Source organism: Nicotiana tabacum, chromosome 6 (genome assembly GCF_000715075.1).
Source record: "Nicotiana tabacum cultivar K326 chromosome 6, ASM71507v2, whole genome shotgun sequence".
NCBI lineage: Eukaryota > Viridiplantae > Streptophyta > Magnoliopsida > Solanales > Solanaceae > Nicotiana > Nicotiana tabacum.
In genome coordinates this window covers 91,941,220-92,013,308 of record NC_134085.1, presented here as the reverse complement: position 1 = coordinate 92,013,308, position 72,089 = coordinate 91,941,220, and the positions used below count along the sequence as shown (strand labels likewise).

At 40.4% G+C, this 72,089-nt stretch overlaps 1 long non-coding RNA gene across 1 annotated transcript; it reads left to right on the top strand.

Annotated features, from left to right (window-relative positions):
• Positions 1-56,554: 56,554 nt before the first annotated feature.
• On the top strand, positions 56,555-60,177 carry LOC107786044 (uncharacterized). Its single transcript, XR_001648044.2, has 4 exons — positions 56,555-56,804; positions 57,687-58,067; positions 59,141-59,463; positions 59,946-60,177. It is a non-coding gene; the product is annotated as an uncharacterized LOC107786044 (long non-coding RNA).
• The last annotated feature ends 11,912 nt before the right edge of the window (positions 60,178-72,089 follow it).

Sequence of the window (72,089 nt, the reverse complement as noted above, 5' to 3'; positions counted from 1 at the left end):
TTAATCTTGAACCTAATGGACACTTCCAAGTATGAAATCAAGAAAAGAGAAATCAAGTCTACATCCAAGTTGAAATGATTCTAATTGAATGTGTCCATTTCACATCTGTGGGTGCTAATATATTTACCCACTTTCCACAACCCTGATTTTTTCTTGTTGGCACGCAACATCCTGTGACAACCTATAAAGTCTCTATGGCATTAAGCGTTGTATACTTTCATAGTTGACTCCATTACCTTCATCTCATGGCACTCTCTTAAGCTGTAGATTTTTACAGCCCTGATTAGGCGAGCTTTATCGGGGAAATACATGCCTTTTTCCAGCACCGTTGGTCTAGACTCATCCCACACTGCTGACTGAAATTTGTCAGCATCCCTTGTGAGGGCATCCACATCTGGCATACTTGGAAAATTATCAAGGTAGAGAATATTTCGCTCATGAAACGGCACGTGGGACTCGTACACTCTTAGTCTAACGGGAGGTGGATGAGCATGCTCCCTCGTTAGCTCAGGTTCGACATTCACTTCCTCCTTATCATCACCCTCATCAGGGAAAGGTGTGTCATCTCCAGACTCATCGGCATTGTTGTCATAATCACTATCATCTTCCTGACTCTGTGCATCTGCCAAATCATGAGTCAATACGTCGTCTATGGGCAACTGTGTGAGCTTAGGAACATCAAGTTGCTCGTTTTCACTACACATAAAGAACAAAATGATAAGCTACTCAACTTGATAAATACTTTATATATAGCTATATCACTTTACTTACAAATCGTACTGTGTTGACGTTCCATGATGGATATTTTCTTGTTGGTGATGACTCCCGGATGGACCACCGTGGTCCAACACGCCAGAACTACGCATATTCCAACTAGGAGCGGGGTCATAACTTGTAAAATTCATATCCGGACGGTACCCCCTATGAAAAATATGAGTGTTAATACAAATCCAATTCAAACATAAAATAAACATCGCTAAAGCGTAGAAAAATTGAAGTTTACCAGTCGTCTTGTGGATTATATAAAGTCGAAAAATTATTTTGTGGTTGCTCATTCGCCGGTGGTGACAAGTTTAAATCAAGGCAAGCTCTTTCATCGGCAATCTGTCCGACAAAACTGCTCCAGAATAACCATCCGATGACTGAGGGTTATCCCTACTATGCACACCCTTATTATTGGGAACGCCTTCAACCTTGACGTACATTTCCAACAATTTTATTACAATAAATTCCCCGTATTCATCTGGAATCCGCAAAAAAATCTCTAAGTGTTTCATCGTCTTCGATGTTAAACTCAGAATAATAAGCAAACCCCTGCGGAGTCATAGAATACGAAAATCTACCGGTTACTTTAAGGTTCACCGAACATTTCCTTACACTCATTTTTTACGTAACAACGATACAAATTTATCGTAATTCATTGTAAGCGGCAATTTAGCATGACACTATGGAGGTGAACTATACCTCACAGAGTTATTCTCACAGAGTTATTCTCCATTACAACCTCACTCCCCAATATAATGAAACCCTTATTTTTGGCTCTTCAGACATTATAAAAAAAATGCTTGATAACAAGAAGAGAAGTATGAACGGACGTTTGAAGGAAAGTTTTGAATGGATTTTCATAAAATCCTAACGCCTTTAAATAAGGCAAGTCCTAGCTCGAGGTGCAAATTTTTTTTATGTAAAACGCAGTATAATACTGCGTTTTATATATTTGAATTATTTTAAGTCAGTTAATCGCAGAACACTTATTGGTGGGCCTAAAAAAGAAGTAAAATGCAGTATAATACTGTACTTTAGGTAAAATGCAGTATTATACTACGCTTTACTTTAACAACTAAAATTCTGTTAAAGTAAAGCGCAGTATAATACTGCATTTTGGGTAGAAAATTAATTTTTTTTTAAAACTGCAGAAATATTTTTTGAGTCCAAAAACTTTCCATTTTGGTTTCGGACTCCTGCTAATCTATCTACCGCATGAAGAATATGAATGTAACTTGAAAACACAATAGGAAATGGCTTACTCAATAGGTTATTTTCATATTAAAAGCTACCCAAACCATATCAAACATAGAATAAGTTTGTTATATAAGGTTGTCTGCAGAGTACGTCACAACTAACCTTTCCATTGATCCATATCTTAAGTTAGTGCATCAAAGTATTCAAATGGGCAATCAACTTCAAATATCCACCATCTTCGGTCCTTAACTCTCCTAAGAGAGCTGCATATTCTAAAAAGAAAATTACAACAAAGTATATTTGTGCCGATGTAACATCTAGAATATTGACATATTTTAGAGGGTCTATTATACACAGTCATACCCATAAATAAAAGCATAATGTCTTTTTAACTTATAGCCATATGAAGCATTCATATGAAACTATCCAATAACCCCCTGCTTGTGAAGAGTAATTTTGTTACATCTCGCATTTTCGTACGTTAAAATTTTCGTCTTCAGTTAATTGACGTTGATTCGGGGATGAGATTATCTTAAGGTTGTATTTATACTATTTATAACAAGCGATAAGTAAGTGTCACGAAGGATAAAGAGTACACGAATTAAAGAAAATGAGTTTCATTGAAGGTTGCCGATTTGGGATAAAAATATGAGTCGAGCGATAATACCTGATATTTATAGACTAGTACCATACAAGGTACCATATGACTGTGATAGTATGATGTATAAAGTATATTAAAAAAGAGTAATATTTTTAGGTAATTTGAGATAATTCTTAATTATGTGGGTAATTGGTTAATTACCGAGTAACAGGACATTACCTAATTACCTAATAAGTGGATAAAGATTAATAACTCCTACCCCACCCCTCCAAAAATGTGGCAGCTGGCCATAATCTAAAGCAAATGATTTCTTAATCATTTTGATAGGTGGCAACCAAGTTAACAAAGAAAGGACACTTCATTCCTTATGATTATTATACAATTCCTACCATCAGAACATTACGAACTTTTACAATTCAAAGATATTAGCATTCTGCAATCCAAAACGTTAGCCATTTTCAAAGCTTTCAACAAATCTTCATTTCTCATGTCTTGAAAACAAAGTCACAATCAGAATGTTAGAAACATTTACAATTCAAGCTCTTACCAGACATTAACAACAAGATTTCTAGCAGACAAATTCTCCTGCAAAGAATACTATACGGATTTTTCCCTACTCCAGGTATGTTTAGGCCATCCCTTCTTTCTTTTCGGCATGATCTATACGACACAAACAAAACGAGCAAATGAACAACTTTCATAAATTACTCTATTCTTAGAAATGCTATAGATGTGTTTATTCTTATCCTCCCATAAGTCTTATTATTCTATCATCTGTTCATGGGTCTCAGAAAAATACGTATTTGATAAAGTTTATCCGAAAGGTATATTGATTTATATGGCATTTCGAGAAAATCTTATTAACGTATTTCTTATGCATTTCTTTCATTGCATTCATTTACACTGACCCATGACCAGATGGTGTTATATACGTGTATATATGTAAATATATGTATATGGGATATAGAAAAATATTATGGCGTTATATACGTACCACCACCTGATCAGTTGGTATATGTTGGTGATGTTGCCCACAATGGCCGAGACGATATGATGGGATGCCCTAAGAGGCTTGATGATGTTATGTACACCTATACCTATGCATGACACGACATTTATATACACGTGCATGACATTACAAATGTTTTTAGAATTTACAAGTTATTCAGATTTACAGATGAATTTCTTCATTCCACGTTTCATCTGTCTTTTATGTACTAATTTTCATGCCTTACATACTCAGTACATTATTTGTACTGACGCCCTATTTCTCGGGGCCTATGTTTCATGCCCGCAAGTACACGTAGACAAGCATACGTTCCCCCATCTTAGGATCCTTGATCAGCGAGAGTTGGCGTGCTCCACTTGATCCGGAGTTGCCTTTGATTTTGGTACGATATACTTGTATATATACGTGGGCATGACGTGGCTCAGTCCCGTCTTTGTACAGTTGTATTTCTATTTGAGGTCTGTAGACAGTTATATACATTTGGAAAGTATTTTGCCTTGTCGGCTTTTAGTTTTGGGTATATAGTTGTCTATAGCAGCCTTACCGACTCGCCCACTGTATTACGTATGTATATATACATATGACTTTTGGATGGGTTTCCCTCACATATATCACTCATGTTTATATCTTAAGTGCATGCTTAAGTATTTTCGATATGTAGGATTCAGGCAACCGTCACGGCCCATCGGTTTGGGTCATGACAAAAGTGGTATCAAAGCAGTTCTGTCCTAGGGTTGTCTACAGGCCGTATCTAGTAGAGCCTTATTTATGGGTGTGTTGTGCACCACACTGCTAAAAAGGAAGCTACAGGACATATAGGATGTTATCCTCTCTTTTTGTCTTAGATTGTGCGATATAAGAATTCATGTTCCTAATAATATGTTACATTTTTAACGATGCCTCTGAAGACTAAAGTTACCCAGAAGGGAAAGTCTGTGGCTGGTGAGACTACTAGTCGAGCGCCACGAGTTACTAGGGCTCGAGGAGATTTTCATAGTGAGATTCCATCTCAGACTTCACATACCCCGCTCTTTCCAGAAGAGTTTCGAGGGTCACCGGCTCCAGCGTCCGCCCCTGTACGTCTGGCTTCTCAGCCAGATGCACCGGGTTAAGAGATGAGAGATGCTATTCAGTTATTAACTCGATTAGTACCCACGCAGGCTCGACGTCAGGAAGAAAGTATTGGCCATGCGAATAAGTCCGTTAGTGCGAGGGTTCGTGATTTCATAAATTTGGACCCTCCGATATTCATTAGGGCATATCCAAACGAAGACCCGCGGGTATTTATTGATAGAATGCAGAGGACGTTAAGGGTAATGAAGGACACTATGACTGAGTCAGTTGAGCTAGCTTCTTATAGATTCCGAGATGTTGCAGTTAATTGGTACGAGTCTTGGGAATTGTCCATAGTTGAGGATGCCCCTCTAGCAGTATGGCAGGAGTTTACAGTAGCTTTTCTTTGTCATTATCTACCACCAGAGCTTAGGTGAGCTAGAGTTGATAGGTTCTGACCCTACAACACGGTAACATGAGTGTTAGGGAGTATAGTCTTCAATTTGATTCATTGGCTAGCTATGCTTCCACTATTGTATCTAAGATGAAGGATCAAGTTCACTAATTTATGATGGGATTAGAGCCGCACTTGCTTATTGATTTTATGTCGGTCTCATTTTAGACGGACATGGATATTTCTCGTATTCAGGCATATGCTCAGGATGTAGAGGAGCATAAGAAAAAGCAGAGGATGGATCGTGAGCATGATAGGTCCCAGAATAAGAGAGCGAGGTCTTCGGGTCCTTCTGGTGAGTTTCGAGGTGGTCAAAGTCAACAGTACCTGAGGTATCCAGCCTAGCCATCGGCTAGCACAACCCTCTTAGTTTGGCGATAAGAGATTTGATCGTTCTATATATTCAGGGTCTGGTCAGAATTTCAGGGCCTCAGGTTCTCAGTATAGGGGTGAGTCAAGTCAGATAAGGCCGCCCTTGCCACTATGTGCTCAGTATGGTAAGCAGTATGTTGGGTAGTGCCGTATGGGATTGGGTGTTTGTTATACTTGTGGTTATCCGGGCCACGTTATGAAGGATTGTCCGATGAGAGGTGATGCAAGCATAGCTCAGCCAGCGGGATCTGTAGATGGTTCGTCATCATCAATACGCTCCCCTAGGCAAGGTTCACAAGCACCAATGAGTCGTGGTAGAGGCAGAGGCGAAACATCTAGCTTGAGTAGTCCTCATAACCGCATTTATGCGTTGGTAGGACGACAGGACTAGGAGTCATCGCCTGATGTTGTTATAGGTATATTATCAGTCTTCTCATATGATGTATATGCACTGATTGACCTAGGTTCCACCTTATCATATGTTACTCTATTGGTTGCTAGTAAGTTTGGAATAAAACTTGAATTGGTTAAACCTTTTGAGGTGTCTACACCTGTTGGGGACTCAGTGATAGCTAAGCGAATATATATGGGTTGTATAATAGTAATTCATAATCGATCTACCATAGCGGACCTAACCGAGTTGGATATGGTAGAATTTGATATTATAATGGGTATGGATTGGTTGGATTCTTGTCATGCCAACGTTGACTGTAGATCAAAGATAGTCCGATTTCAATTTCCAGTGGAGCATGTTTTGGAGTGGAAAGGTAATACGCGTCACCGAGAGGTAGATTTATTTCCTATCTCAAGGAAAGGAAGATGATCAAAAAAGGCTGTATTTATCACTTAATTCGGGTTTAGGATATGGAAGTAGAGTCACCAATCATTTAGTCCATCCCTGTGGTTAATGAGTTTCCCGGTGTTTTTCTTGATGAACTTCCTAATCTTCCACAAGAGCGAGAAATTAAGTTTGCTGTTGACCAACTACCAGATACTCATCCAATATCTATTCTTTCCTATAGAATGGCCCCCGCAGAGCTGAAAAAGTTGAAGGAACAACTAAAGGACTTGCTTGAAAAAGGCTTTATCAGACTTAGTACATCACCGTGGGGAGCGTCTGTGTTATTTGTAAGGAAGAAAGATGGTTCCTTACAGATGTGTATTGATTATAGACAGTTTAATAAGGTGACGATCAAGAATAAATACTAGTTCTAGAGGATTTGTAATGACCCGGACGGTCGTTTCATGAGTTACCGCTCTGTTTCCCCCATTTCTGCTTCTTATTATCTTGTTCAGCTGTATTATGTATTATCGGGTTGGTTGGTTCGGGTTCGGAGAGGTTTTGGTAAGGTTTGAGACACTTAATCTCTTTTGAGTAAGCTTAATATTAGAAAAGTCAATCGGATGTTGACTTGTGTGAAAAAGGGCTCGGATGTGAATTCTGATGGTTCGGATAGCTTCAGGAGGTGATTTGGGACTTAGGAGCGTGATCAGAATGTATTTTAGAGGTTTGGAGTAGATTTAGCTTGAATTGGCGAAATTGGAATTTTGACGTTTTCCGGTTGATAGGTGAGCTTTTGATATAGGGGCCGAAATGGAATTCTGAAAGTTGGAGTAGGTCCGTTGTGTCATTTGTGACATGTATGCAAAATTTCAGGTCATTCAGACGAGGTTGGATAGACTTTTTGATCGAAAGCGAAATTTGGAAATTTTTGGAATTCTTAGGCTTGAATCCGATGTCAATTTGGTGTTTTGATGTTGTTTTGAGCGTTCCGAAGGTTGGAACAAGTTTAAATGAGGTTACGGGATATGTTGGCTGGTTGAGGTCCCAAGGGTCTCAGATGAGTTTTGGGTGGTTGAACGGATCATTTCATGTTGGAAAAAGTTGCAGAAAAACTGTTGTTGGTGTTGTAGGCTTTTGGCCTTCGCATTCACAATGGATGTCCTGCGCTCGCGAAGGGTTAGGATGTGAGGCAATATAGTTGACCTTCACGTTTGCGAAGGTGGTCCTACGTTCGCGAAGGGATGAGGTCAGTGGTCATCGCGTTTGCGAGGGTCTTGCCGCATTCGCGTAGAGGCAAGGTTAGCAGCTGGGGTCCTAGGGAATTGTTCTTTGCATTCACGAGCTGGTAGTCGCATTCGCGATGCTTTGATGAGTGGAAGCTTCGAATTCGCGATGTAGGAATTAGTGGTCAATGTAAGTTTGAGCTTCGCAAATGCGAGGCGTTGACCGCGTTCGCGAATAAGGAACGTGAATAGCTTGGCATAATGTTTAAAAGATCATTTCCGCGATTTTGGGTCTAAGTTTCACCATTGTTGAGCGATTTTGGAGCTTTTTGAGGAGGATTGAAGAGGGAATCAAGGGGAAACACTTGGAGGTAAGATTTATGGACTTAATACTCTATCCTATTATGATTTCTACCTAATTAAACATGGAATTTGTGGAATATAAAGCCTAAAAATTGGAAGTTAGGGCTTGGAAATTGGAGATCCAAATTTAGAGATTTAAGGGGTCATTTGTGGTTGGATTTTGGTATTCTTGATATGTATGAACTCGTGAAAGTGTAAGGATTCTCGTTTTGTGATTTTTGTTGAAATTCGAGACGTGGGCCCGGGAGTTGGGTTTGGCCAATTTTGGGATTTTTTATGTAAATTGGTTATTTTCGAGTGGGCTTTGTTTACTTAGCATATATTGATGGTATAAATCTATTTTTGGATAGATTTGGAGCATCCGGAGGCCGATTCGAGAGGCAAAGGAATCGTGGGCTAGAGTTTAGACCAAATAGAGATAAGTAATAATTGTAAATGCTGTCTTGAGGGTATGAAACCCCAGATTTTACATCGTTGTGCTCCTTTGAGGTGACACACACGCTAGATGACGAGCGTGGAGTCATGCACCGTTGGGGATTGTGACTTAGTCCGTCCCGCATGACTGTTATACCGCGTATTTGATTGAAAATTATTTGCTATCATTTTGTTTTGGAAAGTATTATCATGTTTTGGGTTGAATGCCATAATTGGGCCTCATGCCAACTATTTTGGACTCTTAGGGGATTTTTACTACTATTTCTCACTATTTTGACTTCGTATTTGTACTCAGTCATGCTATATTCTATTGTTTTCACAACTCAGCCATCTTTACTCATTTTTGACATTTTAAATGATATTCTGGGCTGAGCATCATGTTTTACTATTGCCCGAGTGGCTTGTGAGATTTCTGACTGAGTGAGGTCGAGGGCCTGTGTTGTGAGGATACTATGGGATCGGGCTACGCGCTGCAGCAGTGTTGTATTGATTCATCATTATGAGGCCGAGGGCCTGATTTGTTACGCCACGAGGTGGCTTGTTATGAGGCCAAGTGCATGTTTGATTATGCCACGAGATGGCTTGTTATTGCGTTTGGGCTGTAAGGAGCCCCTCCAGGAGTCTGTACACCCCCAGTGAGCGCGGGTATCCAGTGTGAGATGTGATATAGCCCGAGGGACTATTGTTGTTTCATGTTATTGCCTGAGGGGCTGGTTCTGTTGGTATTTTTCCCGAGGGGTTGATTTATGTTTTTTTTCCTTTTCTCCCTGTTTTCATCACTTGTTTAAACTATTGAAAGATGTATTAAAGAGTTTTTTACTGAACTAAGGTGTTTTTACGAGATTTTACTGTTTTATTGCATTGTTCTAGTTTTATACTATTTTATTGTAGCATTATATTGTGTTTTACGTGTTTTCTTATCGCTCAACTGCCTTTACTTTTATTTCTTACTGAGTTGGCGTACTCCCATTACTCTCTGCACTCTGTGTGCAAATCCAGGAGTCTCGGGTGACACTAATGAGTGCTGATTTGCTTCCCAGCAGGCTTGTTCGGAGTTGATTAGGTAGTTGCTCGCTATTCGCAGCCTAGTGCTTCTCCTTTCTATCCTTATTTCCTTTTGTACTAGCCTTGTATTAGAATATGTTGTCTTTTCTTACTCTTAGATGGATTTTAGATGCTCATGACCGGTGACACCCCAATGTTGGGCTGTGTTGTTTCCGCACTATTCTATTCTACTCTATATTTTGGGATTTATAGCTTATTATTGACTTTAAATGATTTAATTTAACTGTTTAGCTGGTTTGGGGGTTTGTGTCAGCTGGCCTAGTTTCGCAATAGGCACCATCATGACCGAGTCTGGTTTAGAGTCGTGACAAGTTTGTATCAGAGCCTAGGTTACATAGGTCTCACGAGTCATAAGTAGGTTTAGTAGAGTCTCGCGGATCATACGGAGATGTTTGTATTTATCCTCGGGAGGCTGCAGAACCTTTAGGAAAACTTCATATTCTTGAAATTCTTGTCGTGTGAATCTGTTGATCCGAGTACTAAATTTCTATTATTCTATTCTCTCACAGATAGTGCGGACACGTGCTACTGGTCAGGATGGACGATCACCAGTACCACCAGCTGGGGCCACTAGAGTCTGAGGACACGTTCGATGCTGTGGTAGGGGCAGGGGTGTAGCCCGCACAGCAGCCAGGGCAGCACCTGCAGATCTACCACCCACCTTAGTTTATGATGAGGTCCCAGTTGTGGATGCTCTAGCAGCACCAACTCAAGCACCAGCTGTGCCCATTGTGATTCCAGGTCTTCAGGAGGCCATGGACTAGATTTTATAAGTATGCATTGGCCTAGCTCAAGCGGTCTCAGTTACTATAGCCACAGCTACTTCTCAGGCCAAGGGAGGCAATCAGACTCCCGTCGCGCGCACACTTAAGCAGGTCGTGCAGGGACTTCAGACACCGGGGGTACCTCCAGCCCAGCCGGTTGCAGCTGTTCAAGACTATGTAGCTCCTGTTATGCCATAGGATGAGCAACGCAGGTTGGAGAGGTTTGGTAGACTTCAGCCAATGACTTTCAGTGGTATAGAGAGCGAGGATGCCTAGGATTTCCTGGACAAGTGTCAGATGATTCTTCGTACAGCGGGTATTCTGGAGACTAGCGGGGTCGCATTTACTACTTTTCAAATTTCTGGAGCTGCCTTCACTTGGTGGGAGGATTATGAGATGCGTAGGCCTGTTGGTGCAACACCCCTTACCTAGCAACAGTTCTCCATTCTCTTTTTGGAGAAGTATGTGCCATAGTCTCGTAGAGAGGAGTTGCATAGGCAGTTTGAGTAGTTGCGTCAGGGAGATATGACTGTGATGCAGTATGAAATGAGGTTCTCGGATTTAGCTGGTCATTCTGTTTGGCTGGTTCCAAAAGAGAGATAGGATTGGGAGGTTCGTTGATGGCCTCACATATCAGCTTAGGATTCTTATGACCAGGGAGAGGGTGTGTAGTGCTACTTTTGAGGAGGTTGTCGACATTTCTCGCGAGATTGAGTTAGTTTGTTACCAAGAGGAGATGAGAGGGAGGCCAAGAGGTCTCGGGGATATGATAGTTATGGTGGAGCTCATTCGAGAGGTCAGCTTCAACACGGCAAAGGCCGCCTTTTCAGGTATGCTCAGTTAGCTCGCCCAGGTTATCGCGGGGCGTTACTAGGTCATAGTTCTCATAGTTCTCATCAGGGCCATTCATCACTCAGTGCCCTTCCAGCCCAGAGTTCATCACGTGCTCCATCAGTTCAGGGCTCTTCTATGCTAGGTGCATCTGCTAGTCATTCCGGTTCTAGGGGTTTCCTTCAGTCCTCGTTCTAGCACCAGGGAGTTGCTATGAGTGTGGAGAGTTGGGTCACATGTGGAGGCAGTGTCCTCCTCGTCTTAGGGGTTCATCTCAGTAAAGGAGTCAGCCATCGGCTTTAGTGCCAGTTACTTCACTACCACCCACCCAGTCAACTAGGGGTCGCCTCAGAGGGGGAGGTCGATCAGGTGGCGGTCAGGCCCGTTTCTATACACTTCCAGCTAGACCCGATACTATTACTTCAGATTTTGTGATTACAGGTATTGTCTAAGTCTTCCACAGAGATGCCTATGTGTTATTTGATCTCGGTTCCACTTTTTCATATGTGTCATCATATTTTGCTCATTATTTGGATACGCCCTATGAGTCTCTTGTTTCATTTGTTCGTGTATCTACTCCGGTGGGTGATACTATTGTTGTGGACCGTGTGTACCGATCGTGTGTGGTGACTATTGGGGTGTGGATACTCGAGTGGACCTATTATTGCTTTGTATAGTGGACTTTGATGTGATATTGGCCATGGATTGGCTATTTCCATGTCGTGCTATTTTGGATTGTCATGCTTAGACAATGACATTGGCTATGCCGGGTATGCCACAAATTGAGTGGCGAGGTTCGATTGATTTTATCCCCTGTAGGGTGATTTCATTATTGAAAGTCCAGCGGATAGTTAGGAAAGGTTGTCTTTCATACTTAGCCTTTGTGAGGGATATCGGTGCAGAGACTCCTAGTATTGATTCTGTTCCTGTTGTGAGGGATTTTCCCGATGTGTTTCCTGCAGACCTGCCGAGCATGCCACCGGACATGGATATTGAATTTCTATTCCACCGTATCATATGGCACCAACGGAGTTGAAGGAGCAGCTTCAGAAACTCCTTGATAAAGGGTTTATTAGGCCTAGTGTGTCGCCTTGGGGTGCACCTATTCTATTTGTGAAGAAGAAAGATGGCACGATAAGGATGTGCATTGATTACAGGCAGTTGTACAAAGTAACAATCAAGAACAAATATCCTTTGCCTCGTATAGAAAATTTGTTTGACCAGCTTCAGGGAGTTAGGGTGTTCTCCATGATTGACCTCCATTCAGGTTATCTCCAGTTGAAGATCAGAGACTCAGAAATTCTTAAGACAGCTTTCAGGACCAGATATAGTCATTATAAGTTCTTGGTGATGTCTTTTGGGCTGACCAATGCCCCAACAGCGTTCATGCATTTGATGAACTACGTGTTTCGGCCTTATCTCGAGTCGTTTGTCTTAGTTTTCATTGATGATATTCTAGTGTATTCGTGTAGTCAGGAGGAGCATGCGGATCATTTGAGAGTTGTGTTGCAGAGATTGAGGGAGCAGAAACTTTGTGCAAAGTTCTCCAAGTGTGAGTTTTGGCTCAGTTCAGTGGCTTTCTTGGGGCACGTGGTGTCCAGCGAGGGTATTCAAGTTGATCCGAAGAAGATAGAGGCGGTTCAGAGTTTTCCAGACTGTCCTCAGCCACATAGATTCACAACTTTCTTGGTTTGGCGGGTTATTACCGCCGGTTTGTTCAGGGATTTTCATCTATTGCATCACTCTTGACCAAGTTGACTCTAAAGGGTGTTCCTTTCGTATGGTTAGATGAGTGTGAGGAGAGATTTCAAAAGCTCAAGACTGCCTTGACCATGGCTTCAATGTTAGTTTTGCCATCAGCTTCAGGTTCATATACCATGTATTGTGATGCTTCGAGAGTTGGTATTGGGTGTGTGTTGATGCAGGAGGGTAGAGTTATTGCTTATGCTTCTCGTCAGTTGAAGCCCCATTAGAAGAACTACCCTGTTCATGATTTAGAGTTTGTTGCCATTGTTCATGCGTTAAAGATTTGGAGGCATTATCTATATGGTGTGCCTTGTGAGGTTTTTACTGATCATCGTAGCCTCCAGCACTTGTTCAAGCATAAGGATCTCAATTTGAGGCAGCGGAGATGGTTGGAGCTGCTAAAGGACTATGAGATCATTATTTTGTACCATCCGTGGAAGGACAATATGGTAGCCGGTGCTTTGAGTAGGAAGGCGGTGAGTATGGGGAGTTTGGCATATATTCTAGTTGGGGAGAGACCTCTTATAGTTGATGTTCAGGCCTTGGCCAATCGGTTTGTGAGGTTGGATATTTCAGAGCCTAGTCGGGTATTGGCTTGTGTGATTTCTCGGTCTTCCTTATTTGATCGCATCAGAGAGCGCTAGTATGATGATCCTCATTTGCTTGTCCTTAAGGATAAAGTTCAGTACGACGATGCCAGAGATGTGACTATTGGTGATAATGGGGTATTGATGATGTAGGGCCGGATATGTGTACCCAATATAGATGGGCTTTGGGAGTTGATTCTGGAGGAGGCCCATAGCTCGCGGTATTTCATTCATCCGGGTGCCGCGAAGATATATCAGGATCTGAGACATCATTATTGGTGGAGAAGAATGAAGAAGGACATTGTGGGATTTGTAGCTCGGTGTCTCAATTGTTAGGAGTTGAAATATGAGCATCAGAGACCGGGTAGCTTGCTTCAGCAGATGGATATTCCAGAGTGGAAGTGGGAACGGATCACTATGGATTTTGTAGTTGGACTTCCACAGACTTTGAAGAAGTTTGATGCTATTTGGGTGATTGTGGATCGGCTGACCAAGTCTGTACACTTCATTCCTGTGTGTACTACCTATTCTTCAGAGCGGTTGACAGAGATATATATATCCAGGAAATTGTTCGTTTGCATGGTGTCCCAGTTTCTATCACTTTAGATAGAGGTACTCAGTTTACTTCACAGTTTTTGAGGTCTGTACAGCGAGAGTTGGGTACTCAAGTTGAGTTGAGCACAACTTTTCACCCTCAGACGGACAGGCAGTCCGAGCGCACTATTCAGATATTGGAGGACATGTTGCGCGCTTGTGTCATTGATTTTAGAGTGTCATAGGATCAGTTTCTACCGCTCGTAGAGTTTGCTTATAAAAACAGTTATTAGTCGAGTATTCAGATGGCTCCATATGAGGCTCTGTATGGGATATGGTATAGATCTCCTGTCAGTTGGTTTGTGCAGGGTGATGCTAGGCTATTGGGTACAGACTTGGTGCAGGATGCTTTAGACAAGGTGAAGGTGATTCAGGAGAGGCTTCATACAGTGCAGTCGAGACAAAAAAGTTATGCTGACAGAAAGGTTCGGGATGTGTCCTACATGGTTGGTGAGAAGGTTCTATTAAAGGTTTCGCCCATGAAAGGTGTTATGAGATTTGGGAAGAAGGGTAAATTGAGTCCTCGGTTCGTTGGGCCTTTTGAGGTGCTTCGGAGGATTGGGGAGGTGGCTTATGAGCTTGCTTTGCCACCTAGCTTATCGAGTGTGCATCCGGTATTTCATGTTTCTATGCTCCGGAAGTATATTGGCGATCCGTCTCATGTTTTGGATTTTAGCACGGTTCAGTTAAATGATGATTTGACTTATGATGTAGAGCTAGTAGCTATTTTGGAGCATCGGGTTCGAAAGTTGAGATCAAAGTATATAGCTTCAGTGAAAGTGCAGTGGAGAGGTCAGCCCGTGGAGGAGGCTACTTCGGAGACCGAGCGGGAGATGCGGCGCAGATATCCTCACCTATTTGAGGCTACATGTATGTTTCTTGAATCGTTCGAGGACGAACGTTTGTTTAAGAGGGGGAAGTGTAACGACCCGGCTGGTCGTTTTATGAGTTACCGCTACATTTCCCCCATTTCTACTTTTTATTGTCTTGTTCAGCTGTATTATGTGTTATCGGATTGGTTGGTTTGGGTTCAGAGAGGTTTTGGTAAGGTTTGAGACATTTAGTCTGTTTTGAGTAAGCTTAATGTTGGAAAAGTCAACCGAACGTTGACTTATGTGAAAGGGTCGGATGTGAATTCCAATGGTTTGGATAGCTTCGGGAGGTAATTTAGGACTTAGGAGCGTGATCAGAATGTGTTTTGGAGGTTCAGAGTAGATTTAGGCTTGAATTGGTGAAATTGGAATTTTGGCTTTTTTCGGTTGATAGGCAAGATTTTGATATAGGGGTCGGTTGATAGGCAAGATTTTGATATAGGGGTCGGAATGGAATTCCGGAAGTTGGAGTAGGTCATTTGTGTCATTTTTGACGTGTGTGTAAAATTTCAGGTCATTCAGACGAGGTTGGATAGACTTTTTGATCTAAAGCGAAATTTGGAAGTTTTTGGAATTCTTAGGCTTGAATCCGATGTCAATTTGGTGTTTTGATATTATTTTGAGGGTTCCGAAGGTTGGAACAAGTTAGTTCATTATAGGGACACCACCCCTCAGAAGGAGAAGACACCATTTGAAAATACCGAAGATGGGGTCCTCAGATGTCGAGGACGATTATGTGTCCCAAATGTTGTAGGGCTGCGTCGGTAGGTTATGGGAGAAACTCACTATTCTCGTTATTTTATCCATCTAGGAGCGACAAAGATGTATCATAATATCAGGGAAATGTATTGGTGGGACGGAATAAAAAAGGATATAACGGAGTTTGTTGCTTAGTGTCCTAACTATTAACAGGTTAAGATTGAGCACCAAAAACCCGGTAGATTATTGTAGGCTATGGAGATTCCGACTTGGAAATGGGAAGTAATCAATATGGATTTCATCGTAGGCTTACCTTGTACCCAGCATAAGTTTGATTCGATATGGGTAATTGTTGATAGGCTTACAAAGTCAACCTGTTAGGACTACATATTCCGCAGAGAATTATGCAAGGCTTTATATTAAGGAGATAGTACGACTGCATGGTGTCCCTATATCTGTCTTTTATGTACTGATTTTCATGCCTTACATACTCACTATATTATTCGTACTAACACCCTATTTCCCAGGGCCTGCGTTTCATGCCCGCAGGTACAGGTAGACAAGCAGACGGTCCCCCTTCTTAGGATCCTTGATCAGCGAGAGTTGGCGTGCTCCACTTGATCCGGAGCTGCCTTTGATTTTGGTATGATATGCTTGTATATATACGTGGGTATGACATGGCTCAGTCCCGTCTTTGTACAGTTGTATTTCTATTAAAGGTCTATAGACAGTTATGTACAGTTGGATAGTATATGGCCTTGTCGACTTTTAGTTTTGGGTATATAGTTATCTACAGCAGCCTTGCCGGCTCGCCCACTGTATTCCGCATGTATATGTAAATATGACTTTTGGATGGGTTTCCGTCACATATGTTATTCATGTTTATATCTTAAACGCATGCTTAAGGATTTTCAACATGTAGGGTTCGGGCACCCGTCGCGACCCATCGGTTTGGATCGTGACAAATTTAAACAATATTTCATCTTAGGAGAAAATTGAGACATGTCATTCACATGGTTAGAGTAATTTGTTTGGTAATTTTAAAAAGAATAATTTTTTTATCTGTCCTTTTTCCTTTATCTTCATAGTTAGAAATAACCAAAAATATAAACTATTCGGAGTAACAACATAGCCATATTTTTTTATTTTCACTAATTTAAAGTTTCCTTTCTTGATACTTCTTTTAGCTATATCTTGTGAAGATTTATTTTTTCTTTTGAGACCTACAACATGTCAAGGTTAAATTTCTCCTGAGGCAAAGAATTCAATTGCCTAAAGAAAATAACTATAAAATCAAATAAAAATAAATTCTCTGAAAAATAAATAATAATTCATAAATCACCTAATGTAGAAAGCTGTTTGAAAAAAAAAATCTATAACAAACATTTGCAATTTATTAGAATAGATAAAGTAAAGAGATTAAACAATCAAAAAACCAAAACAAAGATAATAACGGACCTTGAGCTCAGAAGCCTCTTAGCTTCTTCAATTTCAGAAAAATAACATCCTAGTGGTTTCTATACGCTGACGAGTGGCGAAGAAGAATAAGAATCAAAATCATTATTTTTGCATCTTGGCATTTTGACATTGTCCAATAGTAATCAAAAAAGGAAGTACATGAAATATCGAGCTAACTGATCGAACAGGAAATAAAGAGATGAATTGGGCATTAGGGTTTTAGTGGTGATTCATTTTTCATTCCTCTATGCCCTAGATGAAAAAGAAATAAAACAATGACAACTTAATTATGAATTATTAAGGAGGGAAATAAAAAACGTTTGGAGGGAGTATTAAAAAATATCCCGCTCTTGGACTTGTTAAGAGTTCAATATAAGGCATAAGGTTCAGTTGCGATTATATTCAATTGCCGGTAAAATTGGCATTTTCAGAATAAATTAGTGGCAATTATGTTATTGCCATTATATAATTGCCACAAAAAGCCTATTTTGTGATAGTGATCTAATGCACGCCTTTTCCACCAATACCTTGTTATCCTCGTCTTTGATGTACCTCACTTGGTCCAGGTCCTGAGCCTTATTCTCTCAAACCTTGGTTAACTTGAACAATCTCTTGTCACCGCCCCTTCCCCCAAGTTCTGCATAGATGCGTTCAAATACTGCAGTCTTAGCCGGCGTGACCGCTAATTTCATCTCTTTCTTAGCCTTCTTATAACACTCCCTAAGTGTCCTCCTCTCATCCTCTTTGGCGTTCTCTACTAGCTTCATATACACCGCTTTCTTGGCTTCTACTTTACCATGGACCTCTCCTTTCCACCACCAGTCACCTTTGTGGCCCATGGAGAAACCCTTCGGGACCCCTCCGAAATCAATGACACAAGCATGAAACTTGTCCTCCAATATCTGAATAGTGCGCTCGGACTGCACGTCCGTCTGAGGGTGAAAAGCTATGCTCAACTCCACCTGAGTACCCAACTCTCGCTGCACAGACCTCCAAAACTGCGAAGTAAACTGAGTGCCCCTATCTGATATGATGGAAACCGGGACACTATGAAACCGAACAATCTCCCGAATATTGATCTCTACCAACCTCTCTAAAGAATAAGTAGTACACACAGGAATGAAGTGCGCGGACTTGGTCAGCCGATCCACAATCACCCAAATAGTATCGAACTTCTTCAAAGTCCGTGGGAGCCCAACTACAAAGTTCATGGTGATCCGCTCCTACTTCAACTCTGGAATATTCATCCGCTGAAGCAAGCCACCCGGTCTCTGAAGCTCATATTTCACCTGTTGACAATTGAAACACTGAGCTACAAATCCATAATGTCCTTTTTCATTCTCCTCCACCAATAATGGTGTCTCAGATACTGATACATATTCGCGGCACTCGGATGAATGGAATACCGCGAGCTATGGGCCTCCTCCAGAATCAACTCCCGAAGCCCATATACATTGGGTACACATATCCAGCTCTACATCCTCAACACCCCATCATCACCAATGGTCACATCTCTAGCATCATCGTGCAGAACTCTATCCTTAAGGACAAGCAAATGAGGATTATCATATTGGCGCTCTCTGATGCGATCATATAAAGAAGACCGAGAAATTACACAAGCCAATACCTGATTAGGCTCCGAAATATCTAACCTCACGAGGCGATTGGCCAAGGCCTGAACATCAACTGTAAGAGGTCTCTCCCCAACTAGAATATATGCCAAACTCCCCATACTCACCGCTTTCCTACTTAAGGCGTCATCCACCACATTGGCCTTCCCCGGATGGTACAAAATAGTAATATCATAATCCTTTAACAACTCAACCCACCTCCGCTGCCTCAAATTGAGATCCTTCTGCTTGAACAAGTGCTAAAGACTACAATGATCAGTAAACACCTCACAAGATACGCCATACAAATAATGCCTCCAAATTTTCAACGCGTGAACAATGGAAACCAACTCCAAATCATGAACGTGGTAGTTCTTCTCATGAGGCTTCAATTGACGAGAAACATACACAATAACTCTACCCTCCTGCATCAATATACACTCAATACCAACTCTCGAAGCATCACAATACACGGTATATGAACCTGAAGCTAATGGCAAAACTAACACTAGAGCTGTGGTCAAGGCAGTCTTGAGCTTCTGAAAGCTCTCCTAACACTCATCTGACCACACAAATGGAGCACCTTTTTGAGTCAACTTGGTCAAGGGCAATGTGATAGATGAAAATCCCTGGACAAACAGGCAGTAATAACCTGCCAAACCAAGAAAGCTGCAAATCTCTGTGGCTGAGGACGGTCTGGGCCAACTCTGAACCGCCTTTATCTTCTTCGAATCAACCTGAATACCCTCACTGGACACCACGTTCCCCAAGAAAGTCACTAAACTAAGCCAAAACTCACACTTGGAGAACTTTGCATAAATCTTCTCCTCCCTCAATCTCTGCAACACAACTCTCAAATGTTCTGCGTGCTCTTCCTGACTATGCGCATACACCAGAATATCATCAATGAAAACTATGACAAACGAGTCGAGATAAGGCCGAAACACGTTGTTCATCAAATGCATTAACGATGTTGGAGCATTGGTCAGCCCAAAAGACATCACCAAGAACTCATAATGACCATATCGGGTCATGAAAGCTTTCTTAAGAATATTCGAGTCCCTGATCTTCAACTGGTGATAACCTGAACGAAGATCAATCTTGGAGAACACCCTCGCTCCCTGAAGCTAGTCAAACAAATCATCGATACTAGGCAAAGGATACTTGTTCTTGATTGTTACTTTGTTCAACTGCCTGTAATCAATGCACATTCTCATCGTGCCATACTTCTTCTTCACAAATAGAACCGGCGCATCCCAAGGCGATACACTAGGCCGAATGAACCCCTTATCAAGGAGTTCTTAAAGTTGTTCCTTTAACTCATTCAACTCCGCTGGTGCCATACAATATTGTGGAATAGAAATGGGCTGAGTGGCCGACACCAAATCAATACCAAAATCAATATCCTTGTCCGGTGGCATGCCCGACAGGTCTACAGGAAACACATAGGGAAAATACCTCACAACTGGAACATAATCGATACCGAGAGTCTCTGCACCGACATCCCTCACAAAGGCTAGATATGAAAGACAACCCTTCCCAACCATACGCTGAGCCTTCAAGAATGAAATCACCTTACTGGGAACATAATCAAACGAACCTCGCCACTCAATCCGTGGCTCACCCGGCATAGCCAATGCCACTGTCTTAGCATGACAGTCCAAAATACTGCAACACGAAGATAGCCAATCCATGCCCAATATAACGTCGAAGTCTACCATACATAACAACAACAGATCCACTCGGGTCTCCAAACCCCCAATAGTCACCACACACGATCGGTACATATGGTCTATAACAACAGTATCGCCCACTGGAGTAGATATATGAATAGGTAAAACAAGAGACTCACGGGGCGTATCCAAATAACGAGCAAAATATGATGACACATAAGAATAAGTGGAACCGGGATCAAAATACAGAGGCATCTCTGTGGCAGACTGAGACAATACTTGTAATAACAGCATCAGAAGCAATAACATCGTGTCTAGCTGGAAGTGCATAGAAACGAGCCTGACCGCCACCTGATCGACCTCCCCTTCTAGGGCAACCCCTAGCTAACTGACCTCCTCCCCTAGCTGGGTGGGTGGGTGGTGGTTAAGTAACTGGTGCTGAAGCCGATGGCTGACTCCTCTGCTGAGATGAACTCCCAAGATGACGAGGACACTGCCTCTACATATGACCCATCTCTCTACAGTCATAGCAACCCCCGGGTGCTGGAGACGGGGACTGAAGGGAACCCCTAGCACCGGAATGACTAGCAGATGCACCTGGCATAGAAGAACCCTGAACTGATGGAGCACGGGACGAACTCTGAGCTGGAAGGGCACTGAGTGATGACTGGCCCTAATGAGAACTGTGAGAACCATGACCCGATAACGCCCCACGATAACCTGGGCGAGCTGGCTGAGCATGCCTGAATAGACGGACTCTGCCGTGCGGAAACTGACCTGTCGAAGGAGCACCACCATAACTACCAGATCCTCGAGGCCTCTTGGCCTCCCTCTCATCTCGCTCCTGGCGACGAACTAACTCAATCTCACAAGCAATGTCTACAACCTCCTCAAAAGTTGCACCAGACACCCTCTCCCTAGTCATGAGAATACGAAGCTGATTTGTGAGGCCATCAACGAACTTCCTGATCCTCTCTTTATCTGTCGGAACCAACCAAAAAGTATGACAGGCTAACTCTAAGAACCTCATCTCATACTGCGTTACAATCATCTCTCCCGGACGCAACCACTCGAACTAACTGCGCAGCTCCTCTCTACGAGACTGCGGCACAAACTTCTCCAAAAGTAGAATGGAAAATTGCTGCTAGGTAAGGGGTGTTGCACCAATAGGTCTACGCCTCTCATACGCCTCCCACCAAGTGAAGGCCGCTCCAGAAAACTGAAAAGTAGTGAAAGCGACCCCATTGGTCTCCAGAATACCCGCTATACGAAGAATCCTCTAACACTTGTCCAAGAAACCCTGGGCATCCTCGCCTGCTGCACCACTGAAAGTCGGAGGATGAAGTTTACCAAACCTCTCCAACCTACGCTGCTCATCCTCTGGCATGGTAGGATCTACATAGTCCTGAGTAACTGCAACCGGCTGGGTTGGATGTGCCCTCGGTGTCTGAAGTCCCTGCACGATCTGCTCAGGCGTGCGAGCGGTGGGAGTCTGAGTGCCTCTCCCGGCCTGAGAATTAGCTGCGGCTATAGTAACTGAGGCTGCATGAGCTAGGCTAGTGCATACTGATAGAATCTGAGTCAAGGACCCGGAATCACAATGGGCATAGCTGGTGCCTGAGCTGGTGCTGCTGGAGCGTCCACAATTGGGACCTGATCCTGAACCGGGGCAGCTAGTAGATCTGTAGGTGCTTCCCTAACTGTAGGTGTTACCCCTACTACGACCACAACCGCATCCTCGACCTCTAGTGGCCACAACTGGTGGTACTGGTGGTCGTCCATCCTGTCCGGTAGCGCGTGTCCTCACCATTTGTGAGAGAATAGAATAACAGAAGTTTAGTACTCGGATCAACAGATTCACATGACAATAATTTTAAGGATATGGAGTTTGTCCTAAAGGTTCTGCAGCCTCTCGAGGATAAATATAGATGTCTCAGTAGCGATCCGCGAGACACTACCAAACCTGCTTATGATTCATGAGACCTATATAACCTAGGCTCTGATACCAACTTGTCACGACCCTAAACCCGGACCCGGTCGTGATGGTGCCTCTCGTGAAGACAAGGCCAGCCGACACAACACCCAATTCATTTTAAACAATTAAAATAGTACAATTAAGCCATTAACATGATTAAATCCCAATAGAAGCAGTGAAATAGTACAATTTGTGGAAAAACCAACACAACCCATCATCGGGGTGTCACCAGTCATGAGCATCTAACATAAGTCTAGGAATATGGAAAAGAGTCTACACAGTCTATTAGAAAATCCAGTACAAGGGAAAGAAATAATGATAAGAGGGAGAAACACTGGGCTGCGAACGCCAAGTACCTACCTAGTGGACTCAAAAAAATCTGCTGGAAGCTATCAACCCTCGTTAGTAGGACCTGAAGCTCCTGAATCTGCACACAGGGTGCAGGGAGTAAAGTGAGTACTCCAACTCAGTGTATAATAACAATAAATGAAGACTGATCGATAAGAAATCACGTAAAAACACAACAACATGCTATAGAGAGGCAGAGTAAAACCAGTAAAGTACAATAAAACAGTGATTTCTCATAAAACACCTTTTTAACAGTTAAACAAGTAAATGAAAGACAGCTAGAAAAGATAAACACATAAAATCTGTCCCTCGGGCACAATACCAACAGAATCATCCCCTCGAGCAATAACATGGAACAACACCAGCCCCTCGGGATTTATCTCATATCACAATGGGTACCCACGCTCACTAGGGTGTACAGACTCCGGGAGGGGTCCCTTATGGCCCAAGCGCAATATCAAGTCATCTCGTGGCATAATCAAATAGGCTCTCGGCCTCATATCAAGCCACCTTGTGGCGCACATCTCAAGCCCTCGGCCTCATAATCATAATCAGTACAATATTGCTGCGGCGTGCAGCCCAATCCCATAATAATTCTCACAACATAGGCCATCGGCTTTACTCAGTCAGAAATTTCTAAAAGCCACTCGGGCACAGTAAAATATGATGCTCAGCCCAAAATATCATTTAAAGTGTTAAAAATAGAGTAAACATGGCTGAGTTATGAAAATAGTATAATATAGCATGACTGAGTACAGATATAAAATCAAAACAATGAGAAAATAGCAGTAAAAATACCCTAAGGGGCCAAATAGTTGGTACGAGGCCCTAATATGGCATTAAGCCCAAAACATGATGATAGAAAATAGTTTTCAATCAAATACGTGGTAAAACCGTCATTCGGGATGGACTAAATCACAATCCCAATGGTGCACGACCCCATGCTCGTCATCTAGCATATGCGTCACCTCAATGTAGCACAACGATGTGAAATTAGGGGTTACTCACCTCAATCTGGTCCAAACTCTAGCCCTCTACGCCTTTGCCCCTCGAATCGGCCTCAACTCGCGTCGAATCTATCCAAAATTAGAATCACGACGTCAAAATATGCTAAGGGAACGGAGCCCATGAAAAAATAATAAATTTACAACATAAATCCCAAAATTAACCAAAACCCGACCCCCCGGCCCACGTCTCAAAATTCGATAAAATTTATATCAAAAGATTCCTTATTTCCCCACGAGTTCAAAAGTCCAAAAATCCGACCACAAATGGCCCCTCAAATCCTCAAGTCAAGGTCTCAAATACCAAGCCCTAATCCCCAATTTTTAACCCTTAATTTTCATTAATCGTAGGCCAAATTAGTGAAATAATGCCATAGGATCGATTATTAGGTTCAAAAATCTTACCTCCAGACGTTATCCCTTGAATCCCTCTCCAAATATCTCTCAAAAAGCTCCAAAACTGACTTGAAATGGTGAAGAACAACTCAAAAATCGCGAAGGAATTCTTTTTTTACCTTCTGGCCTAGGCTTTTCGCACCTGCGGTCAAGTACCCACTCCTGCGCAACCGCTTCTGCGGTCATCACTTAAGCCTTCAACTTTCGCATCTGCGATGCACAACCCGCACCTGCGCCATCGCAAGTGCGGTCCTTTAACTGCTTCTGCGGCTCCTGCCTTCCTTGGCTCCTTCCGTTTCTGCGACTGGTCTTCCGCATCTGCAGGGGTCGTACCTGTGGCCTTTCAACCGCAGATGCGGTTATGACAGCAGTCCTAAAACTTCAGTTGCCATTTCCAAATTCCTATCTTTTCGTCAACCATCCGAAACCATCCCGAGGCCCCCGGGACCTCAACCAAAAGCACAAACATGTCATATACTACCATCCAAACTTACACCAATCTTTAAAACACCTCAAACAATATCGAATCAAATAAAACACATCGGATTCAAGCCTAAGATTCTCAAAATCTTCCGAGTTACGCTTTCGATTAAAAAGTCTACCAAACCACGTCTGAATGACCTGAAATTTTGCACACACCTTCCAAATGACACAACAAACCTACAACAACTTCCGGAATTTCATTGCGACCCCTATATCCAAATCTCACCTATCAACCGGAAAATGCCAAAATTCCAATTTCGCCAATTCAAGCCTAAATCTACTCCGGACCTCCAAAACACGTTCCAATCACGCTCATAAGTTCCAAATCACCTCCCGAAGCTATCCGAACTATCGGAACTCACATCCGAGCCCTTTAACGCATAAGTCAAAATCCGGTTGACTTTTCCAACTTAAGCTTACTCAAAAGAGACTAAGTGTCTCAAGTTACCAAAACCTCTCCGAACCCGAGCCAACCAACCCGATCACACATAGCTTCGATAAACAAAGAAATAAGAAGCAAAAATGGACACCACCATCTATATAATGATAAAGTGGCATCCCCCCGTTACAACAGGGCTAACACTCAATATTGATGGGGTATTCAAAGAAAAATACAACAAAGGTGGTGTTGGAAGTATTTTTCGAAATAGAACTGGAGACTGGGTCCTAGGCTACTACATGCCCGCTTATGAATAAACATCTACCTACATGGAATTACTTGCCTTAAAAATTAGCCTTCGTATTTCACGAGTTTATAGTTTCCATAGTTTAGAAATTGAAACTGATGCTACTAAAATACTCCAATTTTCTTTGCCATGACAATTGTTTCCTCTACACTAAACTTGTTAATGAGTGCAGGTTACTACTGAAGGAACTGGGGAATCAAATGATCCGACATAACTTCAAAGAAGGAAATAAAGCTGCACATGTTTTGGCTACTGGATCCAAGTAGGCTAGCACCAACCCTCTATCCATGCTAACCTACCCGTCTAATGGTTTTTGGAAATTGCTTCATGAAGACAAAATTGGAGCACCTGAATTATAGATACTTTATACAATTTAAATAAGGAAATATTTCTAAATAAAATTTAATTAATTTGGAGTCCTAAATAATAAGAAAATAATTAAATATTATTCCTAAATATGAGAGAAATAATTAAAATGGTTGTCCTATCTAATATGAAATCTACTATGAAACATCAATGCAATAATAAGATTGGTGGTTTGGGTGGTGTAATCCGAAATTCTACTGGAGATTGAGTTGCTGATCTCCAAGAACATACTCATGTGCTTAATCATACTTACGCCGAATTTCTTGCTTTAATGCAAGGACGACAGCTTGCCCATGAAAGAAACTTGAAGCCGCTAGAAGTGGAAACGGACTCGATGGAAGTAATACAGCTGCTTCAAAATAATCTATATCTATATATAAATATAAAGCTGGGTAAAATATCAGTGATGTGGCATCATTACTAGACCAGAAATGTGATTTATCTTTTTTGCTATTTTTTTTGCCTTTTTCCTCCTATTTTGTTGCAAAACAACTGCTTTATTCAACTTAAATATCCAAGAAGAAATGTAACGATTGCAATTGTTATTGTATAGGAATGCAACGGTTGTAACTCTAAATTAATGAAAATATGAAAATAATGGTAATAATTAGATTAGAAACAAATACTAGCTTACAGTTACAAGTAGCAATTAAAGTATCAACAATTGCAATACTACACTCTTCCTCTTTAAACCCCATCTTTCACTTCATTTTTTTTGTGGTAAAGCTCAGCGAATTCATTTAAACTTGGAATTGATCTTCAAGAGAAGTCAACGTATAGTTTGGGAGTTAAACTGAGGAGGATGATGAAGATTCATATCGTGCTTTTTGTGTAAACCAAAATTTCACAGGTATTAGAATTGTAACCTTTTTTGTTTTTCTTTTCTCTTCTTTCACTATTTAACAAATCTCATATTGTGTTGTTTAGTGTATTTTTGTTATTGTGATGCGAAATTCCAAAATTATTTTAATAAGGATATAAAATTTTTATAGTTTGGATGCGGCGAGCTTATTTTTTTTTCTTTCCAAAATTATTTTGGTAAATTTTTTCTTTTTTTTACTTTATTTTAAACCTCCTGTGAATTGAATTACTATTACATGTCTCATTGCCCCACTCCTGAAGAAGAACTGACAAGTTATTTTTTATCATAAAGAATCATTTGTGAAATGTTTGTTAATTTTTACCGTCTGATTCAGATTCCAAATTTTATTGCTGACCCAAGATTTTACATATATTTTGTTTATTTTATGATATTGTGTATGTTTAGTGTAATGTTGAAAAGGTAAAATCTTGGACGGGGGGATAAGGTTTTTTTCTTTCAAAGAATACAGATTTTGAGATAAATATTTTTTTTTGGGGAACTTGCTCCATTATCCACTATTGCAAGGGTTAAAGCTGGCTGTAGGATGTAGCACACGTTTTAATTACTATTTTGTAGTTTCAACTGTAATCATTCATTATTTTCCAACCCAATGGAGTATCTTTTATATATTTATCAATTTCTAGCTGTTTATTTTCTTTGAATTTTTGTTCATTACTTCTCTAGTGCTGTATTTTGTCCCGGGCCCGGGCCTTAGTGGGCCTAACGGGCCGGGCCTCGCGGTCCCGGGCTTCGTGGTTCCGGGCTCTGGCGGTCCCGGTCTTCGTGGGCCTAATGGGTGGAACCGGCCCGTGACGGGCCTAAGCCCACATGGTCCTGTGCTTAACGGGCCGGGCTCGTGGGCTTCGCGGGCCTAGCGGGTTTTTTTTTTTAAGACAATTTCTTGTAGTATCATGGCTATATTAAAAATATATATGTAGTATATATGTATATCTAATTATTAAAGTGTTTGACGAAAAAGAAAATAACAAAACAATAGTAAAACACTAAATTGTCATGCATAAATATCACTTCTTGAAGTATATTATATTGTATCTTATGTATATATATTCTCTTATATATTTTCTTTTAGTATATGTATTGTATCTTATGTATATATATTCGCATAATAATATATTTTCTTGTAGTATATATATTGTATATTATGTATATATTGTAGCATAATATATTTTCTTGTAGTATATTATATTGTATCTTATGTATATATATTCTCTTATATATTTTCTTATAGTATATATATTGTATTTTATGTATATATATTCGCATAATATATTTTCTTGTAGTATATATATTGTATATTATGTATATATTGTAGCATAATATATTTTCTTGTAGTATATTATATTGTATCTTATGTATATATATTCTCTTATATATTTTCTTATAGTATATATATTGTATTTTATGTATATATATTCGCATAATATATTTTCTTGTAGTATATTATCATTCATAATTTTTTGAAATTCAGAAGGGGCATTTTTCAAACCAAATGGCATAACATTCCATTCATATTGCCCAAATGGAACATTAAAAGCAGTCCTATAAGTATGCTCTTTAAATATTTGAATTTGCCAATAACCAGATTTTAAATCAAATTTTGAAAATATATTGGCGTCATATAATCTGGATAGCAAGTCCCTTTTATTAGGGATAGGATACCTAATCCATTTCAGATGTTTATTTAATGGTTTATAATTTATGACTAAGCGAGGAATACCTCGTTCCTTCTCTGCCGCATTATTAACATAAAAGGCAGAACATGACCAAGGAGATTTTGAGGGTTTTATCAAACCCTTTTGTAACAAACTATCAATCTCGTTTTTGCAGAATTCAACTAGCTCAGCATTCATCTGGCAAGGTCGAGATTTAGTAGGAATATCATCCTCAGAGAAGGTTTCTTCGTATGGAAGAGTTACAATATGCCTTTTCCTGTTCCAAAAGGCACTAGGGTGATCGGCGCAAACATCAACGGCCATTTTTTCAGCAATTAATTTAATCTTCTGCTGAATTTTTGCAGATTGTATAGTATCGAATATATTCATACTAAGAATTTCTAATTGTAGTGAATCAACATGCCTTTGTTTCATATTAATCAAGGCATTAATATCTCTAGTTACGGGATCTGTAACAAAGGAATAGCTTATCTTTTTATCTTGATAAGTAGCAGAAAAACCATGTTTATCTATATTATTAAACGGATAAATAGCATTAATAAAAGGTGTTCCAAGTATGATTGGAGGGTATAACTGGTTTTTTACCAAAAAGAAGAAATGTGGAATACAGACTTTATTCTGGCAAATATGAGTATTAGGCAATTTGTACTCTATATCTAAAGCATGACCAGAAGCGGATTTCACCAAATGAGTAGTCTTTTGAAAATATCTAGTAGGAATCAATCCTTCCTGAATGCAGCTTACATCTGCACCACTATCAATCATAGCTATATCAGTTATAGAAAAATTATTATCAATTAAAATAGTATATTGTATCTTATGTATATATTGTAGCTTATAAATATATTTTCTTGTAGTATATATATTGTATATTATGTATATATTGTAGCTTATAAATAATTCTAAGTATAGACAAAGAAATATTGCGAAAAGAAGCTCATGGGTAGAAGCAATAAATTTTATTACCAAAAAATGACATATCTTTCTTAGTCATCCTTCCCCCAATGGAATGAGCACAACAAGGTACTAATACCACCATTAGAAGGAAAAAAACTAAGGAAGATGTGCCAAAATACAAGTTACATATTATTCTATGTATTATCTCTAACAAATCTCATAAATCCTTCAAGGTTCGGAGGAGGTTGCGTTGGTGGTGGTGGAAAAGAAGCTTGTTCATCACCACTTCCGGGCGAAGCCGAATCCTCCGTAAGTTCCGCTATCATTTCTTCATAAGCTTCATCTATCGCCGGTTGTGCTTCTGCAATTCCAAAGTTTCTTCTTTCCGAGCGGATCCAATCTCTAAACAATACTGATTTTTCCAAGCTATCCCTCATAGACGCTCTATGATCACCTATTTGCAGTCTTGCTTGACTGAAAGCGCTCTCTGATGCAACAGTTGAAGCTTGAATTGATAAAATATCCCGAGCCATCCTTGCAAGAACAGGAAAATGTTTTTCCCTTGCCTTCCACCATTCCAAAAGATCAAAAGAGCCGTCTGGATTCTCCTTTTCAAGTCCCTGAGACAAATAAACTTGAAGCTCATTTAGATGTGAAGTTTCATCATAATTTTCACCTTGAGACCCCCTGAACTCCGTCCAAGATTTAAGAGCTTTTAAGCCCGCAACTCTTTTAGAGGATTGTGAGCTAGACGAAGTAGGGGTTGGAATAGTTGGCCTAGCATGCTCTAAGGCAAGTTGATAAGCATTATAAACTGTTTGAGCGTTAATCTTAATTGAAGCTTTTGCATCTGCAAGTGTCGCAATTTCCTCACTTGAAAGATCTAAAGCCTTATAAATATTTGAATACCAAAAATGAGGACCTCCCAATTTCATTGTAGGATTTAGCATTGCAGCAAGACCATAAAATTTCATTGGTTTGAATAAAAAAGCCAATTAAGAGCCATTCTAACCTTTTCAATTTCTATGTTTAATATTCGCATACCATCACCGACAATTAAATGATAAATATGACAAATACATCTAACATGGAAAATATTAGTAAATGCAGGATTTAGTGTTGTTGTAAGCATGCCTATAGCACTGGTGTTACTAGAAGCATTATCCATTGAAATTGCCATTATTTTATCGCTAAAGCAAAAATATCTACAAATATCTGCAACAGTGTTAGCTATAAATTTACCTGTGTGACGCGAATTAATTATTCTATATGCAATTATGCGTTTTTGCATTATCCATTCTTCATCTATCCAATGACTTGTAACAGTTAGGTAATCACAATCATTACCACTTCTACCAATATCAGTAGTAATAGAAATCCGATTAGGTATATGAGTAAATAAATAACGCAAATATTGTTCATATTCATGTTTGAATTTATAAATATCACTCTTAACTGTTGCGCGAGGCCAACCTTTATAAGTAGGATTAAACACTCTTCTAATATAATGAACCCAATTAGGATTAGAAGCAAAAGTATAAGGTAAGCACATAACAGTAATCATCTTTGCTAATTCTTCACGATCTCTATTTGGATCGTAATATAAAATACCTCCAGTGACAGTGTTAATTCCTGGTTGAACTAGATTTGAACCTGTACTAGGGTTAATCGCAGAATCTACACTTGTCCCCTCTAGATGCGCTTTCATTTGAAAAAATCTAGCCTTATCTCTAGGGTGTGTTTTTATGTGCCTAGTCAAACTACCTGTGCCGCTACGGTCTCCTACATATTTATGCGACATTAATTTCCCACAAGTTTTACACTTAGCCTTATTTTTTTCTCTTACTTGAGTAAAAAAATTCCAAACTAATGATGTTTCTAAGCGTTTAGCAGGTTCTCTATTAAAAGTAGGAGTTTCTACAGGTGGGTCGACCGGTGCATCACTTGGGTTATTAAGAGGACTAGTAGGTGTATCATCTAAATCCGGTGCTTGAGTTTCATCATCATCCTCATTTTCCTCATTATTTTCTAAGATGGTTTCATTAGGATAAAGAGCATTCATAATTTCATCAACTAATCTATCACCTGGTGCAACATTATGATAAAATTCACTATCGGTAAATTGAAAACAAGGGTGATCACTATCAAGAATTACGGAAGGAGGAGGACGTCTAGGTTGGCGACTACTTTCAACTTGCTTATCTTTTCTAGGTCGGTGAGCCGGGGGAAGGGTAGTTGGTTGGCCACTACTTTCACCGGTTTTATCTTTTCCTTTACCAAACATTTTTTTCAAAGTAAATGCCATATTAATTATAATTATGCAAACTAAACCACACAAAAATATATTCTAAAAACGTAAGAGTTGAAACGAGTTTACCGGATTGCCGAACAACTTCTTGAAAATTGAAAATCGTTGAACACTTGAAAACTTCAATTCAACAACTTCACAATTTTTCACGAAATTTCAATAATAAATTAAGTAATTGTAGTAGAGAGATTGAGAGATATTGAGAGATATTGATGAATTGGTGAATAAAAATGAAAGAATGAGGGGGTATTTATAGTTGAGAAATGGGGAAAAGTGTAATTATATAAAGTTTGGGGTTAAAATAAAGTTTGGGGGCCAAATGACCATTTTTTTAACTTAAAAAACGGTCATATTTTCAGCCCAAATGGCTAGATTTTAAATATGGCCGTTTGAATTTTTTTTTTTTTTTTGTTGAAAAATAGCCGTTGGGCCCGCCAGGCCCGCCAGGCCCGCTAGGACCGGCTCAGGCCCGCCTGCCGGTCCCGGGCCAAACGGTCCCGGGCTCGTGTGCTCAACCATGGAGACCAGCCCGTGACGGGCTAAGGAGGCCCACCAAGACCGGCCCACCAGGCCCACCAGGCCCGTTAGGACCGCGGGCCCGGCCCACCGAGCAGTAGAAGTTCTATATCTTATAATTAGATCTTTTCCTCTCCATCATATAAATGTTTAATAGTTATTACCTTTATGTTGAGAATATTATTAGGTCTCATTTTCTATCAGTTAGTTTTACTCTGTAATTATGTGTATTAATGTTGATATGTTGATTCTTTATTTCTTTAATATGTTTATTGAGCTTCCTTTAACTTTCTTTTTGTTGGAGCAGCAAACATATGGGAATATTATTAGGTCTTAGTTTCTGGAGTACTAGAGTTTGGAAAGGTAGAAGAGCAAACTTCTGCATGCCAGCAATTGTGTATTTTTAAACAAATTATTTGTGGGTCAAATATACCGTTCATGTCAAGGGGACTTTCTTACAAGAGTCGTATGGTACAAAGCGAGAATATCTCAAAATCGAATTAAATAGTCCAACACTCCATCTTGTAATTATGTTACCCAACTACTGTAATTCACTATTGATTCATGTAACTTAGTTACCGCCTAAAACAAGATGACTGGAAAGTAAAATGATGATTGCATTGGAATGATATAATTTATTGCACGTGAAACTCTATTAATTTGAAAAAGAAACTGATTAGTTTAGATATAAAGTTTTACAACTTGTTTGGATGGTTGTTGCTTATTGTATTGTATCGTATTGTTACTTTAAATACAATATTTGTTTTGATTGTTACTTAAATTTTATTGTATCGTATCGTTAAATTTGTCGTTACGTAACGATGAAATGTGTCACTTTATGTAACGACCGATTTGGTGTGGTCGCGTCGTTACCTTGTCTTTTTCTCTCAATCTCACCCTTCATTATTATCAAATAATTTTATTTTATCATTTACCCTACCTTTTTATATACCGTATCATAATTTTTTTATAATATTACAAATTTATTCATCATATTACTGGTGCGTGATACCATGAAACGACGACAAAATGACACAATCCATCCAAACATTGATGAAATCATCAGACGATACAGTACAATACAATACAATACAATACGATACATTAACAAACGATATGTAACAACCATCCAAAGGGAAGAAACTCTGCCATTATAAATTTTCAAAAACATGTGATACTTTTATTTTAATATTTATTTTATTATAAAATATTTTTGTTATTATATTTAAATATGCTTTTTAATTTCTTTATGGTTTCTTATAGATATTTTTTTTTGAAAATTTCATAATATAAAATTAATCTTTTCTATATCCAATAAATTTATAAAAAAAAGTTATTCGACTGCGCGAATCGCGGACAAATTAACTAGTTATCCTGCATATAACTTAATTTTTCATTCTTGCAGGTGGTTAATGTTTCAGGTAAAGACCCAGGACATCAGGCATCTGTAACGATCCAAAATCCATCAAAGGCTGTGATGACGCCGGACACCCCGGTCAGGCAAGCCAACAATGAGTAATTAATTAAAATCTCATTTTAATATTTTAGGAACCATAATTTCCTTTAATTTAACTAGTAAAAAGGTAATCAGCACTGAATAAATAAAAATATTTACAACTTTCAATATTAAATATCCCATAATCATCGCAAAATTCGGTGTCACAAGTGCATGAACAATCACTAGAAAATTAAATGAAGTACAATAACTGTCTTGAATATAGATTGGGACAGAAAGTAAATACAATACACTGAAAGAGACTATGCTGACTACGGGTCGCCTCGAGAGATGAAGCTCGCCTAAGTCTCCGTATCATCCATGCTGCTACGTCCATTAGGCCATTAGAGGTACATGTGCATGTGCAACAAAAATACACAGCAAGTGTAGCATGAGTACAAAAACAACGTGTACTCAGTAAGTATCCCGTCTAATCTCAATGAAGTAGAGATGAGAGGTCGACTTCGACACTTACTAGTGGTCCAATGATAATATACCAATAATTTAGTAAATCGAGAATTTTCATAAAAATGACTGTAACTCAAATAGCATGAGGCAAGTAAACAATTCTTTCAATTATAGGAAATTTCCAAATTCATTTTCATCATTTATACATTTATCTCAGGTCAGGGAGGAACAAATATCAATATCTATGAACTTCAAAGCAAGCAATATAAGCATGCGCAAATCATTTTGAGGTCGTACGACCTGATCCAATAAGTATTTAAACTGTGCACTGCCAGAGGGTTGAATGGCGCGAACCATAGATGCATCTATTTAATCTACTAAGGCGTTCGGCCCATTCCACAATAGATAAACACATTCAAATAGTCAAATCAAGAATTCATCAAGGAGCAATTATTCAGAAAAAGGAAAGCTTCTCTTTTAAAAGTCAAGAAATGATGTCTAGCCTTTTCGAAATTTATTTATACGTTCAATATGTTTTAGACATTTTTAAGTTGACAACAAGGTTGCAAATATTACAAGTAAAGCATGATTTTGGGCCCTAGACTACCCGGACTTAAGCATAATAGTAGCTACACACGGACTCTCGTCACCACGTGCGTACGTAGCCCCTACAAATAAGAGTACATATCCAATTAATTCACTTATGGGGATAATTCCCTCTTACAAGGTTAGAAAGGAGACTCACCTCGCTCCGAGTTCCATAACCGGCATTCCACGCTTTTTTGAAAACTCAAATCGATGCATAACGCTCCAAAACAAGCCAATAATTATGCAAACCCATTAATATATGCTCAATTACTCATGATAATCCAATTTATAAAAATTCCTAACCCCGATCGAAAAGTTGACAAAATTGCCCTCGGGCCCACGTGCTCGGATTTTGAAATTTTTCGAAGATAAATGTAACGACTCGACTGGTCGTTTTGACTTTTTGAACCCCGTTCCCTTAAATAATACTTCCCGCACTTGCTTTAAATAATTTACGACTTGCGGGGACGGTTGGTTCGGGATTTGGAAGAGTTTGGAGAGAAATATGCCCATTTGGTTCTTTAGGATTTTCTTAAAAAGGTTAAGTTGACTTGGGTTAATATTTTGAGCAAATAGACCCGAATTCATAATTTGATGGTCCCAAAGGGTCCGTAGGAAAATATAGGACCTGGGCGTATGCCCGAAATCGAATTCCGAGGTCTCTAGCCCGAGTAATGAATTTTTATTAGAAATTATTTATCTATAGTTTTAAGGATTTAAAGAAACTAATTAAAGATTGATTTCATGGGTATCGGGCTCGTATGTTGGTTCCGAAGCCCGGTACAGATCCGATATATCATTTAAGACTTGCCCGCGAAATTTGGTGTTAATCCGAGTAGTTTAAGGGTGTTTTGGCCCAGTGGAGGAAAATTAAGAACTTGAAGTTTATAAGTTTGATTCATTTGGTTTTAGGGACTGATTCTTAGATTTAGTGTTATTTCGGGTGTTCCAAAGGTTCGAGTAGGTCGGTTTTGTGATTTCAGACTTGTCGGTATGTTCGGGCGGGGCCCGGGAGCCCAGAGCGTCAATCAGACGAGGCTCGAGTGAAGTGGAAATTTTTGAGAAGTACTGAAGTTGCTGCTTCTATCATAACTGCACCTGCGGTTGGTGGACCCCAGGACCGCAGAAGCGGTCCCAGGACTTTTTGACCATTTCGCAGATGCGGTCCTTTTCTCGCAGATGCGGTCAGGGCGGAAATCGCTGAGGCAGTGAGTTCATTTAATACGGGCTCTAAGCAAATTTTTACCACTTTTCACTCTTACATTGGCGATTTTGGGAGCTTTTGAGAGAATATTTCCACTTAGTATCTTGAGGTAAGTTTATCCCACCTATTCTTAGTTTAATACTTGTGTATTAGGTAGATTAAACACTAGAATTTAGGTAAAATCAAGGGGTTAGAGCAAAACCTAGGGTTTTAATAAAAGTTAGATTTAACCATGAAATTTGTTATGGAATAAATTAGAAATCATATATTATTGATCCTTAGGTTATAGAGAACAACTTCCTTCGAAATATTTCGGAATCCGGGCACGTGGGCACGGGATCGGATTTTAGGAAACTTGTGTTAAAAAATGGAAAATTGCTTAAATAGCTAGAATTCGATCTTGTGAGTCTATATTGACTAGTTCCTAACTCATTTAACTAGTTTGGGACCATTCGGCTCCGAATTGAGGGCTTGGACTCGTTCTTGGGATTGGAAGTGCACTTTGGGACGAGGTGAGTCTCCTTTCTAACCTTGTAAGAGAGAATTGTCCCCATAAGTGTAATAATTGAGTAATTTGCTACTAAATGCGGGGCTACGTACGCACTAGGTGACGAGAGTCCGTGCGTAACTACTATTATGTTAATTGTCCGGGTAGTCTAGGACCCACAACATGCTATATAGTGACTATCTCTATGTTTTTTTTGTGCTAATGCGATCACTTAGGGTATGCTAGAGACTTGGAAAGGAAAAATGGTGAGCATATATACTTGTTGAACCCTTGCATGATTTTATATGAATATAAATGCACTGTCATGTGTTTTCTTGATATTAATTGATGTTTGTGGATCGGGCCGATCGCTTCGGTATGAATAGATGCATCTATGGTTCGCGTCATTCGACCCTCTGAAAGTGCACAGTTTATTTTCTGTTGGATCAGGTTGTCGACCTTGGCATGATGTGCGCATGATATCTATGTGGAATCTAATCCATGACTTATCCTGTTGAATACTTGAAATGTAACTGGTTAACTGCTAAATTATTCAGAACATGATCTATTACCTCTTGCTACAAACTGTTGATTATTTGTGACTCCCATGCTTAACATAATACCTTATTATATTATTTGACCCCAGTAAGTATCAAGTTGACCTTTCGTCGATACTTTTTTGAGATTAGACGGGTTACTTACTGGGTACATATTGTTTATGTACTCATACTACACTTCTGTACTTAATTGTACAGGATCTTAGGCAGGTGTCTCTGGCTATCAGTTTGGTGCGCATCCCTGAGCGGATTTCGAGACTTCTATGGTGAGCTGCTTCTCTTCCCATGCCGTTCAGCAGCGGAAGGAGTCTTTCTTATGTATTTTTGTTGTCTACGCTGTTTCGGACAGTAGGATAGAGTGATTCTTTTGTATATTCTACTAGTAGCCCATAGCTTGTGACACCAGGTCTTGGCACACACATTAGTAGACTGTATTATTTTTGGGTTGTATGATTATTTTGACTTTACTGATAAATTCTGATTTTATTTCAAGTTAAAGAATCATTTCAACTATTTTGGGTAAAGGTAAATAAAAGTTTATTTAGTAATTTCTGCGTTGGCTTGCCCGACAATGGTGTTGGGCGCCATCATAACCTATTATGGAAATGGGTTGTGACAATATGGTATCAGAGCACTAGGTTCACGTAGGTCTCACAAGTCATGGGCAAGCCTAATAGAGTCTTGCGGATCAGTACAGAGACGTCTGTGTTTATCTTTGAGAGGCTATAGGGTGTTAGGAAAAAACTACTCTTTAATTCATTTCCTATCGTGCAGTGGTTGGCATACTAAATTTCCCTCTTCTATTCTCTCACAGATGGTGAGGATACGCATGGCTGATGTTCCAAACTCGGGGGGAGCTGCTCCCCCCGTTGCTAGAGGTTGAAGCAGAGGCCGGAGTAGGGCACCGGCCCGTGGTAGGGGACGAAAGCGTCCTAGAGTTATCCCAATAGTACCACCAGCAAAACCCGCGGGAGATCCTATCATCGAGGAGTAGGGCGAGGTGCCCGCAGCTGAGCATACCCCGACGGACTTTATGATAGCACCGAGATTCCAGGAGGTCATGGGCCATATGCTATGGTTCATGGATTCTATGTCTCAGGCTAGTTTGTTTCCAGCAGATCCAGCTACATCACAGGCGGGAGGGGGAGCACAGACCCCTACTGCTCAGGCTCCTGGTCATGTAGCTGTAGTGTATCAGACTCGGGGTGCACTACCTGCAGATGGGGCCTAGCTAGTTGTTCCAGTGGCACCCCAGCCCATGCCAGCTTTGGATGGCGATCCGCATAAGTTATTGGATAGATAGACCAGGCTTCACCCTCTGGTCTTCGAAGGCGAACGTTATGAGGATGCCCAGGACTTCATAGATAGGTGCAGGGACAGAATGCACAACAGGAGGATATTAGAGTCGCATGGAGTTGACTTCACTACTTTTCAGCTTGAGGGCAGGGCCCGTAGGTGGTGGCAGTCCTATGTTCTTGGCAGGCCAGCAGGTTCTCCTCCCATCACTTGGGGTCAGTTCGCACAATTATTCTTGGATAGGTACATCCCACCCTCTGAGAGGGAAGAGCTGCGGTATCAGCTTGAGCATCTTGAGTAGGGATAGATGTCTGTGACTGATTATGAGGCAAGGTTTTCTGAGTTGTCTCGCCATTCACTCATGATACTTCCCACAGATGTATAGAGAGTGAAGCGATTTATCGCGGGGTTGCACCCCGGTATTCGATCTAGTATGGCCCGAGAGGTAGAGATGGGTTCAGAGTATTAGCTAGTGGTAGAGATTGCTCGCAGGATTGAGGGATATCGCCAGAGGGGTAGAGAGCAGATGCAACAGGATAAGAGGACAAGATTCTCCAGAGAGTCCAGAAGTGCCCCGGCTAGGGGTAGAGTTCAATTTGGGAGGGGTCAGCCCAGCTGGCCCCTATATTCAGCACCACCACCTGCTCGGGGTGTTCCAGCGCGCCCCTATTTCAGCGCCATGCTAGAGAGCTCTTATCGCCCGCTAGCTATTCAGGGTTCCTCCAGTGGGTATTCAGGTCCCCAGGGTTCTTCTGGTTCCTATTTTAGCGCTATGCCGGAGAGTTCATACCATATACCGACTATCTAGGCTTCTTCCAGTGCATCTACGGGTTATCAGAGTCAGCCATCAGGGCAGCAGGTCACCGCACTGTGTAGTTGTTTTGAGTGAGGAGACCCTGGTCATATGAGGAGATATTGCCCCAGGCTTCGGGGCAAGGTAGTACAGCAGGGTCAGCAGCCTATGATTGCAGCACTGATTTCCCAACCATCTAGAGGTGGAGGCCAGACAGGGAAGGGTCAGCCAGCTACTGCTCAGTCAGGTGGGGGCCAGCCGGTCGGTGCTCCAGCCAGATTCTACGCCCTTCTGGCCAAGCCAGATGCATTGGCCTCAGATGCAATCATCACAGGTATTATTTCTATTGGTTGTAGAGATGCTTCGGTATTATTTGATCCAGGGTCTACTTATTCATATGTATCATCTCTGTTTGCTCATTTCTTGGTTATTTCTCTTGAGCCTTTGGGCACTCCTATTTATGTGTCTACTCCTGTTGGTGATTCTATGGTTGGAGATCGGATCTACCGGTCCTGTGTGGTCACATTCTGTGGTTTCGAGACTAGAGAAGATCTTCTGTTGCTTGATATGATCGATTTTGAGGTCATCCTGGGGATGGATTGGTTGTCTCCATATCACGCCATCCTAGACTGCCATGCCAAGACTGTTTCACTAGTGATGCCAGGGTTGCCGATATTGGAGTGGAAGGGTTCCATAGTTGATACACCTAGTCGGGTTATTTCTTTCCTAAAGGCTCCGCATATGGTCGAGAAGGGGTGTTTGGCTTATCTACCTTATGTTCGGGACACCACCGCAGAGTCTCCGACGATTGATTCAGTTTCAGTAGTTCGAGAGTTCACCGATGTGTTTCCTTCTGATCTTTCTGGCATGCCATTGGATTGTGATATTGATTTCTGTATTGATTTGGCTCCAGGCACCCAGCCTATATCTATTCCACCGTACCGTATGGCTCCTAAGGAGTTGAAGGAGTTAAAGGAGCAGCTTGAGGAGTTGTTGGTGAAGGGGTTTGTTAGGCCTAGTGTATCACCTTGGGTTGCACCAGTTTTATTTGTGAAGAAGACGGATGGGACTATGCGGATATGCATTGATTACCGCCAGTTGAACAAAGTCACCATCAAGAACAAGTATCCGTTGCCTTGTATCGATGATTTGTTCGACCATTTGTAGGATGATAGGGTATTCTCTAAGATAGACTTGAGGTCAAGGTGCCATCATTTGAAGATTGGGGACTCGGATGTTCCGAAGACTACATTCTAGACTAGATATGGCCATTATGAGTTTTTGGTGATGTCCTTTGGCTTGGCGAATGCCCCAGTAATATTTATGGACTTGATGAACCGGGTATTCAGGCCTTATATTGATTCATTTGTCATCATCTTCATTGACGACATCTTGATATATTCCCGTAGCCTGGGGGAGCACGAGCAATATTTGAGAGTAGTGCTTTTGACCTTGCGAGAGCAGAAACTATATGCTCAGTTCTCCAAGTGTGAGTTTTGGCTAGAGTCAGTGGCATTCTTAGGGCATGTTGTGTCAGGAGAGGGTATTAAGTGGATCCCAAGAAGATCGAGGCAGTTCAGAGTTGGCCACGCCCTACCTCAGTAACCGAGATCAGGAGTTTCCTAGGGTTAGTAGGTTATTACAGACGATTCGTGCATGGTTTTTCATCTATTGCATCACCTTTGACTAGATTGACCTAGAAGGGTGCTCCTTTCAGTTGGTCTGATGATTGTGAGGAGAGCTTTCAGAAGCTCAAGATAGCTTTGACTACAGCACCAGTTCTTGTATTGCCTTCCGGCTCGGGGATGTATCGGTATATTGCGACGCTTCATGCGTTGGCTTGGGACGTGTATTGACGTAGAATGGGAGAGTTATTGCATATGCTTCAAGTCAGCTGAAGGTTCATGAGAAGAATTATCCTGTGCACGATCTAGAGTTGGCCGCTATTGTTCATGCCCTTAAGATATGGAGGCATTATCTGTACGGGGTGTCATGTAATGTTTATATTGATTATCGCAGCATACAACATTTATTCAAGCAGAGGGATCTTAATTTGAGGCAGTACAAGTGGCTTGAGTTACGGAAGGATTATGACATCACCATTCTTTATCATCCGGGCAAGACAAATGTGGTTGCGGATGCCTTCAGCAAAAAGGTGGAGAGTATGGGTAGCTTGGCATTCATTCCAGCAGTGGAGAGGCCACTAGCTTTGGACATTCAGTCCTTGGCTAACAGACTTGTGAGGTTGGACATTTTAGAGCCCAGCCGAGTTCTTGCATGTGTGGTTGCTTAGTCTTCATTATTGGGGCAGATCAAGGCCTGGCAGTTCGATGATCCACATTTGATGGTTCTCAGAGAGAGTGCTTCAGGGAGGTACCAAGGAGGTTTCTATTGGCGAGGACGCGTTTTGCGACTCTAGGGTCGTTTATGTGTCCCTAATGTTGATGGTCTGAGGGAGAGGATTCTAGAGGAGGCACACAGTTTGCGGTATTCCATTTACCCGGGAGCTACGAAGATGTATCGCGACTTGAGATAGCATTATTGATGGAGGAGGATGAAGAAAGACATAGTAGAATATGTGGCTAAGTGTTTGAATTGTCAGCAGGTCAAGTATGAACACCAGAGGCCGGGTGGCATACTTCAGCAGATGCTTATACCAGAATGGAAGTGGGAGTGCATCACCATGGATTTTGTAGTTGGGTTGCCGTGGACTTTGCGAAAGCTTGATTCAGTATGGGTCATTGTTGATAGGTTCATCAAGTTGGCCCACTTTATTCTAGTGGAAACTACTTATACAGCAGAGAGGTATGCTCAAATTTACATTCGGGAGATAGTCTGGTTGCACGGTGTGGCTGTTTCCATCATATCAGACAGAGGCCCTCAGTTCACTTCCTATTTCTTGGGAGCTGTTCAGAGTGAGTTGGGGACCCGTGTAGAGCTTAGTATAGCATTCCATCCTCAGACTGATGGGCAGTCGGAGCGGACAGTGCAGATTTTGGAGGACATGCTCAGAGCATGTGTGATTGACTTTGAAGGGTAGTGGAATCAGTTCTTGCCCTTGGCGGAGTTTGGATACAACAATAGTTATCAGTCCAGCATAGAGATGGCCCCATTCGAGGCATTATATGGTCGACACTGTCATTCTCCTATTGGGTTGTTTGAGCCTGGTGAGGCTAAGTTAAGTGGTACAGATTTGGTACAGGATGCCTTGGATAAGGTAAAGTTGATTCAAGAGAGGCTTCGCACAGCTCAGTCAAGACATAAGAGTTATGCGGATCAGAAGGTGCGTGATGTATCATTCATGGTTGGCGAGAAGGTTCTCTTGAAACTCTCGCCAATTAAAGGCATTATGAGGTTCGGGAAGAAGGGCAAGTTAAGCCTAAGGTTTATTGGCCCCTTTGAGGTGTTGAGACGAGTTGGGGAGGTTGCCTATGAGCTTGCCTTACCCCCAGCCTATCAGGAGTTCATCCGGTTTTTCAAGTTTTGATTCTTCAAAAGTATCATGCCGACTTGTCCCTTGTGTTAGACTTCAGTACTATTCAGCTGGATGAGAGTTTGGGTTATGAGGAGGAGCCAGTTGCCATTATAGATACGCAGGATCGCCTGTTGAGGTCCAAGAGTATTTTTGCAGTGAGGGTCCAGTGGAGGGGCCAACCAGTCGAGGAGGCGACCTGAGAGTCCGAGGAGGACATGCGGAGCAGATATCCCCATTTATTCAGCAACTTAGTTACTTTTCTATGTCCGTTCGAGGACGAACGTTAGTTTAAAAGGTGGAGAATGTAACGACCCGACTGGTCATTTTGCCTTTTTGAACCCTATTCCCTTAAATAAGACTCCTCGCGCTTGCTTTAGCTAATTTACGACTTGTGGGGATGGTTGGTTCGGGATTTGGAAGAGTTTGGAGTGAAATATGCCCATTTGGTTCCTTAGGATTTTCTTAAAAAGGCTAAGTTGACTTGGGTCAACATTTTGAGCAGATGACCCGGATTCATAATTTGACGGTCCCCAAGGGTCCGTAGGAAAATATAGGACCTGGGCATATGCCCGGAATTGAATTCCGAGGTCCCTAGCCCGAGTAATGAATTTTTATTAGAAATTGTTAATTTGAAGTTTTAAGGATTTAAAGAAACTAATTAATGATTGATTTCATGGGTATCAGGCTCGTATGTTGGTTCCAAAGCCCGGTACAGGTCCAATATATCATTTAAGACTTGCCCGCAAAATTTGGTGTCAATCCGAGTAGTTTAAGGGCGTTTTGGGCCCATTGGAGGAAAATTAAGAACTTGAAGTTCATAAGTTTGATTCATTTGGTTTTAGGGAGTGATTCTTAGATTTAGCACTATTTCGGGTGTTCCGAAGGTTCGAGTAGGTCCGTTTCGTGATTTTAGACTTGTCGGTATGTTAGGGTGGGGCCCGGGAGCCCCGAGCATCAATCGGACGAGGCTCGAGTGAAGTGAAATTTTTTGAAAAGTGATGAAGCTGCTGCTTCTATCATAACCGCACTTGCGGTTGGTGGACCGCAGGTGCGAGACCATAGATGCGGTCCGTCTATCGCAGATGTGGCCTAGGGAAGGCCAGGCCAAACTGCAGAAGCGGCCCTCGAACCACAGAAGCGGCCCCAGGACCGCAGAAGCGATCCCAGCCCTTTTTGCCCATTTCGCAGATGCGGTCTTTTTCTCGCAGATACGGAAATCGCTGAGGCAGTGAGTTCATTTAATACGGGTTCTAAGAAAGTTTACCACTTTTCACTCTTCCATTGGCGATTTTGGGAGCTTTTGAGAGAAGACTTCCGTTTAACATCATGAGGTAAGTTTATCCCACCTATGCTTTGTTTAATACTTGTGTATTAGGTAGATTAAACACTAGAATTTAGGTAAAATCAAGGGGTTAGAGCAAAACCTAGGGTTTTAATAAAAGTTAGATTTAACCACGAAATTTGTCATGGAATAAATTAGAAATCATATATTATTGATCCTTAGGTTATAGAGAACAATTTCCTTCAAAAAATTTTGGAATCCGGGCACGTGGGCCTGGGGTCGGATTTTAGGAAACTTGTGTTAAAAATGGGAAATTGGTTAAATAGCTAGAATTTGATCTTGTGAGTCTATATTGACTAGTTCCTACCTTATTTAACTAAATTGGGATCGTTCGCCTCCAAATTGAGGGCTTGGACCCATTCTTTGGATTGGAAGTGCACTTTGGAGCGAGGTGAGTCTCCTTTCTAACCTTGTAAGAGGGAATTGTCCCCATATGTGTAATAATTGAGTAATTTGCTACTAAATGCGGGGGCTACGTACGCACTATGTGACGAGAATCCGTGCGTAGCTACTATTATGTTAATTGTCCGGGTAGTCTAGGACCCACATCATGCCATATAGTGAGTATCTCTATGTTTTTTTTGCGCTAATGTGATCGCTTAGGGTATGCTAGAGACTTGGAAAGGAAAAATGGTGGCCATATATACTTGTTGAACCCTTGCATGATTTTATTTGAATATAAATGTTCCTTCATGTGTTTTCTTGATATTAATTGATATTTGTGGATCAGGCCGATCGCCTCGGTATGAATAGATGCATCTATGGTTCGCGCCATTCGACACTCTGGTAGTGCACAATTTATTTTCTGTTGGATCAAGCCATCGACCTCGGCATAATGTGCGCATGATATCTATGTGGAATCTAATCCATGACTTATCCTGTTGAATACTTGAAATGTAACTGGTTAACTGCTAAATTATTCAGAACATGATCTATTACCTCTTGCTACAAACTGTTGATTATTTGTGACTCCCATGCTTAACATAATACCTTATTATATTATTTGACCCTAGTAAGTATCAACTCGATCTCTCGTCTCTACTTCTTCGAGATTAGACGAGATACTTACTGGGTATATATTGTTTATGTACTCATACTACACTTTTGTACTTAATTGTACAGGATCTGAGGCAGGTGTCTCTAGCTATCAGTTTGGTGTGCATCCTTAAGCGTATTTCGAGACTTCTACGGTGAGTTGCTTCTCTTCCCATGCCGTTCAACAGCCGCAGGAGTCTTTCATGTGTATTTTTTTTGTCTACTCTGTTTCATACAGTAGGATACAATGATTCTTTTGTATATTCTACTAGTTGCCCACAACTTGTGACAACAGGTCTTGGCACACACATTAGTAGACTGTATTATTTTTAGGTTGTATGATTATTTTGACTTTACTGATAAATTCTGATTTATTTCAACTTAAAGAAATATTTCAACTATTTTGGGTAAAGGTAAATAAAAGTTTATTTTGTAATTTCCGCGTTGGCTTGCCCAGCAATGGTGTTGGGCGCCATCATGACCTATTTTGGAAATGGGTCGTGACAATAAAGTTTACCCATAACCTCACGAACTTAAATATATAATTTACTCTCAATTTCATGCCCAAATTCGTGGTTAAAATTCAAAAATACCAATTTCTAGGTTTTCTACCAAAACCCCAAGTTTTCACTAATTTTTCATGAATTTCCATTTTAAAATGTATATATAATCCAAGTATTTAACTTGCAATATGTGGGAATCACTTACCTTGACATGGATGATGAAGATGGAGATCCAAAATCGCTCCTAGGTCGGCTCCCATGGAAGAAATGAGATGAAATGAGCCAAACCCATTATTTCAAACTTATAAACTGCCCTGGCGATCCTCTTCGCGTTCGCGAGCCCCCCATCGCGTTCGCGATAAACAAAATTCTCAAAAGTCATTTCCAAACTCTTCTTAGACAGCCTCTAGTGTAATGATCATAACGTTTTGTACAAAACTCCAAATGACAAATGGTTTAAAATTTTGAAAAATAGCCACCAAGATCTACCACTTTCATGTTTTGGTTATCTCCTAATTCCTTATAGATTTTGAGATATAAGCTACCAAAGTCATCCCTATGCAACACAAATTTCTTCTTCTTCTTCCCGGACAACCTATAATGTGCCAGCCATAACGTTTTGTACACAAATCCAAATGATAAATAGTTTACATTTTTGAAAACTAGACACAAAGTACTATAACTTTTATTTTTGAATCATTACCAAATTCCTTATAGATTGTGAGATATGAACCTCTAAAGTCAGACCTGCGTAACAGAGATTTTCTTCTTCGCGAACGCGAAGAACAAAATCCCTGAAGCCAAATCCTTCTTCGAGAATGCGAGAGGATCCTTGCGAACGCGAAGAACAACACCAGACACCAACATCAGCTATATCCATCCAATCACACCAACTAGTCCCATAACATAACACGGACCTGCTTGAGGCCTCAAATCACATCAAACAATGCTAAAATCATGAATCACACTCCAATTCAAACTTAATGAACTTTAAAATTTCAAACTTCTACATTCGATGTCGAAACCTATCAAATTACATCCGATTAACCTCAAATTTTGAACACAAGAAATATTCGACATTACGGACCTATTCCAACTTCCGGAATCAGAATCTGACCCCGATATCAAAAAGCCCACTTCCGGTTAAACTTCTCAAAAACCTTCAATTTTCTATCTTCAGTCAAATGACTCAAAAATGACATGCGGACCCCCAAATCTACTTCCGATTGCACTCCAAATACTAGAATCACCATACGGAGATATTCCTAGACTCGGAATCCCAAACGGACATCGTTAACACTGAAATGCACTTCATCCCAAATTTATGAAATTCACCCAAAAATACTAACTTCCATAATAGGCGCCGAAACGCTGCCAGGTCATCTATAACCCCATCCGGACATACGCCCAAGTCCAAAATCATCATACTAACCTGCTGGAACCTTCATATCCCGACTCTGAGGTCGTTTACTCAAAAATTCAATCTTAGTCAATTCTTCCAACTTCAAGCTTTTGAAATGAGAATTTTTTTTCCAAATCCAATCCGAGCTTCCCGAATTTTGATTCCGACCATACATACAAGTCATAATACCTGAAGTGAAGCTACTCATGGACTCAAACTGCCGAATGACGTGATAGAGCTCAAAATGACCGATTGGGTCGTTACATTCTCTCCCATTTAAACATACATTCGTCCTCGAACGTGCTGAGAATTGCGCTGGAGTAGTCTGAAATTACTATTTAACACCTCTTTGCACCTACCCGTGCTACCACCACTCAGTTGAGCACATTAGCTCGATCAAATCTGAAGGTATTCTCTTTTATTTGAGCAAATAAGCCTTAGAGCCTAGTTCCAACATCCGAAATTCTTTGCCATGCCTGCTTCCAACATAAGAACACAGTATCAATCACCACATGGTGTACCAGAATATGAATGCATACCTTTTCCGAATTCAAACCCTGCACCACATCATTCAGAGGCCCATAATAACACTCTCTAATCATAATAGCCGATATTTCCCTAATCTGATGCTCACAATGCACCCCATGGCATATATAAGTCCTGTTCTAACTCTTAAAATATCGCCACGACGGAAGAGGTGTGTAGAAATTCATAACCAACAGCCGAGTTGACAAATCGTTGAGTTTATACTCTTGACAAGAACCATTACCTCATTCTGAACGAAATAGTGGTATTTGCTCTTTGATATACTTCACACAATCTAATTGCACTGACCCTAGATCCAATAATCATGTCTCACCCAGTACGAATTGCTCAGGCAATAAGCCACCCCAGACATGACCAAAAGTCTCGTGTGATGCCACAACATGCCAATAAGCTACAAACATGAATCTGATACATTAGAAAAACAAACCCTGTAGGGGACTACTCAACTCACACAACTAATATGAACTTTCCTCGGAAAATGGGAAGAAAAACACACAAAATATAATATATGAGACTGTACTCAACATCACACTGTTGCGGCGTGCAATACAATCCATACAACATAATCAATAAGGAATTACTTACCGAGCAAAAATGCTCATACTTGTAAAATATCCGAATATCGGCCACAAGCACGCCAAGTGCATAATACCATCCCTGGGGAGACAGATAGCACCATACGCTACAAAACTCAAGAACAACTAAGGTGCGATATATGATATGAATCTCGAGAGCCATGTTGCTCACATAAAACCATCGTTACGCGGAACCTAAACACCTAGGAAAATTATCAAGCTGTCTCATAACTCATACGACACAATATAGTATTATATGAAATAGCCGACGACGAGATAACATCCAATGTCCGAATACTCCTCCATAAGGAGTGCTATGCTGAAATGAACACATATGGCCTGGTATAGAGCCCATATTCATATTTAAATCCAGCCATCGACCTTGAGCCGATTCTGACCACACCGTACTAGGCTAATAGCCTTTCAAGGGTCCATATTAACCCTTTTTTTCCTATGACTCACAAGAACAATCCCCATATCTGGAGCAAACCTCCACAGTTCACAACCTAATAAACCGAGTGCCCTCCAGACATAAATTCTCAAATTAGTGATATTACCATAATCTCCATGCTTGGTTTAAATCTTCAATCAATCAAGTGAATACATGTCACACTTATACAATCTTCTCCTAAGATACGCTCCCACGACCTACCGCACCAGGTAACAAGTCTGCACATCCTCACCACCGGCCATACAATGTTGTAAAGCAATTAAGAATCCATAACCAGGATGCAAAGCCTCTTACACAAACACCAATCTCAGGTGACGTTGAAGAAAATACCAAATTACTCTAAAAATCCAAACCCCTTTCTTGCTCATCCGAGCTCGTGACATTCTTGCCAACACCGAACCGCAACCTTGATCCTAACTTTCAAATTTCATACTGCTCACTGCACTTAATATGCTAATATGCGCTAGTACACGAATTTCATCATAACTCCTAAACCACTAATAGGGTTTCATACATAAATGTTTTACTTAACTCGTTCCAAGAGAACCATAGCAACACACGAGTGAATCCTCATAACATAGAACATGCAAATCCTCAATTAGTGGTCTAAATCACCCTAACCCTTCCGGGATCCGCCTACACATAACAGGCCATAATACTTGAATGCTTCCATAGAAAATCAGTTATGGTGGCCGTCGATCCTCCTGCATACTGCCACGACTATGCCATTCAACCATGACTAACCAATCTAACTTCTTCTAATTCATCCTTAACTTGCCTTAGAGATAATAATAGCTTCATTCTTTATATCGCAAATCTAAATTCGCACTCATCCTAAATGACCCCATTCCACGAGACCATATTGTCTCCAAACCCATGAACCATTTCATACACTCCTTGCAGGTACATTCACGTCTTCAACTGATACACCTATTCCAATAATTGCCCTACGAAAGTCATTTCCTTTTTTTCCTCCCAATGGTACACTGCAAGTCGAAAATATCATAGAACCTTCGGAGCCTCCTATCATAATCGGTTACAAAAGCTCAATTATTAATCATACTGCAGGCTTGAATCCTTAGGCACCAAGTAACCTTTGAATTTACTAGGACCGTTGTTGAGAGCCACCCGCTCTGGCTTGGTCCCGAATATAATCAACTTTAAGGCTCCGCTGGCACATAAACACCCATTTTAATGAAGCACCCGACTGAATCACTTCCCAAATCCTGAACATGAGTCAATAAGACCAATTATAGCACACCTTTATTAATTTCTTTGCTCAAATTACCACTTATGTTCTTTTCCCTTAGCTGAAATAACTCACTAGTATGCCGATAACCCGAACCTCATAAGTAGATAACCATGCAACCCAATCGAGGCGGTGGGACTCTCCCACATAGCTTGAAGCCACTATTACATAACCCTGGAACCCACCAAGATTCTTTCTTCATTCTTAAAATGATCTTGCACAACTAACCTGCCAAATTCCTCCAATGTCGCTACACTGAGTACACTTACTGCAAAATCAGTAACCCATCCAAAGTCATGTTGTACCCTTCTTTATATCAAGCAACTCCTTTCTGTTGCACCCAATTTCCCGTCATATGATAGCCAATATTTTAAATCAAGCTTGTAGACCCAGTCACTAACCAACGTGAATCCCAATTCACTCTAAACTCCTCCCAAGGTGTGTAGTCATCCTACCACAGAACCCATGTGCTACTCTGCCACTCTCCCACTTTGGTGAAACTTGCTCCTTTAAGCAACTACTCAACTCATGTCTCCCTCAATTGGCCTTCCAGGAGTTTAATCACCATAAGACACTTCCCACATATCCATCCCCATCCTTCGCTGCCCAGCCGTTACCTTAAATCAAAATATATCTATGTAGCACTTGAACTTATAGATCGTTACTCCATCAACCCAAACCTGAACATTCATGGTCCTGTTGTCTTTCCTCCGCCGGAAATAATGCACTGAATCTCTGAATTATGCATTGAGTAAACCTCCTTCCAAGTCAACCATTGCTTCGACACATAGACAACCATCCTACCATTACATCAATATTGTGTGGTAACAACCCATGAACATCATAGTAACCTGTGCATAGCCTCAAAGCTCTCAGAAGTACAACTATAGAGCTGAAATGATGGAATATCCTTCTACACGATGACGATAATAGTCCAATCAACTATGCAGGGAGAAATATCTTGCACCACATCTGTAGTACCATTATAATTCCTCAAATTACTGATTTATAATAAGCGTTTCGCATTGCATAAGATTGAGTAGGAAATAAACAAAGGCATAAGCCTCAAAGGAATCAAACCGCAGGATGAGGAATCAAGAAGGGAAGTGTTCCTAACATTCATGTAGCCTCTCGAAGATAAGTACAAATGTCTTCGTACCGATCCGCAAGACTCTACTAGACTTGCTCATGACTCGTGAGACCTACGTGAACCTAGTGCTCTGATACCATGTTGTCACGACCCAAAATCCATCAAAGGTCGTGATGCCGGACACCTCAGTCAGGCAAGCCAACATTGAGTAATTAATTAAACTCTCATTTTAATATTTTAGGAACCATAATTTCCTTTAAATTTGACTAGTAAAAAGGTAATCATCACTGAATAAAAAAATGTTTACAACTTTTAATATTAAACATCCCATAATCATCCCAGAACCCAGTGTCACAAGTGCATGAGCAATCACTAGGAAATCAAATGAAGTACAAAAATTGTCCGGAATACAAATTTGGACAGAAAGTAAATACAATACACTAAAAGAGACTATGTTTGCTGCAGGTCGGCTCGAGAGATGCAGCTCGCCTAAGTCTCTGTATCATCCATGCTGAGTACAAAAATAACGTGTACACAGTAACTATCCCGTCTAATCTTGAAGAAATAGAGACGAGAGGTCGACTTCGACACTTACTAGTGGTCCAATAATAATATATCAATAATATAGTAAGACGAGGATTTTCATAAAAATGGTGGTAACTCAATAGCATGAGGCAAGTAAACAATTTCTTTCGTCTATAGGAAATTTTCAAATTCATTTTCATCATTTTTATACATTTATCTCTGGCCAGGGAAAACAAATATCAACATAAATGAATTATAACGCAAGCAATACAAGCATGCGCAAATCATGCCGAGGTCATACGACTAGATCCAATAATATTTAAATTGTACACTGCCAGAGGGTCAAATGGCGCGAACCATAAATACATCTATTTAATCTACCGAGGCGTTCAGCCCGTTCCACAATATATAAACACATTCAAACAGTCAATCAAGAACCCATCAAGGAGCAATTATACAGAGACTTAGGTGAGCTGCATCTCTCGAGACGACCCGCAGCCGGCATAGTCTCTTTTAGTGTATAATATTTACCTTCTGTCCAAATCTGTATTCCGGACAGTTATTGTACTTCATTTGATTTCCTAGAAATAGCTCATGCACTTGTGACACCAGGTTCTGGGATGGTTATGGGATTATTCAAAATTTAGTTTGTTAAAGACAACATATTATTTCAGTAAAATTCATTATTTATTGCTTAATGTATAAGAGAAATGATTTCAATAAATACTAAAATGAGAATTTAATTAACTTCTTGGTGTTGGCTTGCCTGATAGTGGTGTCCGGCGCCATCACGACCCTTAGTGTAATTTGGATCGTGACACAAAATCTTAAGTTTCAGATAACTTTTGGTTTCAGATAAAATTTAAGAATATTTTTTTTTTCAAAAATTCTTTATTTTTAAATGTAGAAATATAGAAAAAGATTATTTCCTAAATTCAATAAAATATTTCACGACCGTGCAAAGCGCAATAAAACTTACTATTCCTATCTAATGAGGGAGCCTGCTAGATCAAAATGTCTTAGAAAAAAACACTAGAGTTGACATTTAAGATATAAACAAACCACTACACACCTTTGACCGCAAATTGTTAAGATGTTTCAAGGTTTTACCGTCAATGAGACAATCAATGACTTTTTGTGCTTCGTGATCTTAATACTTATTCTAGAAGGAGTCAATATATTCTGAGATAATTATAAAAATATTATGTCATGCTTAAAATCAAAGTGCAAGTTCTAAACGCACTTTAATATGTGTTAAAATTCATATTTTTATCTTACAAAGTTTGTGAAAGATATCTTTAATGAGTCAAAGCAAACATTGAACGCCTATTTAGGCTTGACTAAAAATTAAGGAATCTTGAGGTGACAACTAGATTTAAAATCTATTCTTTATTTGGAGAATGGGCAAGGCAAAGTCAGTCAGCTCTTTCTCCTGCCTTTGAGGTGGGAATTCAACTCCAACCTAAACAAGACAAACAAGAAAGAAATACTTTTGTTTCTTTGCTGAAAAAGGGTCTGTCTGAACACTTTATGTTATTTTAGGCTTCTCGACATTCCAAGTTTCCAACACTAATAAGAAAAGAGTTAATTGAACCACAGTAACTAAAAGGACATTTTATTAAGTGTACTGGTATGTCAATGGCTTTCCATATATCTCGACGGTTTTTGCTCTTCAAAATGTAGTTTTTGCATTTCATGCAAAGTTTGTCAAGATGTTGCCATGGTATTGCGTATCTCTTTCCTTCCTCTAAGTTGACAAAACTGTCTCTATTTTTCCAACTTAGGGGAAGTTTCATGTCCAGTATAATATTAGAGGGATGAAAATAATTCTAGCTTAACATGTTATGTTCGTATGACTAGAAGAATAAGAAAATGGGCGTCTTGTCATTTTTTTACAACCACAATCATTAAATTCTATAAGCATCTTGCTGATGTATTTTCTCCATTATGAATATGCCAAAGCCAGACAACACAAATAAAGGAATTCCTATCTAATAACCAAACCTCTATCAAACAAAGCAAGAGAGTTGACATTTGATATATAAACAACTAAACAAACCTCTATGCACCTTTGACTGCAATTCTTGGAAATTTTACTTGTTCCAGAAGTAGTCAAGGAAATATTTTTGACCTGATCTCTGCTGCTTTTTATCCCATTTTACTGGGTGTCGAGTGTCTTGTCATTTATGCAGCCACAATCATTAATTCCATTAGCATCGTGCTGAAGTATTTCTCCATTTTGAATGTCAAAGATAGAATAAACAATCGAAGGAATTCCTATCAAATTGGGGAGCCTGCGTGGTCAAACCATCAGTCAGAAAGAAAATAAATAGAGTTGACATTTAAGATATAGACAAACCTCTGTGGACCTTTGACTGCAAATTGTAAGCTGCTTCAAGATTTGACAATCAATGACGTTGTACTTGAGGATCTCATTACTTGTTCTAGAAGGAGTCAAGGAGATCTGCTGAGACTCAGGGGTATAAATCTTGTTCAGTTGATGCAATATACTCTACAGAGGTAACAATGAATCTTATTACATTACTTTTTGATCTGAAGAAAAATGAGTAAAAGATTCAATTTTTGCAGACGGGCTGCCTATTTCTTGTCCTGGTTTTTGTGTTACAGTATCCAATTATTGTTCCTTGTTTACCGTGAAAATGGTAACAACAATTAAATTTGTAAATGGAATTCTAAAAATACGTGATCTATTTTTTTATGCTAGTTGTTAGAGCAGTTGATGCTAAGAGTGTGAAGTTTAATGATGAAATGCAAGCTAAAATGAGGCAGTAATCAAACCGAGGGGCCTGCTGCCCGGATATAGGACTGGTCGATGGGGACCTCGGGGTCGATGTCCGGGTCGAGCTCGAGCTATCGGAGATAGCTGGGAATGGGATAACAACTAAATTATGATCAAACGAAGCTCAATATGGCCAATACCAAGCGATAGAATGAAGAACAAATAAGAAAGAGATAAATATTAAAGTGGCCTCGGGCCAGCGAGAACGAGCAAGTTAGAAAGAAAAGAGAGAGAGGGAGAGAGATATTATTGCACTTGTAGAGAAATGGAGCAGCATCAGCCTTTTACAAAGTGGCATGGATTCCCCTTATATAGGAGAGGGAATACCATATAGTACAGAGTGCAGTGAATGTAAAGATACGAGGATGGGACGACTAGGCATGGTACTAGTGTTTACTGATTCTAGTTGCTTGCCTCGGGAATCCCCCATCCTTGGTACCTTCGTTGGGTCACGGACAAATTCCCTATCCTCGGAATCTTTGCTGGGTCGCGGACGAACCTCGAGGGAGGGAGCTCGATCGTAATCCTGCAACCTCGAGACGCTGATATGACTTCCCGAATGTACCTTAATGGCAAGAAATAAATCCCCTGATTTCACCGCATACAGATAGTCTCAGCGTTTCCTAGAATGAAGTAATAGGAAACGATATTGAACCGTCGTCTCGAGGTCATTATTGCCGTGACGTCAACTGTCTAGGAGCATTAAATGCCATGCCCCAGAGAACCGTGCAACGTCGCCGTCAGATGCGGTAATCGAGAAACCTACGAACTGCCATCGGCTCGTCTCTTTTGCTTCCCCAGAGATTCCTATAAATGTACTGGTTGCTCGATACTTCCCATTTTCACCCCACTTACAAGCCCGCGAGTCAAAATTTTGTATTTGACACTCTTTGTTCTTTTCACATAAGGGTTTTTACCATTTTACATGGCTAGGACTTCTAGGACGGTTCCCTAACAGAACGACATTGCATTGTCGTTCCGATTACTTGAGGAAGAAACCATATCGATTCCCACTTTGGAACAATGTACCCCACCCGATCTCGACACGTTAATGGATTTTGATGTCGAGACTACTCATCTACGCCGGGCCGGTGTGAGCAAGTGTCCCGATACATTAGCGTTGTGACCGATGTTGGCAAGGTGAGGGAGGACTGCCGATGGAGCAAGGAAGTGGAGGTGGAGATTCCCGGTCCCGACGATAATATTACTGACTTCAAGGCTGGTTTCCTTTATGTATACACTTACCCATTCACCCTAGGTCCTAATAAATGCGTCGAGTCTCCTCCCCTGGAAATCGACCCGGTTATTCTTGACCTCTGCGACCGGTACCACGTGACGCTTGGTCATATCTACCCTTCTTTTTGGAGGATAGTGTTCATGCTTTGACATTTCACCGAAGGGGTTGAAGGTAAGGTTTTTACCCTTAGTCATCTGATCAGAATGTACAAACCTCGACTGTATCGAGGCTTAATCAAGCTCTGCCATCGGTCCAAGAAAATCTTTTTTCACGAGTGTTCACGAGGGGGAGGACCGAGGATGGTTGAGAAGGTTTATTTGAGTGAGGACCTCGGATATCATCCCATCCCGGAGAATGCCCTTTCTAGTGCGGTGGAACGCCCGATGTAAGTGATTCTCCATTTAGCAACTTTTTTCTACTACTATTTCGTTTGTCATAATAATCTCTTTGTGCTTTCTGTAGCTGCTTCTTCGCATTCGGAGGTGGTCCTAGATTTGTCGGGATGGATCAGGCGGTTGAGCGAGAAATTCCCGTACCGCGTTCAGTCTTGGACCGTCCTGGCTAAGAAGCGTTGGGTGGCCAAGAATCACGGTGAGGTTCCTTTAATGCCTATGTTTCGTATTTTGTGTTTCCTTCTGAGCCCTTGGAGAAAGCGTATCGTGGTTATTGTGCTGGTGCAGGTCTTGGCGAGAATATGCAGATGAGGCCGCCCCATGATGGTGAAGCAGGGGCCTTGGAGCCTGGCACGAACAAGAAGAGGAAAAGCAGGGCAGCCGTTGCCCGTTCTGCGGCAAAGAAAACCAGGTCACCCGAGCGTCGAGCCACTGGTGAGACTGCTGTTCTAACCTCGGGGTAGAATCCTAATATCGAAGGGGAGGACGATGATGGAAGCCCATTAAGGAGGAGAACAAAGTCCAGTGCGAGAGACTTGCAGGCACCCCGGTCGGAAGTTGCTGAGTCCGGAACAGCTGGCTCCGGCCGGGCTCGTAGGCCGGGGATCCTTGAAGAGGATGTTGATGTAGCTTCAAATCGTACATCCAGATTTGGTGTAGCTTCTGCTAGGAGGATCGTTGGCATTGATCCTGAGGGATCGGAGCTCGAGGCCTTCCTGAAATGTGGGTTGCCACTTGGAGAAATCGGCGAACTGAACGACTTTATTTCGAACTTTTCGGTTTCATAAGGGGAACTGAGGGATGATCAGTACCATAGCTGGGACCTCCCAAAGGGGGAGAATTTATTGCCAACATTTTCGATGGCGTAATCGACAAAGCTGATCTCGATATTTCTGGTGCCGTTAAAGCGGCGGAGAAGTCCATGCAGCAAGTGATAGTCATTCCTCGCGTATTTCATTAGTTCTCAGACGTCATTCGCCATCTCTCTAACTTTTTCGTTGTGCTGCAGTGTAAGGAGATGTATGACTATGCCATCTTTCGGCTCCGCGGGGAACTTTCTTGTCATGAAAAGGAGCATAAGAAAATTGCTTCGAAACTACAAGATTTTGAGGCTCGCTCTGCCCGGGGAGATAAAGAGCTGGGAGAGCTTCGGGTCTCTTTGGAGACGACGCTCGGGGAGAAGGCCAATCTTGCTTCTCTGGTATTTTACCCTGCTCATACCTGAGCTTTTACGCCATCACTATAAAAAAACGGGTAAATTGCGGAGGTTTATTTGCGGAGGATATAAGTAACCTCCGCAATTTGCATAATTGAACGGCAATATATTAACCCCCACAAAAATTATACAATTTACGGGGGTCTAAAACCTCCGCAACCCTAAAATAATAGCGGGTAATTTATTTCACATTCCCTCTAATTTTTCCCCAAACTTTTTCGCCCTAGAAACTTCCGCCTCAACAACAACAAAATACTCTGTGAGACACTTCTTCTTCTTTTTCACCGCTTCTTCTTCATTAATCCTTCTCAGAGAGACCAAGTCCATTTAGAACCTTAAAAGTTTCAAATCCAAAAGTTATTTTGAATTTGGGGGTAAGAAAACAGGTGTAAACAGGTGCAATTTTTGTTCTCATCTCTATCGTGTTCTCTGTTGCGAGTTCAAACAGGTGCAATTTTTGTTCTCTTTTTTTGGCGATTGAGATTAAAATCCTAATTTCAACAAAATCAAAACGTGCAAAGGCAAAGGTTTTTGATGACGAATTGGTTTGGTTTTTTAATATCACATTCCCCCACCCCCTCTCCAAGACAAAATTGGTTCTCTTTCTCTCCGTTGATAAGTTTTATATTCTTAAGTCTAAAAAGAGTTCTATTTTTGTTTTTACTCTAGCTATTTGCATATTTAGAATCGTACTTTTTCTGCTTTTTAATAATTAGTTTTGCTGCTTTTGATTTTGGATGATGCATTTTTTAGTTAATCGTATAATACATACCTGGTTTAAGAGATTCTTTTGCTCATTTTTGAATTTTGTCCACTAAAGCAGGTAGTTCTTCGCTTCTTCTTCTTCATTAACAACTGGAGTTCATTTTCTCGGTTGATTATAAACATTGAGTACATTGAGTATGAATAGATTTATTTCATCATTGAGATGAATGTTACCAAGATGTAATGAAATCTAAAAGTGCATGTACTGCGATTGAAAAATATTAATCTGCTTCTGCAACTTAATTACATGGAATGTGGTTAGTTTTTGTCTATTTTTTGGTGTAATACTTGGGGTGGTATTCAATTCTGGAATATCTCATGTAATTATAATCCTGGGATCTCGATTGAGATTAACTATCTTACCTCCTATATAGGATAACTAATATCACCATTTTGGTATAGAAATTATATTATAGTATTAATAATCCACAATCAAATATGGGATTTCAAGTTTGGTAGTGTTTATGATTATAGATGGCTTTTGTTGTATGTATTTATTGCTTCATAGTTAATATTCTCTATTCTAATAATAGAGAACTGATATTTTCTCTTTATATTTTGGAAGGTTCATCAGCTGCACTTGAAAGTTAATACTTTTCTTTGGATAAATCTTGGATGAGAAAGCCAAGGAACACCATAGAATATTTATTTGGTTTAAATCAGTTTTTAGATTTTGCATTTGCTTCATTTCAACGCACATGACAGACAACTCCTTGCATTCAGCCGACTCCTTTTCAGGCGCCATCACTACCAACTCCTTCATTTCAACGCACAAGACAACAAATCGCTTCATTTCAGGCCACAACACTACCAGCTCCTTCATTTCAGGCCACGGGACAGACAACTCCTTCATTTCAACCTCCAATTAATCCCACACCAGCACAAGCAACATCCAATAAGCGTGCTAAACGTGAGTCTTCACATCATTGGACTGTCGATGGAATAGGTAATCATTATCCTTTCGTTGATGTATAGGACTTTAGAGTCTAATTGTGGCTCTTGGCATATCTGTTGAATTTTGTCTGATATTTCTGGTGATTTCTACTTCCATTAAGTAAAAGAGTTCATTTTCCCATGGGGTGAGAGTGGATCTATTTGCACTTGTTGGTAGACAATCTAGGCAGCCTGTTTATTAAGACCCTGAAACATCACCTGTAAATTAGATGCCCTCTAAACCTTTCATCATTACTGTTCAATCCAGTACTGAGAAAGTTCAGTAGCTTTCTAGTTCCAAATATGCTTGCTAAACTACTGAGCTCTGGAATGCCATTTTATGTTGCTAATTCATGACAGAGGTTTCTTAGCGTGTAATGTGTTCAATAGATTGTAAATTTTCAGTTCTTGGATTATTATCACTTGACATCTCTTGATGAAACTACCGCTACTATTGTTGTGTTATCTGAAGTTAATTTTGTTACGAGGATGATGCTTTCTACTGATAAGAGATTCTGATTCCAAATGGGCTTGAGCTCTACTTGAAAGTGAATCAGTACTCTCTTCTTCTCTTGATTTTGAGTTTTTCTATATGTAAATGTAAGGATAAAGCCAAGAAAAAATATTTAAGTTCTTTGCAGAATCATCACTACTGATTGCAAAAATATTTAAGTCCCAGTTATAATGCAAATGAGTTTTTGTTGATCCAACCTGGAATGCATCCTCACTATTTTTCTCAAGAATGCAGCCATGATTAACCATTGTCTCAGGTCCCATCTAGTGTAGATAAGTCAATTTTGGTTTACCTCAGTCTTTTTGGCTCTTAAAACATTGTTGTTCTTTTGTGTTTGCCTTTTTTTTTTTACCTTGAAAGATTTACGTGACTTAAAACTTGTTATTGGATAAGTTGTCTTGAATCTATTTACATTGAGTTGGTCACACCATCCATGAGTTTTTGGCAATCCACATCTATTACATTTTTCCTCCAGTCGGTTTAGTACATGTTATTTGCATTGGTTTGGATTAATGTTTACATGCAATTTTTAATTCTAGTTAATAGATTTTTTTGATGTGTATTGTGTTTAGGACAAAATTGAGCTAGCATTGAGTGAAAGTACAGTGGATGAGTCTGAAATTTCTCCAAATGATGTTGTTGGTAATGTGCTAGACAAAGAGCATCCTGGAAGGGTGAGATGTTTGGGATTAGGAGCTACTCCAAGCAATACTTTCAGAGAGACAAATCTTTGTCCTGGTAATATTAGAATTGTGAGTAATAATGTTGGACGTTCTTCTTCTGGATGCCAAGAGAAGTACAATCAATTGATGAATACTCTCAAAGCATACATGATAATGAAGAAGGGTCAATACCAGAACAATTTGCTGGGATCTTTGCTTCTATTCCTACAACGGTAAATGCTAAGTTCTTTTATTTTTAGTATATTGTGCAATTTTATTTTGTCTCGTGTTTTATCCGAACACATTCACATACACACACACATTGTTTTCATCTGCAATGGACAGTTGTAAAGTAGAGAATTTGCTAGTTGAATAGTCGTAGGTGCAGGAAACTGGGATGAATGGAAAATAGGAATATACCAGAAACCAAGTAGCTCACTAATCCAGACACTAGTTGTATAGTCCCAGTTTGCAATACGTTCATACCATAATCTCTAATTTCACATTCCCCTTTCCAAGTTTTCACCTTCATAGGCATTTGGGGTTTCAAATTCTTTGTATTTTTTCAATCTTTTCAGTAAGAAACCAAGAAAACTATTTACTCTTTCTATTAATGTTATAATGAGTATTTTAAGAGCTCCAAAAAATTCTTGGCAACCAGTTATGACTTGTTTTCTAAAAATCCTCTTAATACTTGTATTTTTTTTTACTGCAGCCAAGTGATGCAGCTAGTGGACCCGTTTCACCGACGGATGCAAGAAGATGCGATAATAATCCCAGTGACAACCATTGAGATTCATTTTAATTGAAGTGGATGTATTAGGACAATGTAATAGCTGACTAATATAGACGGTTAACTATGTTCTAATTTATCTTGATGACATATGATACTACTCTGTCATGGTATTTTTCACGGTTAATGAAATGTTGATATTTCTTAATTTTAATGTTTTGGTTTAAGCATAAATATTTCAATTGATATTAGGGAAATGGTATGGTATATATATTTAAAAGTAGATGGGGATAATTAAAACCCCCAAAGAGAAATTGAGCAGCTCCTATTGTGTACACATAAGAAATTGCAGGGGTTTACAATGCCCACGCTCAAAAAAAAATTAAATTTTAAAAATACAAATCTACTTTCGCGCATTAAATTTCGGAGGTTAAAATTGCAGTTTGCGGAGGTTAGTAACCTCCGCTATTTACTATCACGACGGTTTAGGAAACCCCCGCATTTATCTGCCGCAAATTAATAGTGGCGATGGTTACTACGGGGGACAGCTTAACCGCTGTGATAGCAATTAGCGGAGGTTACTAACCTCCGCAAACTGCAATTTTAACTTCCGCAATATACCCATTTTTTTGTAGTGCATATTCACATACGTTTTGGATTCATATATTCATTGACTTGCCCTTCTCCCAATAGGTCTAGCAGAGTGGCTCACAAATTAGTCAGTTGAAAGCGGATATCTACAGGCTGAGAAAGCGAAATGAGGTAGCGGCCGAGGAATTGGTGACATCCCGGGATCTTCTCACGGACACTCGCAGGCAGATTGTTTCTTTGGCCGCTGCTAAGTCCGAGGCCGAACGAGATGCTGCGACTTATCGGGAGGATGCGACCACAGTGCATACAATGGTTCGTGACATATCCATGGCAGCTGAGCAGAAACTAATCCGAGCTATTGAGCATGCCAAAGAGGAGGCGAAGAGGGAGACCCTGGAAGAACTCGGGGCCAGAGGCATCGACCTGTCAGCTGATCTCAAGGAGGAATGTGCAACACAGGGAAGATTGGCACTCTTGATTGCCCCTGATGAGGGCAAAGACGATAGTGACGAGGAGTAGTCTCAGAGTCCTTTTTGTATGCCTTCTTTTTTGCTTCGTATGTTGCCCCCCTCCTCCGGGAAACAGATAGTGTAAAGTCGTTTTTTCCTCTTTGTCAATGTATAAAAGGAGCTTTCATTCTGTCAACCCTTCTCCTTGCTTTTTTGCTTTTGCGTTCTGGCATCGGCCCTTTGGGGTCTTTTCTTTGGACAAACCGGTTCCCCCAGACTGACCACGTCTCGAGGTTGAATCGATAGATCCTCCCGAACCGATTTTATGACGTCAGGGATCTCCCGAGGTCCCGTAAATTTATTAGTCATGTGGGAGCTGGGGTGATTCTTCCAGTACACTCCCCTAAGAGAGGGTGACATTAATGCGGCCAAAGTTAATTGGCCCTCTTGGGCAAGCGAGCAGTTGTCGCTTTGCCTCTATATATTTGCTCATCTTCCTCTTAAGCGGCGATTTTGCAGTTCTTGATAAGCATATCCCCTCTGCAGATCCTGGTGCTTTGTGCTAGTCCTCCCCCTTCCCTGTTTCATAATTTTTTTTGCCTGGATCCTCATCTTCTTCCCCCTATTCTATCGTAGTCATGGCCGTTGCTTCGATGCCTAATCCTCGGACGAAGGGGAGTCCCTCTTGTGCTCCTCCTTTGATCGGTACCAGTAGATTGCCTCCGATGTCGGGAAAGCGAGGCTCGGGGTACCCTGCCTCGAGAAGGGTTGTCATACCGGGGAGGCCTCCTAATGTTCCAGGCCATCGAGAGCATGTGTCGAGGATTATTTCATCGGTGAGGGAGGAAAACCTCGAGATGATCAGAAAAGAATGCAGATGGGGGGAAGGCGCATTTTTGCAAGCACCTTCCCCCGAGGAGAGTGTCATGACATATGTTGAGGGATTCTTGAGTGTGTATATTCACATTCTTGCGTCGGGTTCCCCAGACCGGGCCGTGCTTGATTTCTGTAGAAGATATCAAGTAACGCTGGTGCAGGTTCACACGTGCCTGATACTCTTACGAATTTTAGATGCTCATGACTGGTGACACCCCGATGTCGAGTTGTGTTTGTTTCCACACTGTTCTATTCTACTCTATATTTTGGGATTTATAGCTTATTATTGACTTTAAATGATTTAATTTAACTGTTTAGCTGGTTTGGGGGCTTGTGTCGGCTGGCCTAGTTTCACGATAGGCGCCATCATGACTGGGTCCGGTTTAGGGTCGTGACAGGATTGATGATTTATTAGATCATTTGCAAGGTGCCAAGTGTTTTTCAAAGATAGACTTGAGGTCCGAGTAACATCAGGTAAGGGTTAAGGAGGAAGATATTTCGAAGATAGCATTCAGGACCAGATATGGGCACTTTGAGTTTCGTGTTATGTCGTTTGGTTTGACTAATGCCCCAGCAGTATTCATGGATTTGATGAACCATGTGTTCAGGACCTTTTTAGATTTGTTCACAATTGTATTTATCAACGATATATTGGTGTTTTCTCGTTTAGGGGCTAAGCATGCAGATCATCTGCGTACTGTGCTCAGAGTTCTACAAAAAGGGAAGTTGTATGCAAAATTCTCTAAATGTGAATTCTGGTTGAACTCTGTAGCTTTCCTTGGGCATATCATTTCGGTGAAGGCATCCCGGTAGATACACAAAAGATTGAGGTAGTAAAGACTTGGCCTAGACCCACAATCCCGACAGAGGTTCGTAGCTTTCTCGGTTTGGCAGGCTATTACAGGAGATTTGTAGAGGGATTTTCTTCCCTTTCAGCACCTTTGACAAAGTTGACTCAGAAGGGAGCAAAGTTTCAATGGATTGACGCTTGTGAATGGAGTTTCCAGGCATTGAAGGAAAGATTAACTTCAGCACCGATTCTAACGCTCCCAGAAAGGACCGATGGCTACGTTATCTATTGTGACGCTTCAGGCATTGGGCTGGGTTGTATGCTGATGCATCATGGTAAGGTTGTAGCTTATGCTTCTAGATAACTAACAAAGCACGAGAAGAATTACCCAACCTACGGTTTAGAGTTAGTCGCAGTGATTCATGCACTAAATATGTGGAGGAACTACTTGTATGGCATTCATGTTGATATCTATATGGATCATAAGATCCTCCAGTATATCTTCAAGCAAAAGGAATTAAATTTACGTCAAAGGAGATGGTTGGAGCTACTTAAAGACTATGACGTTGATATTTTATACCACCAGGGGAAGGCGAACGTAGTAGCCGACGCCCTCAGCCGTAGATCTATGGGTAGCTTGTCATTTTTACAGCTAGACAAGAGGGGAATAGCCCATAAGATTCATCAGCTAGCTAGTCTTCGAGTTCTGTTACTGGACTCAGGTGATATTGGAATTACTATTCAGGATACGGAAACGCCCTCTTTAGTAATTGAAGTAAAGGAATACCAGTACAAGGATCCTATGTTAGTTCATTATAGGGACACCATCCCTCAGAAGGAGAAGACACCATTTGAAATTACAAAAGATGGGGTCCTCAGATGTCGAGGACGATTATGTGTCCTTAATGTTGCAGGGCTGCGTCGGTAGGTTATGGGAGAAACTCACTATTCTCGTTATTTTATCCATCTAGGAGCCACAAAAGATGTATCATAATATCAGGGATATGTATTGGTGGTACGAAATAAAAAAGGATATAGCGGAGTTTGTTGCTTAGTGTCCTAACTATCAGCAGGTTAAGATTGAGCACCAAAAACCCGGTGGATTATTGAAGGCTATGGAGATTCCGACTTGGAAATGGGAAGTAATCAATATGGATTTCATCGTAGGCTTACCTCGTACCTAGCGTAAGTTCGATTCGATATGGGTAATTGTTGATAGGCTTACAAAGTCAGCCCGTTAGGACTACATATTCCGCAGAGAATTATGCAAGGCTTTATATTAAGGAGATAGTATGACTGCATGGTGTCCATGTATCTATTATCTCGGATAGAGGAGCTCAATTTATAGCTAACTTTTGGATGTCCTTCCAAAAAGGTTTGGGGACTCAAGTAAGTCTTAGTACATCATTTCATCCTCAGACATGCGGACAGGCTGAGCGTACTATTCAGACACTTGAGGATATGTTACGAGCTTGTGTGATAGACTTCAAAGGTAGCTGGGATGATCATCTGCCGCTTATTAAGTTCGCATATAATAATAGCTACAATTCCAGTATTCAGATGTCTCCATACGAAGCTCTTTACGGACGATAGTGTAGGTCGCCTATAGGGTGGTTTGATGTTGGGGAAACTACGTTAGTAGGACTAGAATTGTACAACAGGCAATCGAGAAAATTAAGCTTATATAGGAAAGGGTATTGGCAGCTCAAAGTCGTCAGAAGTCTTATGCAGATAATCGACGGCGAGACTTGGAATTTCAGGTTGACGATTGGGTATTCCTAAAGGTATCAATGATAAAAGGCGTTATAAGGTTCGTAAAAAGGGAAAACTTAGCCCTCGGTAAATTGGACCATATAGGATCATATGCAAGGTAAACCATGTAGCATATGAGTTGGACTTACCTTCGGACTTAGAGTTTGTACATCCAATCTTTCATGTGTCTATGCTTCGTAAATGTATCGGAGATCCTTCTAGAATTGTGTCAGTTGATGACGTTCAGGTCACAGAGCAGCTATCATATGAAGAAACTCCCATTGCTATACTAGACAGACAGGTTCGGAGATTGAGAACTAAAGACGTAGCTTCGGTGAAAGTACTTTGGAAAAACAACTATGGGAAAAAAATGACTTAGCAGGCTGAGGAAGACATGAAGTCTAGGTATCCCTACTTATTTCCTCCTCCATACAAGGGTCCAATTGAGACAGCAGAACCTTAAGGTACGTGTACAGATTCTTGTGTTAGTTATTGTCATTGGTCGTGGGAGGCCATTGTCGTTATTGATGATTGTGGTCATATGTGGCATTGAGTTATTGAGATTCTACAGGGAGAGTTGGTAGTAGTGTTGTTACAAAGGCGACTCTACCAAAGTTATATAGATCTCGGGGAATTAAACATTCGAGGACGAATGTTTCTAAGGGGGAAGGATGTTTACATCTCGCGTTTTCATACGTTAAAAGACTCGTTTTCAGTTAATTGACGTAGACTCGGGGATGAAATTATCTTGGGGTTAACGTATTTATCCTATTTATAACAAGTGATAAGTAAGTTTCATGAAGGATAAAGGGTACACGAATTAAAGAAAACGAGTTTCGTTGAAGGTTGCCGACTTGGGATAAAATACGGGTCGAGCACTGATACTCGATATTTATGGACTAGTATCATAAAAGATACCATATGACCGTGATAGTATGATGTATAAAGTATATTAAAAATGAGTAGTATTTTTAGGTAATATTGAGATAATTCTTAATTATACTGGTAATTAGTTAATTACCGTGTAACAGGATATTACCTAATTACCTAATAAGTGGAAAGATTAATAATTCCCACCCCACCCCTCCAAAAACATGGCAGCTGTCCACAATCTAAAGCAAATGACTCCTTAGTCATTTTGATAGGTGGAAACCAAGTTAGCAAAGAAAGGACACTTCATTCCTTATGATTATTATACAATTCCTACCATCAGAAAGTGTCACACCTCCTTTTTGCGCGCCCGGCCCCGAAGGGTTAAATGCGCGGGTGGAGTTTTTCCAATTTAAGTGACAATATTCCAAATGGGATTATTTATTTAATTCAGAGTCGCCACTTGGGAAAGGTTTGGCTTTTGGTGTCCCAAGTCATAGGTTTATCTTGAATCCCAAATCGAGGAAATTTTAGACTTTTCCAAATGAAGTCTGCGAACCAGAAATTCTAAATAAGGAATTCTGTTGACCCGAGGGAAGGTGTTAGGCACCCTCGAATCCCGTGGTTCTAGCACGGTCGCTTAAATTGTTATAATGGCTAAATATCTGATTTAAATACATGTTATGACTTACGTGCTTTTATTAAGTTTGAAACGCTTTTATTATTATCACTTATTTTTTTATAGAATTGCAACGTCGTGAAAATGCATCTCGAACCATGTCACAATCAATGCACCCGTGATCGTCGACACATTTGGACTTCGTTGAGATTCGGATTTGGGTCACATCAATGTGCACCCGAATTTAAGAATATGATTTAATTAAGCCGCGCCTACAGAGTCTAACGCGTTATTATTTTGTAGAAGGCCATGAAATTTATTAAATGGCCTATCCTGAATTCTAAATAATTATCATGGTTATTTATTGAGGGCCCCGCAATTTTGCATTTTTATTTGGCGAGGCGCATCTCTATTTTAGAAAGGATATCCTAAAGTGGCTACATTTCTAATGCATTTGTCTCTAAAACTAGAAGGAAAGGTACATGCTAATTCAATTATAGGCTTTTGCCTAATCTGGATTCTTGTCAATTTCTGATTAATTATTTACAAAAGTGGAGAGATGTCATACCTTGTGAAACATGCTTTAATTGGACAAAGAAGTTACATTCGAGATTGACCCAATGCTATACGTGCGTCCAAAACATTTCTTGAATTGAATTTAACTAGACTTATTTAGGCTGGATTAAGGGAACTAACTACTATGTCTTATTACTAATAGGGATTCGAACGCGCTTCTATATGCTGCCTAGCGGGTTCTGATAAAAAGAAAACTAATAATAACACCAAACATCATTGCGTAAAAAACGGAAGTACTCTATTGCATGCATCTCATTATAGTTAAACAGGAATCCGGTCGAAAATTCTATGTCAATTATCCATGCATTCTACATATTATACTATTACATCTTGTACTGGCAAACAACTATGAACTAAGATGCAAGAGGCTAAACTTGATTAAGTATTATCTAACTAATCTTTCATTACTGAATCACGCTAATCAATTTATACAACAGAAGTCAGTATATCACAAACATTACGAAACAGACATCTGAATCTTCTTCAAGAACTCCTTTCATTTCATGCTTTTGAACTGTTACAGTTAACACCAAAATTGGATCTGAAATGTGTACCTGGAGAACACTGAATACTGAAATGCAAAGAAGAAGTGAAGCAGAAAGGTCAGCAGCAGCAGGAAACCAAATAGCAGCAGCAACAGCAGGTAACCAAATAGAAGCAAAAACCCAGTGCAAGATGCAGCTGGAGCCAATGAAAAATGGTAGGCAGGTAGCAGCAAACAATGCAGTAGGAATAATACTCCAAGACAGACCAATCCAGGGGAAACAAACAATATGAATCAACCAATGAACTCAGCTGATACTTTCAGTTTAGGCTCCCCTGTGTCTCTCTATGTATGTCTGTGTGTGTATACCTCTCAGTGTGTATTCCCTTCCAGATCTCCTAATTATCTCTATTATCCGATGGTATCCTTTCTCCTCTAATCTCTTATATCCTCACAGTGTGTGTGTTTCTTTTTCAGCTCTTAAGGTCCAGTGTGTATCCCCCTCCCCTCTGTATATCTATATCCCTTTTATAAGCCTTCCTTACCCCTTTTAACAGCCTGTTTGGGCTATCACAGTACCCTTCCCATGTGCCTCCCATTTTCAGATTCCAGTTAGTTATTTAAGTATTAACCCCATCATTCCCTTGGCAGGTTTAACTTTTAAAGGGTTTAATACTTTTAAACCAAAGCAAGGTATGGGCAGTAGAATATATCTGACAGCATATGCTGTCAAATTATTTAAAACTTAACAAAAACCTTTATGCAGGCCACAGGTTGTGCACAAAGCACATGAGGTGCACCAATGCGCATGCTGTGCACGAGTGCACATGCCCTCCAATTCAGAATTTAAACCAAACATCCTTCTTACATTACTGATCTAATTCAACAGCTATAAGTAATCAAAAACTGGTTCTTAATTGATTCATCAAATGCTTAGCAGAAGTAAGTCGATTTGTTATTGTTCGGATAGCTGAAACTAATTGACGACACATGTCGACTCGACTATATTAGCATTAACATACACAATCGTAGCCAAAAATCAGACATTCAAAAGCATGGGACACATGACTCGACTTATACTGATTAAACAGAATTATACTTTGAGGAATCAGTTAGTCAGTACAAATTTGGAATACAACCAATACACATGCCTTGTCAGAATAGGAGGGGTTCAAACAAACACAGTGGTTCGGGCAAAGTTGACAAACAGAAGTTGGTAAAAATTCAAAGACGCAAATTGAAACAAAACATGGACAGACATTTAATCACTCACATGGACCAAACAGAAATAAGAAAGGAAACAAGACTCACCTCAAATCTTAAAAAAAAATCAAAAACCTTGACTCGGACTTGGACAGACTCTTCTTAAGGCTGAACGGACTTTAATCGAAGTGTTTCTGAGAAACACTTCGATTAAGGTCCCTTAGACTTTAATTTCCTTGGCTCGAACGGGTATGAACCAGTGACGAGGAACCTTGTGGTTTCAAAACTCAGATCTAGGATTTGTGCTTCCCTGGTCATATTCGGACCAAACCAAGTATGGTTTGGTCACGAGGGGGGTCTGGGGAGTGTCTGGTATGAATTTAGGGCCGATCGGTGTAGATTAGGTTCCGACTCGAATCTTCAAATGAAGATTCGAGAAGGTGGGATAGGATTCGAGGTGTGTGGTTGGTAGATTCGGGTTCAGGACGGCATGGGGGTTCTATGGTGTTCAGGTGGAGGTCACCGGCGTTCATGCCGCCGGTTTTCTGGTGAAGGTGTGCAGGGGCGGCTAGGGTTTGAGGGGAAAGGTTTGTGGAGACGAAGGCTGGGGTTCGGATAGGGGGGGGCAGGGTAAGATTACGGGCTTATATAGTTAGTGGGTAGGTGGATCTCAACCGTTAGATCAATCAAGATCTACAGTCTGTATCTGATGGCTTAAGTGGAACGGTGTCGTTTCGAGGGTAAAGGGTTTGGGTTGGTCCGGGTGTAAACGGGTCGGGTTTTGTTCGTGGGTATGGGAAATGTGATCTTGGCCGTTGATCAATCTGAGATCAACGGCCCAGACCACACTGGATTGAAACGACGTCATTTGGACTCTCTAGGCATCAGCTGGACTTGGACCGGGCAGGCCTGGTTTGGACGTTGTTTGTTTTGGGCCAATTTTAATAAATTGGCCCAATCCGGAAGAAGATTATTTCTTTTTCTTTTCTTTTTTTTTATTTTAAAAACAAAACTAAGCAAAAAAATCAAATTAAAAATTAAATACACACTCAATACAATTATTCACACACACTAAAATATTTCAAAACAGGTAAAATCAAACAAATCAAAATCACGGACGAAGATGCCTATTTATGATTTTCTTTTTTTAACGACCGGATTACGGTTCGAATTACGCCTGACACACACATTTTGCATTTTAAATAAATAAATAAGAAAAAAATAAAAATGGGCAAAAGTCACAAATAAATAAACAAAGTGCCGCACAGAAATCCGAAAATTGTACAGCAGGGCCAATTATTATTTTTTATTTCTTTTGGAGCGATTGTCGTGCGAAACAAAAATCACGTGCTCACAGCTGCCCCTCTTTGTTCGGAAACACGAAGAGTTTTCGTGCAAAGATAAAGTGAGCGTGTATGAGCGATTTTTGCCTATGGACCACTCCGTATGAAGCATGTTTTTTTTGAAAGATCTGACCGAATCTTGCTTCAAAGATTTCCTACATATCCTGGGCTAAACAGGAATCAGGTCAATGTAGTTCGAGAAGTTTTGGTAGCTGGGACTACCATGGGATTGCAATGCTTGCTGCTACTGCTGTTGCTGTTGTCACTGCTGCGTCACTGACCGCCTTATTACAACCAAACGAAAATTGGAAACTGAACTAACTACTTATATGCATGTCAACTGCTAGTTACAAGATTCCTATCTATGATTCTTTTACGACTTGATCTTGGGTCTTAGCTGATTCTGCTTGTAGACTCCGATCTGAATCTTGATGCTTGCGAGTTGCGGCGACTTGTTTAATCTCTGGGATACTGAATGAGACGCGATCGGCAGGGTTCAGGACCTTAATCAAATGTTGGAGTCAATCTGTCTTCCGTTTACTCCGATATCTCGGGACATCTTTTCTCTTTTTCTTCTTATTCTTCGTTGATTCCGAACTGGGACTCATCTCATGGGTCATTTCGATCCATGTGGCTCGAGGTTAGACCTGCGGGAGAAAACAAACAAACGAACGAAATTTTCTGCCCCAGTTTCACTAGGAAAATTTCGTTAATTATTCGCCAGGAAATTCATAAAATTGATGAAGGAAGATAAAAATGTTCTGTTCAGGGTTGGAGCCATAATACCGACTAGCTGGGGAAAGGTTCAGCTTGGGGTTTAAAACCCCAACGCCGAACAAAGGAAGAATTCAGTTTACGGTGTAAAACCCTAATGCTGACTAAAGAAAGATTCAGTTTAGAGTTTAAAACCCTAATGCTGACTAAAAGGAAAATTCAGTTTAGGGTTTAAAACCCTGATGCTGATTGCATGGAAAAGCTCAGTTTAGGGTTTAAAACCCTAATGCTGGCTGAAAGGAAAAAGTTCAGTTTAGTGTTTTAAAACCCTAATGCTGACTAAAAGGAAAATTCAGTTTAGGGTTTAAAACCCTAATGCTGATTACATGGAAAAGCTCAGTTTAGGGTTTAAAACCCTAATGCTGGCTGAAAGGAAAAAGTTCAGTTTAGGGTTTAAAACCCTAATGCTGACTAAAAGGAAAATTCAGTTTAGGGTTTAAAAACCCTAATGCTGATTACATGGAAAAGCTCAGTTTAGGGTTTAAAACCCTAATGCTGGCTGAAAGGAAAAAGTTCAGTTTAGGGTTTAAAACCCTAATGCTGACTAAAAGGAAAATTCAGTTTAGGGTTTAAAACCCTAGTGCTGATTACATGGAAAAGCTCAGTTTAGGGTTTAAAACTCTAATGCTGGCTGAAAGGAAAATTCAGTTTAGGGTTTAAAACCCTAATGCTGACTGGAAGGAAAATTCAGTTTAGGGTTTAAAACCCTAATGTTGACTGCATGGAAAAGCTCAGTATAGGGTTTAAAACCCTAATGCTGGCTGAAAGGAAAAAGTTCAGTTTAGGGTTTTAAAACCCTAATGCTGACTAAAAGGAAAATTCAGTTTAGGGTTTAAAACCCTAATGCTGATTGCATGAAAAAGCTCAGTTTAGGGTTTAAAACCCTAATGCTGGCTGAAAGGAAAATTCAGTTTAGGGTTTAAAACCCTAATGCTGATTGCATGGAAAAGCTCAGTTTAGGGTTTAAAACCCTAATGCTGGCTGAATGGAAAAAAGTTCAGTTTAGGGTTTAAAACCCTAATGCTGACTAAAAGAAAAATTCAGTTTAGGGTTTAAAACCCTAATGCTGATTACATGGAAAAGCTCAGTTTAGGGTTTAAAACCCTAATGCTGGCTGAAAGGAAAAGTTCAGTTTAGGGTTTAAAACCCTAATGCTGACTAAAAGGAAAATTCAGTTTAGGGTTTAAAACCCTAATGCTGATTGCATGGAAAAGCTCAGTTTAGGGTTTAAAACCCTAATGCTGGCTGAAAGGAAAAAGTTCAGTTTAGGGTTTAAAACCCTAATGCTGACTAAAGGAAAATTCAGTTTAGGGTTTAAAACCCTAATGCTGATTGCATGGAAAAGCTCAGTTTAGGGTTTAAAACCCTAACGCTGGCTGAAAGGAAAAAGTTCAGTTTAGGGTTTAAAACCCTAATGCTGACTAAAAGGAAAATTCAGTTTAGGGTTTAAAACCCTAGTGTTGATTACATGGAAAAGCTCAGTTTAGGGTTTAAAACCCTAATGCTGGCTGAAAGGAAAATTCAGTTTAGGGTTTAAAACCCTAATGCTGACTGGAAGGAAAATTCAGTTTAGGGTTTAAAACCCTAATGTTGACTGCATGGAAAAACTCAGTTTAGGGTTTAAAACCCTAATATTGGCTGAAAGGAAAAAGTTCAGTTTAGGGTTTTAAAACCCTAATGCTGACTAAAAGGAAAATTCAGTTTAGGGTTTAAAACCCTAATGCTGATTGCATGAAAAAGCTCAGTTTAGGGTTTAAAACCCTAATGCTGGTCTGAAAGGAAAATTCAGTTTAGGGTTT